General features: G+C 36.1%; 1 protein-coding gene and 2 pseudogenes across 2 annotated transcripts; all 3 read left to right on the top strand.

Annotated features, from left to right (window-relative positions):
• The first annotated feature begins 15,243 nt into the window (after nt 1–15,243).
• LOC147491378 (uncharacterized) lies at nt 15,244–28,851 on the top strand (annotated as a pseudogene).
• A 13,513-nt stretch (nt 28,852–42,364) lies between these two features.
• On the top strand, nt 42,365–45,750 carry LOC147491377 (potassium transporter 26-like; annotated as a pseudogene). The gene is made up of 8 exons (XR_015199413.1): nt 42,365–42,385; nt 42,519–42,741; nt 43,099–43,344; nt 43,528–43,578; nt 43,683–43,945; nt 44,049–44,101; nt 44,188–44,560; nt 44,716–45,750. The product of XR_015199413.1 is annotated as a potassium transporter 26-like (transcript).
• A 1,963-nt stretch (nt 45,751–47,713) lies between these two features.
• Nucleotides 47,714–51,483, top strand: LOC147491376 (NAC domain-containing protein 17-like). Its single transcript, XM_086567243.1, is given in 6 exon segments — nt 47,714–48,218; nt 49,116–49,336; nt 49,339–49,395; nt 49,502–49,737; nt 49,952–50,547; nt 50,635–51,483. Coding segments are annotated over 6 exon segments (1,752 nt in total). The 5' UTR covers nt 47,714–47,977; the 3' UTR covers nt 51,036–51,483.
• The last annotated feature ends 20,606 nt before the right edge of the window (nt 51,484–72,089 follow it).

The following is a 72,089-nucleotide window of genomic DNA, read 5'->3' as shown; positions in this document are numbered from 1 at the left end:
TTTTTAGATTAAGTTGTCTCTATTAATACAAATTATTTAGACAATTCTATCCCCATTTTGCATCTTAAATTATAAACTAATTATTTTTATAACATTGTAATAATCGCTATATTTTAGGGGCCAAAAATATTACGAGTATTTTGAAAAAAGTTGGTGAGGCAAACTAATTGTGGCTAAGCCCAAGTGCTCAAAATTAGTATGAGGTAAATGTAAATTAGAGATGAAAACCGTGTTAAGCACTTACCCAGTTACCCCTCATATTGGTGTCATGGTGTGTGTGTGGGGTGGGATTGAATATGAAACGTATATATATAATTTGGTGAGGCGTTCAAGAACGCCGGCCCTTTAGGTTGAATTGGCGCACTCCATACGTAATTTATATATAAGTCAATAACATTACGATTTTCACAGGGTTAAAGTGTGTCTCTTGTTAGTTTCCCTTGGAAATGGATTGACTTGTTTTTGCTCTCAAACCAATTAAATAAGCTATCATTTTTTGTCAGGTTTCATTTTTCCTCCCCAGCTCCCCTACCCAATCCAAAACTTATAAACCAAAGGCCAAATCCAACCCGAAGTCAGGTTGAAGCCTTGAACCTCTAATTCCCCAAAACGAAAAGTCGGGTAGAAACTTTAAAAAGGACAGAGAAAATAAAATTCTGAATCAGTATTTCCTTGTAAGATAATGGCATTAAATCATTAAGACCCATAATTGCATTAAGATTTTCTTATTAATACGAAGAATGAAACCTGTTCTTCAGATTGTCAAGGTTTAGCATTATTTTCTTTAAAATTCAATCCCTCGTAATCTTATTTTCTAGAAAGATGATGACATTTCACCAATATGGTGCTTTTGGAATAAGGACCATATAAAATTAAGACAAACTATCTGTATTTAATAATTAATTTAAACAGGAAAAAAAAACATGAAGAATGGAAGGCTGAAATTGGCTCTAGATTTACAAATAATTGCGCACATATTTTGACCATCAACTTCGCATAATTTAGATCAGATAGGTCAAAACTAGTCAACGTCAATCAATTTCATTTTTTTATCAATTTTTGCCCCAATTAATTGCCGTCCATCGTCCAACCATGTTTCCGGCATTGTCCTCCTCACGTAGTTTGTCTCTTACTCTCTTCTTATACATTTGACACGTGTCAGAATTTCACAAAATTAATCCGTTGGTCCTGATTCTTAAGTGCCAAAGTTATATGTTTCGGCGACGGCGAGCAAGAAGACATAAGAAGCTGGCACTTGGTGTCACTTGTAGGCTTGCAACAATTTTTGAACTTTAGGCGAAAGTGAAACCACATGCAATAAAAGGCCAAAATCACATGCCATTAGATCATCAGATAAGAGTTGATACTTGCTGGCATGACACGTGCCGTTTGTTATTTAATTTTGGCGGGACCTGAAGAATCATATTTGTCATGGTTAGGAGATACTGGACATCTCCATACAGTTTAGGAGTCCTTTTAAGCACCCCCAAAGTTTTGGAAACTCTAATACTGCCAGTTTAGGAGTGATGAAATTTGGTTTTTGAGATCGGACGAGTATTTCGGCTTTCAGCAAAACGAAACAGCATGCAAATAACCTATATGGGTTTGAAATCTGTTGATTTCGATTTCTTTTTGAAAATTTCCAGACTTTGTTGGAATTAGACCCAGTTTTTAGAGTTTTCAAAATTCTAAACTATGATTAAAGCAAGTCCAATGGGAACATGCTAAATGGGTGCCACATTAGAAATTTAACACTTATAGGAGTTATAGCATGCAAGCCAAATTTGGCATTCCAAACGTTCCAATGGGCGTTTTTTAGCCATATTAGTTCAGAGCAAAGTACAAAACATTGTGCCATAGCAATATATCGGATGGCCAATTTTTGATATTTTTGGTTTGTATAATGTCTAAAGGGTTGGTAAAATGTGATTTGGAACCAATGAATTATGATAATTTTACATGAATATCGATATATTTCAAAAATTACCAATTGGATATAGTATATTAAAGGCTTATAAGTCGTCATAATAGGCTAGCAGAATAGATAGTGACGGGCCTAGAAATGTATTGGGCTCTTAATTTTGAGTCCACTTCTTATTTAATATATACGTAATCCTCCACAATCGAAATAGTCGAACAGGGAAACTCCAATTTCAAAACCAACATAAAGTCTCAATGTTCCATCTCTATCTTGTTTTACTCTACTGTTTTTTTAGATCTAATCTTTACTTTTAAATTCAATTGTTCAATGAGATCTCTTCTTCTTCTTTCTTATTTCCATTTTTATTATCTCTCGAGCTTTTAAACAACAATTTTAGCAATAGTGTATTCAATTCAGCAATAAAATATATTTTTCTTTTGTAAGAATGAATAGAATTCAATAATGTATTTGATAAATGTCGCTATATTTCGACAAAAATATAAAATTTTGCGATATATGGGGATAAATATGTGGTAGGGTGAGTTCTCCATACCTGGAATATATCACTTAAATGTTGATACTGGTTTCTTCAAAAAACGATATATATCACGATATATCGTGGCATTCTGTACTATGGTTTGGAGAGACAGACGGCTAAACAATGCCACAAATTTAGATGAATTTTTCACACTAGCCAAATTTATGACCCTTCTAGTAGTCCTATTAGAATAATCATTTTGGTGTTTGTGTTGTTATAGGCATGGCTTTTAGCAGCCCATATAGCACGCCCAGTGACAGAGCCAGGAATTTAAGTGAGGATGAGCCACCCAGACAACCAAACATACAAAAAAATAAATAAATAACTAATTTATTTTAACTAATAATTCAAACGCAACTACAAAACAAGTATATTTTGAACATCAAATATCTTATAAAACGATACAATAGGAACATTGGATCAAGAGTCTCTAAAATGTAATGTTCAGAGAAGAGGGCAAGAGCCGGTAGAAAGTAATAAACAACTAAACAACAAGGAATATTAAAGTGAAAGGGTAAATGCCAATGTTAAGGTATACAACAACCCTTTGCAAAAACTTGAAGCGGGGACTCGCAAGCAGAGCATTGTTGCGAGAGTAAAATATCTCAATAGGAGCATTTTAACATTTAAAAACCCACTACTAAACAAATAATGAAAACACTAGTCGAACAAGATCATAGTGCAAATTCCTTCTTGAACACCTACAAAAGCATTAACCAGGATCATAGTGCAAACGTCTCATTAACCAGGATCACATATGGAGTTTACCAGCTTCACTAGCGAGTAACGAGTCTATTTCCACAACCTCTACCCACAAGTCATCATATCCACTGTTTCGATCAAATATGATCAAAACACTAAGTGTTGATGAAAGAGACGAAGAACATAGAAAAGTAGTTAGAAAAGTGATGGTGATCGGGAGAATGATGAGACTGTACCTTTCGGTTGCATACGTACCCAAATTATCGATGGGATCAAATCTCAAGAACGTAGTTCTGTATGAAAAATAGTTTGATATTTATATAGGTAAAGTAGAGAGTCCTTGTAGCTCAAGTACTATTGTATCTTAAGTAATTGTGATAGAATATAACTCTCAACTGATAATTATCTCTTTGATAAGAAACGAATCTGGACATAAATTAATGTACATTAGTGACAAGCCATGTGGCTAAGGTTCAGCCTTAGACACATGAGTTAATGGGCCTATACATTGATCCATGGTATTGCAAATTGGGCTTTAGCCCTGTCGATTAAACGAATAAAATAGATACCCCTACTAATGGGCGTTTGCCACGTAGGTGGGGGTCGAAACACCGCCTCCCTCTTTGGCATGCGAACAAAGTTCACATGGCAAAAAAGAACTGAAAAATCAAGGAAAAAAACAGAATGTATAACAAAGTGTCGTGTGAAAAGTAAACGATATGAAAATGGAATGTCGAGAAAAATGCTTGAAATATTGTGTGTTAAATAATTTTAAACTAATTTATATGAGGCTACAATGTAATTAATTGATAGAGGGTGAAGCGAGAATGAAAATAGATAACACAAAAAATCGATACAGAAAACCAATTTTTAACTAGAATTTGCCGACCTTAGCATTAATAGAAGTATGCAAAAAAAAAGAATATATTCAAGATAGTGGTTGGGTTGTAGTGGTAGACCCGCTAGTTGCTGAATTTAGTGAGGAAGTGATAAGACAGTGAAGCAATAGATTTAGGACCTTTTATCCTTCCCTTCTTTTAGGTAGTCTTGAGACGATAACACAAGGTGAGAAAATCAATAGCCGAAGAAGAGGAAGATTTCTTTGATGATCGAAATAAATTTTCAGTAGAATTCAATGATGCATGATAATAAATGGGAGTTATCAGGATTCTTGTGGAGAAACCAACCGAGGTTGAAAGTAATAAAAAAGATTGAGTGCGAGAACGAGAAATTCGTTGAAGAGATGATGGTGGAGACGAGATGGAACTACTTGTTGATGTTGTTTTTGTTTTTTTTTTGTTTTTTTTTTGGGCGTTGAATTGTTTGTATTATTGTGTTTAGTTAATATGATTGTTGACTTGTTGACATTGGTAGGAAGAACTGTTATGACGAAAAGTTTTTTTTTTTTGACGAAAAGTCTACGAAGAAAAGTGTCGAGTGAAGAAAATTTTCGCTCAGAAATTTAACGTAATGCGAATTTTCACCGCTCGGAGAAACGGTGGTATTATGAGAAAAATATATTCACAAAGAGTCGATGAATAAAATTTTCGCGAAAACAAATGTCAATTAATGTCGTAGAAGAATTAAATAAGCTGACAGAAGTTTCGTTGAGAAAGATCGGCTCAATGTTTTAGAAAAAATAACGAAGCTGTCAGAAAGTTTCAATTCGCTCGGAAAGATTTGCTCAGAAAAAGCGGCTCAATGCCTTAGAAAAAATAATGAAACTGTTAGAAATGTTCAATTCGCTCGGAAAGATTCGTTCAGAAAAATCGGTTAAATGTCTTACAAAAAATAATGAAACTGTTGAAAATTGTCGCTCGGAAAGTTTCGCTTAGAAAGATCGGCACAATGTCTTAGAAAAAATAATGAAGTTTGTCAAAAATTTCACTTGAAAAATTTTCTCGTAGAAAGATCGTGAGAATGCCTTAAAAATAACGGTTTTGCCGAAAATTTTTTCTCTGAAAGTTTTCAGAGAAAGATCGGCACAATGCCTTAGAAAAATAATGAAGTCTGGCGTAAAATTGTCACCGGAAAATTTCGTGAGAAAGATCGGCACAATGCTTTAGAAAAAATAATGAAGTTGACGAAAAATTTTCGGCCGGAAAATTTCTCAGAGAAAGATCGGCACAAGAATGCCTTAGAAAAATAATGATTCACCGAAAATTTTCACTAGGAAAATTTCTCGTGAGAAAGATAGACACGATTGCCTTAGAAAAAGGGGCTTGTTGGAGAAAAAAAAAAAGAACCGGATTATAAAGGAAATAATGATAGAGAATGTCGGGTGACTATTCAAAAAGCAATGGCTAGAAAAAGTGTCATTCACCGTGGATGAGCTTGAAAAATACTTTAAGCGGTGTCAATGATTGTCGACAAAGATTAAACATGTATGTTAGTATTTTTATCGGTTATCTTAAAACTTTGGTTAAGTCCGAAAAGATCGATGAAAAGATTTGTATTTTGTCGCAGGTTGAAACGGAGGAATTACGAAAGCAAAAAGATATTGACGAAAAATTTCGAGTGGAAAGATCTTAACGCCTTAGAAAAAATAAAGAGGCTGAAGAAAGGTTTTGCTCAGGGTGATCGCACCGCAATGGCATAAAAGAAATAAAGAAGTCAGAGAAAATTTTCGCTCAGAAAAATCGACAAAAAGTGTCTCTCAGAAATATCGGCTTAATGCCTTAGAAAAAATAATGAAGCGGACGAAAAGTTTCGTTGAGAAAGAGCGGCGCAATGCCTTAGAAAAAATAATGAATGCGGAAGATAGTTAACCGAAAGTGCTAAACAAAGCGAATGCGAATTTCGAAGAAGAAAACGAATATTTAATCGAGCGACCGTAAAACAATTGACAGAGACAATTGATTAGGTAATTGTGTGAATGTAATACCATAGAGCTAAAACTTCTTTTGATGATAAATAAAAATAAAGTATGAGTTTGCTACTGAATATTGTTGTTGTGACAGATAACATACCTGCGGAAAACTGACAATGTTGCTGATTTATGTAGTTGAAATGAAATAGAACGAGACGCCCCCATGTAGAGAAAAATTTCCCAATGCTAACTTAACTTGGCAAAATTAGACTAAGCGAGTGTAAAAATGTTCAAACTTCGACTGACAAAAAGAAACGTGAGGACTTAGTCAGATATTGTCGTAGTGATAGTGTAACGCCCGTATTTTTAAAATACGTTTTTATTTATTTATTTATTAATTAAATAATTTATTTTAAAAAAAATTGGTTGGATTGGACTCGGGACATGTGTGCCTGGTTTTTGGGCCCAAATCTGTGTTGGGCTTGGGTTTCGGACCCAAGTATATAAACACATTTTAGTATCCGTAGAAGGATCTCACGCGTGCTACAATTATCACAAGTATGAAATAAGGATAGGGAAAAACCATTGCCTTCCTGAGCCAAACAATAAGGGAAATGTGGATCTATGGAGCTTTGAAAGTACCAATTAATTAAAGCCTACTACAAAGATTATTAAGCCGATAGTTGAAGCAAAGTTGAATGAGCCTTATAATCGATATACCTATGAATTGTCGAGGAAAAATTCTTGGGTAATGTTAAAGTCTTTGTCTAGATCGGATGTTTATGATCAAACATAGAAGTCGTTTAGACCGCCATTTAGTTGGGGAGATTCACTAGTGGGAATCGTTGATGGTACCGCGGTGGCAATTGGAAAGGCTGTTGACATCTTCAATTCTTTGTTAAAGAGAGATTTGTCATTTTGTAATAGAAAGTTACGGTATGAATCACTTGGTTTGTTAATCCAATCCTTGAATAGTTAAACTCTACATATAAGCACATAGTATGTTTTGGGATCTCTACATATAATTTTACAGGTTGATGTTGTATTATTGTTGTTTGGGTGAGGTTGTTAACACTTGAAGGTGCGTTAACGGGATAGGTTGGTTGATCTTGTGATAACCGAGGGTTTGGTTGTTAATTTGTAATTTTGGTTGTTTGAACTTTTGTGGGTTGGGGTTTGATGAATGGTGGCGATTGGGGTGATGGTGGGTGGAGATTTGGTGTGGGGGCGGAGCTTTGAAGGTCGGTCATGGTACATTAATGGCGGTTGAGATCGGTTAGGAGTGTTTTCGAAAGTTAACCAACTCGATTGTTGTAGGTATTAAAGAGGTGGGGTTGTTCTTTAGAGTCCAACCGCTTTGGCTGAAAATGGGTGGCGATTGGAATTGTGTGGTGGGGGTTTTGGTGGTCTGGAGGAAGAAGAAATTTGGAGAAGACGACCGGTGTAGCCGAATCGGGCTTGGGCCTTAGCCGTTTAGGTTGGGCCCGAGTGTGGGTTAAGTTATTCCAAAAAAAAAAAAAAAAACTAATTAGTTTCTTTGGGCGGTTTTGATATTAGTTTTGGGCCGAACCCATTTATGTTTTGGACCCGGTTTAATTAAGTTTTGTTTGGGCCTTCTCCCATTTGTTTTAAATTTCGGTTTCAGTTTAATTTTGGGGCGAATCAATCCAATTATGTTTTGGGCAGTCAAGATAAATTTTGGGCCGTTTCTTTAATATTGCTTGGGGCGATCCATAGGACTTAAAATAGATCTAATGGGTCTTTAAATGTTTCGACTTCGGGTTTTAAGGTTTGGGCTTGGCCAGTTGGGTCCGAACCATTACTTTGGTCATGAGCCCATGAGCCATGCACATTGGCCTTAGCCATGAACCAGGGCTATGACTCTGAACCTGTCGAACATGGAAACGATAGTTTGACTTCGACCATGACGTGTCGACTTTGACCATTGACCATTGACCGTTGACCATTGACCATTGACTTTGACCATGATGGGTTGAATTTGACTTTGACCGTTGACTGTGGAATGTTGACTTTTTACAGTTTTTTTCATATTTAAGAATATGGACAAATATAATAATAAAATATTGTCGAAGATTATATAACATTGTTTGTCTTTATCTAATTAAGATTTGACGTGAGTAGTGTGTAAAACATATATATATATTGGGCTTTGATTGTGGACTGTGGACTGTTTAATTGTGCTGCATTTTATGTTGTAAATTGTATAAATTTGGTGGTCATTATCTAATTAAGATTTGACGTGGATATTGTAATATAATATAATATGTTGGGATATATATATAATGCAATATGTTTGAGAGAAATAAATGTATAAACACTCCATTAGTATATATGAGGTAGTAGTATTGGTGAATATTTGCCCACAGGAGTGTGGCGTAGTGCAATAATATATTGGCACGTGAAAGAATGAAAGTGGTTATGAGATATAATTGAGATATTTTCTAAATATTGTGGCTTAGTGCAATAATGTATTTGACATGCACGTGATATAGTGAAATGTTTATGAGTCATAAATGAATGACACCTGAATAAATTACGTAACGAAAATCCTAGAACCTGACTACCACAACTCATGTGATTGGCCCTTCTGGCGTTTCAGTTAATCTGAATGGCCTTCGGGCGTATGTGATATGATTGGCCATTCTGGCGTTTCAGTGAAAGCTGAATGGCCTTCGGGCGTAAGTAATGTGATTGGCCCTCCTGGCGATTCAGTGAATCTGAATGACCCTTCTGGCATAGCCGAATAGTGGCTTGATTATTCTGTTCGCAAAATAGAACGATGACGCGCGATATTTTATGCCGAATAGTGGCATTACTTACATAATGACTTCCGTGTGAGGATTTACTTGGTGTGCGGCATCCCGCTCAGGGTAGTTACGCACGGAGTGGTACATTATGTAAGGGGAGGCATGTGGATGTACATGTTCGGCGTTGGTTAGCGATTGTGGTAGCCAGGGAAACTAGGTAAGACATAGATACGACGTGATTTTAGGGACACACAAAGAAAGTCTAAACTAATATAATTATGGTAATATGTTGGTAAATGATATATCTCTAGATAGATGATTGTATATGTTTGGCTGGTTAGTAGTTTAGTTAGAACCTAAGGCGCCTCGTGGAGGAACTAAATGCCTTTTATTATGCTTAAGGATGTTGTATTAGTCGTTGAAAGTTAAGGCGCCTCGGTGGAGGAACTAACTGTCGTATAGATTTTGTATATAGATGTATAATTATATGTTGTATTTTAGGACTACTCACACCAGCAATGTTTATAATGCTGACTCGATTTGCATGTTTGCTTATCGGGTGTGTTCATTAAATGAACATAGTTGATAAGTCTTGACAGGTTTAGTGTTGAAGAAGGTTGGTTGCTGCTTTTGGGTTGCGTTAGCATTGCATCTCTGGATGTGTTTTGTTTTTCCTTGAGGTGATATAGATTTGCAGTCTAGACGTTGTATTTGTATTTTCATTTGTAATTTTAAATAAAGAGTTATTGAAAAGAGATTTGTAACCTAATCTTATTTGATGAATTTTTGTAATGAAGAGGACATTTGTTTAAATGAAATTTTTATTGGTTTTTAATTATCCGCATATTTAAACTGTTTATGGGTTTTTGGAAGTTGAGAGTGCGTCACACCTCGGAGATCGAAGAGTCGGGAACAAATAATGTTTTTCCGAATTTTGTCGAAATTCGGGGTGTGACAGATAGTAACGGACTAAGCGAGTGTAAAAGCGTTCAAATTTAGACTGACGAAGCTAAACGTGGTAACTTTGTCAGATTTTGTTGTAGCGATAGTAACGAACTAAGCGTTCAAACTTAGGTCGATGAAGCTAAACACGATATACCGCCGATTTTGTCGAAAGCGATAATAACAAACTAAGTGGCGTAAAAACGTTCAAACTTAGACCGACGGCTAAACGTGGTAACCGTCCGGGTTTTTAAGAAAGCGATAGTAACGAACTAAGCGGCGTAAAATGTTCAAACTTAGACCGACGGCTAAACGTAGTAACTTCGCCGTTTTTCAGAAATAGCGATAGTAACGAACTAAGCGAGCGTAAAAGCGTTCAAACTTAGATTGACGAAGCTAAACGTGGTAACTTCGTCAGATTTTGTTGTAGCGATAGTAACGAACTAAGCGAGCGTAAAAGCGTTCAAACTTAGACTGACGAAGCTAAACGTGGTAACTTCGTCAGGTTTTATCGTAGCGATAGTAACAAACTAAGCGAGCGTAAAAGCGTTCAAACTTAGACTGACGAAGCTAAATGTGGTAACTTCGTCAGATTTTTTCATAGCGATAATAAGGTTGCGATGGAAACATAATTATACCATTGGAACTAACAGAGTGTTGTCCGTTTTTTCGTTTAGTTTCTCAATTGAATAAAGGATGGTATGATGATGAGAAATTGTGACTAATCGTAAAGGCAAAACAAAATGTCAAATGTCGTCGACGACATATTATTTGCCATTGTAAGAAGTCAACGATGCTGGAATACCAAAACGGCAAATAATGTCACACCATAAGAAATTTTTAACGTCTAAAGCATGGATCGGGGCTTCCGCCACTTAGTAAAATAATTTGTTTGACGAGCAAAAAACGAACACCGCCGTGGGTCGCCGAAAATAAACCAACAATGTCAAGGCCCCATTTCGCAAATAACCAAGGTTTATGGATTGGATGACGCTTCGTCGCGGGAAGTTTGACCAATATCATCTATCATGTTTTTGACAAGACACACACTTCTCTGACAAACGCTTAACATCCTTTGACATGTATGACCACCAATACCATTGGGTCATTGCTATGTGAGCAAGATTTCGCCCCCGGGAGTGTTGTTCACATAGTCCTGAATGAATTTATTTGAGGCCTAGTAAATCGTTCGTTCTGCCCAAACAACAAAGGATGGGATTGAGACTTGTGCCGCTGCGATAGAGTTTTTAGTCATCAGGAATTCTGAAGCATCGTCAGCTGCATGATCGTCGTCAGTAGATACCGAGACATTATCAGTGGCAAGCTCGTGGAAATCATCTGACAGCATAAGTGGTTAATCCAGTGTTGTCGTGACAGCGACGACTTGATTTTTCACGGATAAGTATGCGATAGAATTAGGATGCCTTACATCATAACGCTGATACGACACAATACTGATAGATGCAAAATTTCATGCAATTCATTGAATTAAATCAAGATAAACGACCAGTCTATCATCGCGAGCCGCATATTATCATTCAAAGTGGCTAGCGACTAACTTAAAATAATTAATCGTAACTTATTCGCCTAACCGAAGAGTTTATCTGATACCGCAGAAATACGAAGGTACTTTTCGGCCATATTGTTTGAAGCGTCAAAGCCTAAACGTAAAGACCTTCTCAATTATGTCTTTATTTAACTTTAAGATGACAAAACCAATACTGGAGTCAGACTTATTATGCGAATTATCGGTGTAAATCTAGCAATCAATTGATATATCCGATAAGTATTTCAAATTATCTCCCCCGGGAGGTAATGACAATTAGGGATCGACGTGTTCCTCATCAAGTAATGCGTTCGACATAGGAATACCATCAATAAGAAAATCAGCCACTAGCGAAACCAAAATTTGTCTCTTTTTAACTGTATGAGTGGCCGAGACAATGTTATAAGCGCTAAGATAACTTGTCCATTCTACGACTCGATCCGTAGATATTGTGAAAAAACTTACGCAGCGGATATTCAATCAGTAGAAACTTCGACTATTCCTTCCTTGAAAGAAGTCAAGCGCCTAACAAAGATGAAACAAGGCCAATGTAATTTTTTCAATGCAAGAATGCCTCCATTCAGCTGATATAAGAGTCTTACTAACAAATAATATGAGACGACAACATCATGTTTGCGATGATCGTCAGCAATTACATCGGGACCTTCAGGTCTTCTAGTATTCGTCATAACTTTTGTAAAACGTGATCGAGAGTGTTAAATAAGAACCGCAGACTGCGCCAATTATGTTTCGACCAAATATGATCAAAACACTAAGTGTTGATGAAAGAGACGAATAACGTAGAAAAGTAGTTAGAAAAGTGATGGTGATCGGGAGAATGATGAGACTGTACCTTTCGGTTGCCTACGTACCCAAATTATCGATGTGATCAAGTCTCAAGAACGTAATTCTGTATGAAAAATAGTTTGATATTTATATAGGTAGAGTAGAGAGTCCTTGTAGCTCAAGTACTATTGTATCTTAAGTAATTGTGATAGAATATAACTCTCAACTGATAATTATCTCTTTGATAAGAAATGAATCTGGACATAAATTAATGTACATTAGTGACAAACCATGTGGCTAAAGTTCAGCCTTAGACACATGAGTTAATGGGCTTGTACATTGATCCATGGTATTGCAAATTGGGCTTTAGCCCTGTCGATTAAACAAATAAAATAGAGACCCCTACTAATGGACGTTTGCCACGTATGTGGGGGTATAAAAATCCACATAAGGACCTATTTACAGTCATTATTTTACAACACCCTAGCATGGGTTGGAACATCTTCAATCTTCATAAGGAACACCAATATGGGATCTTGCATCTACCATAAAAACTCATCCCCAAGTCCCTAACACAACCTCTGTCGACTAGAAACACTACTAAAAAAATGACATATTATGACGCTTATTTTTTATCTATCTTGACGGCTTTGTTACAAACCGTCAAGATAGGTGTTTTAGTAACATTTTTATGACGGTTATTGTAACATTATGTCGTGTATGACACAAGCGTCAAGAAAATATAATAAATTTATGACGGCTGTTGCAACATTATGTCGTGTATGACACAAGCGTCAAGAAAATATAATAAATTTATGAAGGCTGTTGCAACATTATGTCGTGTATGAGACAAGCGTCAAGAAAATATAATAATTTTATGACGGCTGTTGCAACATTATGTCGTGTATGAGACAAGCGTCGAGAAAATATAATAATTTTATGACGGTTGTTGCAACCTTATGTCGTGTATGACACAGGCGTCAAGAAAATATTATGATTTTATGACGGCTGTTGTAACATTATGTCGTGTGTGACACATGTGTCAAGAAAATATTATGATTTTATGGTCAAATTAGCAGTATATTAAACCGTTCCAATTTTTTTTGGTGCAAGTTTTCGGACCATATTCAACCGTCAAGAACGAAAGAAAAACTATCGTGAGTACAAAAAGTGAACCGTCAACATTAATCAGACCTAGCACTGGGATAAAGGGCAAAAGAGTAGATCGTTTTTATCGATCTTATTCAAAATATCAAATAAATCTTGAGGTGAAATTTCAAAAACACCTCTCTTATCGGCTTATCGGCTTAATTGTTTCAATCATCTCCTTTTCAGTCCATCTTCATCTTCTTACACCCGACCATATTCCTCACTCAAACTCCCATTGATTACTCTGAAGACCTAGCAAAGTTTGTCAAGGAACGATTCCTTAATTAATTTTCTATGAGCGACTAAACCATAACCATTTTTCTTCAATTCGTGAATCAAGCTTTTTAATTCGAGAATGGGGCGGACGAGTGCGCGTTTAGTGGAGAAATGTCAATTCTGAAATTGATCGAAAAGTTTGAAAAGTGGATGCTTTTGTACGATTCGTTTCCATTAACGAAGTTGAGAAAAACTACAAAATTTGTTCTAATCTCGGCGAGAAATAACAAGGTATTTTGTATTCACTTTCGCTTAAATGGGGGTTCGAATCGAGTTTGTTGGGCAGCCTATATAAGACAAAGGTTCTCGGATTTTTTTAATACTCTTATTATCTACCTTGAGGTTGTTATATTGATTTCTCGTTTTTCTTAAATTCTTGCTTTTGACTTCAAAGTTCTATATATTTTTGATGTCTTCTTCATTAAACAATTTAGATTTTCTAATTTCCCCATTTATATTAGCATTACCGGCCTTAAATTTGATGATATTGTTATTATGTTTGGCTGCAAAGCTTGAGAAGAAAAGGGTATAAATAGAACCAGTGAACATCCGTGTTTGCATAATTTGGAAAAGTGGAAGTTTGTAAAACCCATAACTTCGATATAATATGGAAGATAGATGGGAAAGGTGGGATCTTGTGCCTTAGTCTTTCGTGGTGATTTTTATAGGGGTTTTAGTTTGATCTTGGCCCGAGTCTTTTTCACAATTTAATTCACATTGTCGTGGGTAATATATGTGGCGACAAGCCGGTGACCAACAATAAGCATTACATAAAGGCTATTGTCTCATATATTCCTATTAAAATGCTATTGGAGTTTCTCTAATCCAGTTGGTGTTGTAGAATATCAGTAGCCACTATGGCTTTCTCTAACCCATTTGCATCATAGCTTAAGAATGTTCTCCATCTGCACTAGGCATCCATGCTAATATCTAATGGTTTGTTAGGTTGTTTAGTAACGGTTATTTGACTTGGTATTGGTTCTCTTTGTGCATGTTAGTTGACATGTTGAATGTTAATAGCTTGTTTCCGTTTTCTGAATTGGGTTTGTTGTAGATTTTAATGGGTTAGAATCCAATCCCTATACATTATCTAATGTTGGCTCATTTATTGCTCACTCTGGTAAAGTTCAATTAGGCCGGCATTGCATAGCCATCAAAATATTTTTTCGATTACTTTGTTTTTAGGTTGGTTTGTGATAGTTTTAAAGTATATATGCCAATTTTTGCTTTGCCAATGTTGTGTAACTGGCCCTGCTTTTATTTATGCTGAAATTAAGTCCAACAATTGTTATATGAACTCAATAAAATGTTGAGTTTTTTATCCGCCTTTTTGAAGATGCGGTTGTTTATCCTATGGTTCAAGATGCACTAGGAGAACCAAAACTTGGAAATAGTCCCCGAATTTTAAGAAGGTACTATTAAATGAACCAATACTTTCCGTTTTCCTTTGTATTTGGGAATACTTTATTACGATTTTTAACATCTCTTTAATTATTCTATGAGCTTGTAGCTTATTGGATGTGTAGGTAGTGGTATTTTCCAATATTGCATAAATATAAGTAGTGGTTCCCTTCCCCTGATTCATAATTCAGCTCATTGGTTTTTTCCTCATTATCTATACCAGTTTTGTTCCTCATTTGCTTAGGTGTTGGGTCCAACAAGGGTTTTTTGCCAAGCCATACGTCTTACCTTGCTTCTTCCCTTAATTTGTTTGAAAATATCTCTTCAACCTCACTTACATCCACGGATTTGGTTGCTCATCGAATTAAAATGGATGCTCTAGATTTAGGGGTACGTGCTTAATTGTATCCATTTGATGTTCTTGTACTCAAGAAGGCTTCTAATTGCTCAAGGTATGTTCTGTGTCTAATTTCGCTAACCTTGTTGCAAATTAAACTTAATCTAATTCATTATAATAGATTATACTGTGGGACTATAAATTAAAATAGTTTCTCTCTTCCAGGTTTTGTAAGCTAGTCAAAGGAATTCCAAGGTGGGAATTCCGAGGTGATAATGGCAGTTGGCAGGCTCAAATTGGATCTAACAAGAAAGTGAAAGAAATTATAAAAGAGGTGCACTACGGCTCTAATACTGGTATCTAATTATATTGAACTTAACTTTGATGATCGATGAATTGTAACTTTGTTTTGAAATGCTTGATGCATGATAGTTTGAACTATAACCTAGCAATTACTTGTTAAAATATGGTTTTGCCAGTGACAACTCTTAAGAACTTTGGGTTCTATATATGCTACCATAAATAATCTAAGTTGTACATTCAAAGGAACATTATCTATGGAAGTAATTTCAAATAGACGTGCTTTGTTTATGCATCACCTGTAATCTCTTACACTACGTATGCTGCATGAATATTTTTATTTGCCTTGCTGCGTGGACTTCCCATTATTCCACTATGTTTGTTACTGAAGAGTTTATGTCGTGGTATCATCTAGTTGGTTTTCCTGTCTAGATTCTTTTGAAACATGGATCTCATTATTAACTTAGACCCTAATCTCTTTGTCCTTTTCATGAACAAAATTTGAGGTTTGTTAACCCGAGGTCCGATTGCTCGCCTTCATTAGGGAATGTTAATGTAGAAACCGACGCTATTAATATTTTTATTATCGCTATCATATAATGAAATTACTTTGATTTGATTATGGGTTTATGATTTGGTTGATACCAACACGATCCTCTCTCTCAAGGTTTGGCCCACTCTTCCCTCCACGGTTCCACCTCTTAGCGCCACTCTCCTTTGACTTCCAATCTTTTTTCTCCATTTTGCCCTCCTCTTGACCAATGTGATTGCTTTACTCCTTTACTGTATTTCCAATTTAGGTAGTCTCCTAGCTACTTACGAGTAGCTAGCACATTATAACAATAATGCCCATCCAGATCAATTCTTTATTATATATTTTATGACTAAGTAGATATCATTTTTAAAAATATAAGGTGAACTTGAATAGTTGAGTTTGTATCCTCATAATATTGATGATTATTTTCTTTCCCCATGTTTCAATACATCTCGATCGAGACTCATCTTGTTATGCTAAGAGACTGATTAGAGTGATGGATACATCTGAAGGTTCGATAATGATCATATAGATATTGAAGGTTCAAATAATGTTCCAAAGACTTTGTAGTGATCTATATTTACTTGTTTGTTGGAATAGGTTGCCAAGACGGTGGATCTCAGAAAGGCCAAAGGGGAAGGTAAACCAGAGAGCCCGGTCCATCAAAGGTGGAAATACAGTTATTGCTTTTGTGGAAGATCCCGATGGTTATAAGTTTGAGCTTTTGGAAAGAGGGCCAACACCCGAGCCTTTGTGCCGCTTTGATGCTTCGCGGTGGGGATCTCGATCGTCGGCAATACAGATTCTATGAGAAGGTAAGGTCAATGCACGTAAGCATAAAGTCATTCCTTTCGATGTAATTTGCATATGTATTTGCAAATCTTTGTGCCCCGCGATTATGTATACCAATGTCTGAAATTTTGTTTTTCGTTGTTTGAAATAATGGGCTTTTGGCATGGAACTTCTCCCAAACGTGATAACCCCGAAAGTACAAGGTAATTAGACTCTTTGCCTATAAACAGACTCCACCTAGTTTCGTTTCTATTTGTAAACATTCATGCAATAGCATACATTAGTCGGCACACATAATAGTACATTCATGAGGACTTTTCGAGCAAAGCAACACATAATTCCAACTGAAAACATTAGTATGAACCCGCTCGAAAGAGCCTTACTAGCTACACTAGTAACATCGGTCGACACAAAGATAAGGGATAGTTTGCCACTGAACCCCGCTCTTCCCTTGTCTAATGAAAACATTGATGCGGACTGATCGCCGGGGAGACTATTGAGAGGATCCGTGATTCTTTCCAAATGAAAGAGGTTGTGAGACTTGGGCGGAATCTAAACACATGATGTATTTTTCTCGCTTCTTAACCACGGGCCTCGATTTCTCAAGTTTACTTAATATTAAATACAGTTCCACGACACCGATGAAAATAATTAGACCCAGACTTGGATCATCCACACCACAAAGTTGAACTAGAGGAAAAATGACTCAATTGGAATTGTCATTTACTTTTCATTGGCGATAGAAAGACCCGATCGTAAGCGGGATCCTTGAACATGGCATATCAACCTAATGAATGGATCTTTGCTTTTTGGTCGTGGTGGTATTACATCGATCATCCGGCTTTCTTTCATCTTGGAAGTTCTTCCTCCTTGTGTATGTCATATCCATGCACTTGGTAGAGGGCGATAGCTCTTTGGTTTCCTATGCATTTAACCGACAGGTTCGGGTCTATGAACAAGCTATCCACGTAATTGCTTTTGAAAGTGGGTTTTGTGTTTGGGTGGTGATAGGTGCAGAGTAGTGGCCCGTGGGAATTTTATTTTGTCGCTTGATAAGTTAAATTGCTTCTTTCCGGTAAGAACAATACAGCCTGAATCATTGGGTAGCAGAGAGTCCTTCATTAGCTAACTACTTGATTCTCGAAGTTTGGTAAAAACGATTACGTTCCATTTGTTTAGGTGTTTGTTTAATGGTGTTGGTTTTCACTTTTTCTGTCATTATTTTTATAGTGTTAACTTTGTTTAGTATATTATATTCGTGACTTTTTTCAGATCGACGCTTTGGCTCATTTCTTTCAAGATACAATCGCTATGATGGGGTATGGTCCTAAAGATAAAAATGTGGTTTTGGAATTGACATACAACTATGGTGTCACAGTGGTACGACAAAGGAAATGCTTATGCGCTAGGTGCATACTTCTTTCCTCTCCTACAAAAAGAAGTGTAAAGAAAATTGAAATATTGAGCAAAGTGTGAACTTAAATCTGCAGCCTCAATAAAGTCTGTTAGTTGCCTCCTCGATTTCGTTCTACCTAATAAGTTTTCCACGAGTTCTATATCTCCCCGGGTGGGTGTTGTCTAAACTTATTTAATTGGTCAGTGGGTATCTCTAAGGTGATTTTCTTTGCTTCTTTTACCAGATTGCAATAGGCACGGACGATGTTTATAAGACCGCAGCCGCTATTAAGCTTTATGGTGGAAGATCATGCGGGAACCTGGTCCCTTGCCCGCATCAACACAAAGATTACTCGCTTGCTTGGATCCCGATGGTTGGAAATCGGTATGTCTACTAGACCTTTTGCTTCATGCCTAGCGGTTTAAAGTTTGTTATGTTCAAGAGATTTCTTTGTCATTATAATAAATCTGCTAAACCTTTGACTGGGGATTAAGAAAGAGGCATCCGTTACATTTCGATAAATGCCGTTAGTTATGCATGCAGGACCAAAACTTTTTAGAGAGAATCTTTTCACTTACTAGTAGCCAGACCGCTGAAAGTTGGAGGCTTGTGTGCAAGATTCATTAAATTATACCATCCTCGATATAAACTTGAGTAGAGAAACATTCAAACATAAAAGCAAACAAACTTTCTTAATTTGCTTCTTGTAGCTTGAATTTCAGAGATTGGACTGTTGGAGGCTTGTGTAAACTAGAGCATCCTCCATATGATTGAAAGTTTGAAACCAAGTGTAGAAACTTATACAAACTCTACTAATCCTGAACCTCCTTTGCTTTTATCCCCACCCTTGTTTTTGTCTTTTATCCCCATCCATAGATAATCTTATCCCTTCATTTTTTCATGTTAATATTTCATGATACTATTCTTATTATTGTTTTTCTTTTTCGACTTTGATTTTTTTTGCAGGTTAATAAGTTTGATGGATGAATGAAAGTCGAACCATGCAAACCGATCTTGTTAATACATATTATGTGGATATTTTTTTATTAAATGTATGTAAATTTTGGAGATGATTGAATGTAATGGATTATGTTTTGTGAATGGATCATGAATTGGCTAGTTTGTTACATTGATAATGTTAAGTTGCTCGTAGTGGAGTTGGATTGTATAAATGGTAAATTATTTATGCAATTTTCAGGGTATAAAATTAATATTATAAAATATTTTTTTTTTCCAGAAAATGTATCTTTTTATGACGGCTTAGCCAAAACCAACACAAACTAAACATGTTTCTTGACAGTTTTTACAAAAAATTATGACGGTTGTACCAAACTTAATGACGGTTTCCATGTAGCAGTCAAGATTTTTTTCTCCTATTATGACGGTTTTAGCTCTATTTTTTAACATAAAATATATTAAGTACATAACGGTTTTGGCAAAACCGTCATAGGTTTAATGATGGTTTTTGTAAACTTTTATGACGGGCTCTATAATGACAGTTGTGTTTTTAACAAACAAACGTCATGAAACTTGTTTCATGACAGTTTTTAGCCGTCATTACAAGTCTTTTTTTTAGTAGTGAAAAAGTAAATTCCGCCATTTAATTAAACACACCTCAGGTCTCAGTTGGCAGTCGCAATAATGACAGTCGTAATTAACACTAGAACACATTGACTCCCCTCAAAGCTTCTAAATACAACCAGAAATGGACCTAATTAACCAAAATAGACAATCGACAAATTGCCCTTACAGTTGCAAACCTAAGTATTTAGTGAATTCACAACAAGAAATTAAGTAAGAGTTGCCATTAAATAATATGGTTTAGGAATCAATACAAAATGATTAAAAAAAGCAAAAAATTAAATAATGTGAGTCTTACCTAGTTACTTCACAAAAAGTCAAGATGAGTAGAAGACTTTTAATAGAATAATTGAGAAGGGAGGAGAAGTGTGGAGTGCGTGAGGGGTTTCTTTTGTTTGGGTTTTTGGCATTTTTTTTCCTTTCCTTTTCTTTTTTTTTTTTTTTTTTTTTTTTTGATACACTAATACAGTAATACTATAAATTTTTTTTTTCCGAAAAGTTGAGGGTGAGCCAGGGAGTACCCTGGGCCCCCTGGCTCCGCCACTGAGCACACCCATTGGACCCCTCTTACTACATTAGTGAGAATATCCAAATTGTAATGACTCGCATGATCAGAACTCAAATATGCATTTATATCTCTTTACAATGCTGCAATTTAGTCAAATTATATGATCGATAAAGTGGAAAACTCATATTCTTTTATTGTTTTTTTTTTTTCAGGTTACAAGTCTATTTTGGACGAAATCTTTTAAAAGATAAATTCTAACGCTAAAAGGAGTTCAAATAGGACATCTTATGAAGATTAAAACTTATTGGAAAAGAAGCCAAAAAATCAAAGTTAACGGTCAAAGTCAAAGTCAAAACTCAAAGACGAAGGATTATTTCTCAAAGACCCAGAGGACTTGTCCTCAACTCAAAAATCTAAAAGATAAATTAATTTGATCTTATCTAGTGTTTGTATTTGAAATATAAAAAGTAATTGAGACAAAACCCATAAAGCAAAAGTAGTGTGTTGTTACTAGCTAGGAGAATGGAAGAGGGCAAATATGTAATCATGTAAAATTTTCTATAAAAAAAACAAAACAAAATAGAGAGAGAATGATATAGAATAATCTATAGTAGAATTAGGAGTAAGAAGTTAGGGTTAGAGTAGGAGTAGGTTTAAATTTTTTATTTCTTTTTTTTTCTTATTATCCATTGTTATCACTTTCAAAGTTTTAAGCTTTTCTCAGTACAAAGTCATTTTTGCTTCTTCTAAATTTATTTCCATCATTTGTTTTTTACATCAACTTATTTCTATCAAGTTTCATTTATTTGCTTCTTTACATCAACTTATTTTCATCAAGTTTTCATCATTTGATAATAGGAATAGGAAAAGATAAACTCAAAAGAGAGACTCACTCTTTCCTCCATCAAAAATATTCCCAAATTCATTAGGAATCATCTATTAGCAAACTTCAAACAACCACTCATACAAACAATGATAATTGCACAACCCAGAGATTTTACTAAAATTGTACTGTCGCACCTTCTAGCTTTTGCACCTTAGAGGCCTAGAGGAGTCAATCCCGGTTCTGTCCCCGAAGAGAAACTTTGTACCTTAAGAGTCATCCTATCTTCAAGAAATAAAATATTGAAATTTGACTCCTACTTGCCCAACCACATTGACCCAATTACATAGGAAAATTTGTAGAATTTTGTGAAATCTGAGTATTTCACAAGAACATACTAACATATTAAGATCTCGACATTGGTATATATTGTCTATATTATATTTATTTATTATTATTATTTTCTTTGGTAATGAGGACCCATAAATAATTCACGAGCACCTTATTTATTCCTTACTTAAAAATTGGGTTAAAAAATTATTACAGACATCCAATACATATAATGACTCCCTTGACCTTGCCCATTTTGCCAGTTTGTGAACTAACATGTTGCATGTTCGAAGAGTGAATCTGAATAACATGTAATTAAAACTACTAGTACTGGATGGAGTGACTCTCAAGGACAAAAATGCCCAAAAAGTAATTCTCAATGACACTTTTTTTATTTTTGTAACTCTCAAGGACCGGGTAGATGAAAGTTCAAGTATACTCTTGACGCGAAATAAAAAACGGATCGGGTAGATAAAATGTCAAGTATACCCCTGACGCGAAATAATTAACGACCCGACCCAGACGAAACAACCTGGTGTATTTAGTATGAACATTGAATGTTCATAGTCTTTGTGTATGAACATTAATTGAGTATGAACATTCGATGTTCATAGTCCTTTGGGTATGAACATTCAATGTTCATAGTCTTTTGAGTATGAATATTCAATGTTCACAGTCTTTGGGTATGAATATTGATTGGGTATGAACATTCAATGTTCATAGTCTTTTAGGTATGAGCATTCGATGTTCATAGTCCTTGGATATGAACATTCAATGTTCATAGTCCTTGGGTATGAGCATTGATTGGGTATGAACATTCAATGTTCATAATCTTTTGGGTATGAACATTCAATATTCATAGTTTTTGGTATGAACATTGATTGGGTATGCTCAATGTTCATACCCCACCCCATAGTCCTTTTGGTATGAACATTTAATGTTCATAGTCTTTGGGTATGAACATTGATTGGGTATGCTCAATGTTCATACCCCATAGTCCTTTTGGTATGAACATTGAATGTTCACTAGAATGTTCATAGTCCTTTGGGTATGAACATTACAATATATTGATGTATGAACATTTCATACATCAATATATTGTATAAGGTACATTCACCTATTTGGATATAAACAATCATTGTTCATAACTTCATATACCAGCAGAAGGTATGAACACTCATTGTTCATAGTAAAATGACAGAAAGGGTAAAATTGGAAAATATTTATTTTAAATCTGGGATATTTGTCCTTGAGGGTTATTTTCACGAAATAGTATAACTGACATTTAAAAAAAGTAAAATAGCCGGGCCAACTTATTTTGTCCTTGAGGGTTACAAAATTTGAAATCGTGGGTTCGTGAATTACTAATTGTTAGAATTTGTTATTGTGAGTTGCTCACCAAAAACCGTATCTTCTAGACTTTATTTTCTCCAAAATTGGGTGTTAGGCCCAATTTCTTAGTCTGTAATAACATGTAAGTAAAACTACTAGAATTCATAGAAAATTACACAGAGCTTAGTCCCATGTTCATGAAGATGCTGAAAATCCTGAAATCATGTTTGCATATGCTAAGACAACTGATTTAGCATCCGCTTCTAACATGGGTCATGGGGAAAGGTTTCGAAAAATGAAAAATGATGTATCACGCCCAAGTTTGGTCTTTCAGCCCACCGAAATTTTGGTCAAATCAGGATGATTGCTTGAAGCATGAAGGCCTGCTTTACGAATTACGATTGAAATTTGAATGGGAAAAATGTGTCTATCATTTTTTCGATAGGAGGCAAAATGTGAGTATCATCGACGAACTTGACTCAGCCAGCTTGCTACTTGCACTTTTGAGTCTGAAGTTTTATTCGGTATTACTTGGGCTAAACCCTAAAACAGTTGGGCGTTGCGCCGTCCTCGGGTTAGAACTTAGAACTCACACTTACGAAAGTGCCCAAAGAGTTATGAACCACAAAATGCCCAAGTTAATTCGTACTCATTGGCATACGCGTACCTTCAGTCTTTCCACCACGGCACCAAGACTATTCGATCAGCTCAAACTCTCGATGAAAGAGTGATGCAGGAATGCCATGCCTTTTAGTACAATTCAGCTCATCGCTATGATCATTTCTGAATCCCGATCGAACTATCCAACTGGGTAGACTGAGAATGAGATTGTAAGCTCAGCTGAAAACTAGTAACAAACTGGTGAAATGTGACTATAGCCTATTACACGGTTCATTTTTCTTTCTTTAGGCGGATAAAAATGTTTTCCGAAACCGAAGACACGAACTGTTACACTTAAAAAATAGATGCCACAAGGCACAAGCTATGCATCAATTAAAATCCCACTTACCGGAACGCAAAACATATTTGCTCTTGATCTTTTGATCTTGATCTGTTTTTTTAACATCGATCAATTTAATTTATGGAATTCCACATGGCAATGCAAAGTAGACTTTCCACTGCATAATTCTAAAATCTAAGGAAGTTAAAAATGAGTTTGCCCCGTCTAGTTCCTAGTCTTTACTGTCGATTCTCATCAAATTACCAGTAATTTAAACTGGTGCTGCTACGTGACCACGTCTTTAGCAGGTCATGGACAAATACTTCAGATGCAAATAATTAAGTAGACTTTGCAATGCAACTTCTTGATGTTTAATTATAAACTTCTTGTGCAAATATGAGTTTTCAATGCTGCCTAGTGCCCTAGTTTACTTTGCACTGACTTTTGTCAAAGTCAATTCTTTTTACTGAACGGTAAAACAAATTTTAGCTTACCAGGCTAGCGCCATAATTGGAATATACATGAAATTACTCAAACAACAAAAAAATCTATTTAGATTCCCTTAATAACTTTCTATAGACTCCATATCTCAAGTGGCATCCAAATTATTATATTTCTCTTTCCAAAAAACAAAAAACAAAAATAAAAACAAATAAACAACTAATAACTTATCTAATTAAATAACTAAAACCCAAAATAGTAACAAATAAATAACAAAAAACTTAATTATATTTCTACAAAAAAAATGCCCAAAAAAAAAGTTGGGGGCTCCAAGATATTCACTTTCCGCATTCTCAATCTTCTATCTTTTTTCATTTTCACAAAATTTCACTTTTTATCACTTTATTTTAGTTTATATTAATTTAGAATAGTTTTCTATCTATTGACTTGAACAAATGGTTCACATGTATGGTGTATATAAATGTCAAAAAATATGATAATTTGTTTCGCACTTGGGCGTCCGACTCAATTTTTTTTGGGTGTTAAAGTTTACTATTTCTTTATTTGTTTGTAGAAATATAGGTAAGTTTTTTATTTATTTATGTGGTGCTATTTTTTGTATTAGTTATCTTATTTTTTTGCACACAAGTAGGGATATTATTAGTAATAATAAAAAAATATAACATCGAGAGTACATGCCATGCTAAACTTAAGACTACAAAAAGCACAGACAACCTATTCAAATCTATAGGAGGTCCTATGAGGACATTCTATACTGGTGATGAATAAGAGTCCGTTTGTGCTCCAAATTGTTTCTCCCATAATCATAGTAGCTCCCTTCTTTGGGGCCACATCCGCACCAAAATTGGCCTCTCACAATGTATGTGTATTAGCTATCTAATTAGGTAAGTTATTTATAACTAATTTGTTTCTATATTTGCAGTTTGAATTTTGGAAAGAGAGAATATGATTTGATGACACTTAGGAAATGGAGTCCCGAGGAGTTACAGAGGGAGTCTAAGGCTTGTTGGTGCAATGGCTCCGTATTCCCTTAAAATTGGTGGGAGTTGTTGTGGTTTTCTCCCATTATCTCTATATAACTCTCTATATATAGAGAGTATTATTAAGGAATGAAGAGTGCATTCCACGCGAGTTGAAATGATGTGGTTTGTAAAAACCCAAACGAACGGCGCCACTAGAAGTGGCGTGGAATGTAAAATACAATTTCATACGGCGCCATTTGAAGTGGAGTGGTTTGCGAAGTGTCCCCACCAAACTACATGCTAATTATGAGAACAACAAATTACTACACTACCCCCACTACTTCTATTTTATTACGGATGTATCATCTTTTGCTAGTTATATTTAAGAGGGTGCAGGGGCAATTTTGTCTTTTGCAAAATATGGGTTTCTATTCTACGCCATTTGACGAGGCGCCGAATGGTTTAATTTTTTTTTTTTTGTTTTCATTCCGTGCTGGTCGAAGTGGCGTTGAAAAAAACTTGGGTTTCAAACCATGCCAGTTCAAGTGGCGTAGGATTGCTCACACCATTGATTCAACAAAACCTACTCTCTATCCGTATAACACTGTTTTTTGGAGGGATAGAGATAGAGAGTGGCAGACCATTGGACTCAGCCTAAGTAGAACTACTCCAGAAAATTTAGTATGTTGGTCTTTTTGTATGTGGGTGTGCGGGTCAAATGAGATATTGCCATGTGTTACAAGATTCAAATCAAGGCTAAGTAGAGTCCAGGAGATTTAGTTATCTGATTCCTATAATTTAGGAAAGGTTAATGAAAAAATGGCAATTATAATTGCCAATCAAAACTTACTCAATTAAGGTAATTTAATTCTTCTAATACCTCCATTCCTCTTCCATCTTTTCTTTTTGATAGAAATTAAAAAACTATAAGTAATTTAAAAGGCTTAAAATAAAAATAAATCTCCAAACAACCAATTTGATGATTTTATTCAAGAGTAATTCTCACTTTTGATGAACTAATGAAGTTTGAAAATTGTATGAATTTTAGCATTCAAAGCTAATAGAATCACCCACAGAGACAATAAAGGAATATATTTAGTTTGGGAAATAACCTAAACAAGGCAAGAAAAGTGCCAATTCTTCTCAATCCAGGCAAAACACTCAATTTTGACCAATTCAACAAAAAATGGACACTTTTATCCTTTGTACTTGGGAGACAAACTCTCTCTCTCTTCTTACACAACCTGTAACACTCTCTCTCCCACGTGATGTGACCTTATAGTCAACACATACCACAAGATCATCTTAAAGATTTGCACAAAAAATCCGAATCGTTAGATTAAGGTCGAATTAAAAGAAAAAAATGGTAGCATTTTGTTCAGTGTAGAGAAGTAACTATCACTGATTAAAGGTAGCAATAAATTAAATACCTATCAGTAACTTTTATGTCATTGCCACATAGACAGCTTATATCTCGGTTTTCGCACTCCCAAACTCCAAAACTTTGTACAAACCTCAAAAACACAAAAAACTTGTTATACTTTCTTCTCCTTTCTCATTGTCTTCCCCCTTTTCGATTTGTTTAAGATAATAATAGAAGAAAACAATAACACACACATCCACAAAGGTAAAGGTTAGGGTCTCTGAAGGTTATTCTTGTTTTCTTCTTATTTTATATATGTTGTTTTGTATGGGTTGCTGCTGCCGTGGTTGTACTATGTTTTGGAGGTGGTCTAAAAGTTTCATCTATCAAGCATTTACTAGGGTTCCCCATTTACTATCTACTATTTATTGTAGATTTTGTGCCATAAATGTGGGAGCTTTTACTGTTTTAAAAAACTTTTTTTTATATTTTCAGGTGGTACTTTGGAAGTTCTAATTTATTATGGTGGTGAAATGAAATTCGACAAGCATGGTGTGTATAGGTATGTTGGTGGTGAGGTTAAACTGAGGGTGTTCTGTAAGACAACATCGTATGAAGGCTGTTTCGACCCCCACCTACGTGGCGAACGTCCATTGGTATGAATCTCCACTTTATTCGTTTAATCGACAGGGCTAAAGCCCAATTCGCAATATCATGGATCAATGTACATGCCCATTAACTCATGTGTCTAAGGCTGAACCTTAGCCACATGGCTTGCCACTAATATACATTGATTTATGTCCAGATTCATTTTTTATCAAAGAGATAATTATCAGTTGAAAGTTATAGTCTATCACAATTACTCAAGCTACAAGATTACTTAAGCTACAAGGACTCTCTACTCTACCAGCTATATAAATACCAAACTATTTTTCATTCAGAACTACGTTTTTGAGACTTGATCCCACTGATAATTTGGGTACGTAGGCAACTGCAAGGTACAGTCTCATCATTCCCCCGATCACCATTATTTTTCTAATTATTTTTCTACGTTCTTCGTCTTTTTCATCAATACTTGGTGTTTTGATCATATTTGGTCGAAACAAAGGCTTTGTTAGTATTGTTGAAGATGCTTGTTCAAATAGTAGAGTGGAGTTTTCATTGCAATACTTGATGAGTAATAACCCATGTAGAATCGACTATGAAACAGATTATCTAAATATGATCAAGAGACATGAAAAGTATCCAACCAAAGCTATGAAGATATGGGTTATTAAGGAAGAAAGTCTTGCAAGATTTGTTGTTCAAAGAAGTCAAGGAAAAAGTATTGCTATGAAGGAAAAGGGCATGTTGAATTGAAGAATCCAAATGTGCATATTGTATTGAATGATGAGCTTGTTCAGTTGAAGCATAAGTCTACCACATCATCTCCTAGACTAAGCAAATTGAAGAATCCAAAGGTGTGTATTGAGTTATTTAAAGAAAAAGTTGAAAACCATCCACAACCATCTCCTGTAAAGCAGAGTTAGTTGAACTAAAAGGCATTAGCGCGTAAGAGGCCTTTCACACTAGTAGATGAACCTATAGGTATATAACACATTTTGTTTCTATTTTATTTGTTGATAGTCATTGGTTTAATTAGTTACTCAAATTGTGGCATTTTGTATTCCCAAGATAATCCACTTGAACAACAAAGTGAGAGAGATCATATAGTCGCCAAAGATGTGGTTCCTGAAGAGCCCCATAGTTTTGCTACTTATCAAAAGGTTATGGCAGGTAATTGAGTGTCTTTGTTATAACTTGTAGCATGTTATTGATAGATATTTGCATAAATGCTGACTATTAGGTGACCACATGCAGATTTTTTTCCGGAGGCTACTTCAAATAAGTATAATGTGACTACTTCTTCCATTGGAGTACTTCATTCAGATGGTAAAAATGAACAGATTGTACCTCCATCTTTCGCGGCTAAAGGTAAACTGGGAATTTCATTGTTGTGTTGTCAGTTGTTTCTTCTTATAGTTAGACTTGCTAACGGTACCTGTATGCATTGCTTCTCAGTGCTAGAGATTGTCACTAATAATGAGGAGGTAGATGAAAATGACTTTGATTCACAACAACCATATGGAGGTACACACAAGCGTGCACGAGGAATATAGAATTAGCACAAATGCCACTGATGATGACAATGATGAGGACGTCGTGACTTTATTAGGGGTTGGTGTAAGAAGTGATCCAATTGAAATAGATTCGGAAGTTCAAATGGCTGCTAATGCAGATCAATGGTTCACACCTACTCGAAGTGAAGTTCAAGTGGATGTTGACGCAGATAAATGGTTCACACCTAATTGAAGTGAAGTGGATGTTGATATAGATATGTGGTCTACTCCTAACCATAGTCAACAATATTTTTGGGGCGACACTCCAATAACAATCATCGATGATGAAGATGAAAGAAGCGATCTTAACTTTCAATTGGATGGGATGGTAGATGTCAATGTTGCTGATCATGCAGAAAATATAAATAATCGTGGTTTTGATCCATTGCATTCCCCCCAAATTCATGAAGAACCCATGCAAGAAACGAGGAAAGGATGGACGATCAAGTTATGCACCAAAGTGTTGTGCAGAAGTTCATACCCCCAAAGTTGGTCAAGATACGCGCTACTGCGGATGAGCTCATCAAAGACATGAAATCTTATGCAGTGGCATAACATGTTTAATTTGCACCGCACAAACTTCAACGCGAAAAGTGGTCATGAAGTGTAAAAGCTCTTGGTTTATGCGTTTCATCTTTATGCAAAACCCACGACTGCCTATGATAAATGGGTTATTAGCACCTTAAGAGCAGCTCACACTTGTGCACAAGATCGGGGATGTTGCAACAAATCCACAAGCAAACGCATCATGGGTAGCACAAATAGTTAACGCAAAACTTAAGGATAACGAAGAACTGCAGCCAAAACATTTACAATAGGAGGTCAAAGGAATCCACCATCTTGAAATATCATATAAGATTGCTTGGAAAGCAAAGTTTAATTGCATTGAACAAGGTAGAAAACAAAGAATGAGGTAATATATGTCCTGCCAGCAATATGTTTACTAACACGTAGCAAGTGGTAGTTTAAACTTTGCGCGTAGATTATAGGTAGCTTCAACACTCGTACTATCAGCAACACGTTTAATAACACGTAGCAAGTGGTTGGTTTTTAATCAGTTTGTTATATTTTTCATGCATATTAGAGGTAGTTTCAGTCAATCATATCAAATGTTGCCTACTTATTGCAAAGAGCTTAAAAAGATTGATCCATGTTGTTTCACCGAGATACAGACAACGCCACATGAGCACAAATTTGAACGTTTCTTTTGGAGTTATGGCATCACAGTTTGTGCTTACAAAAGATGTCTCCATCCTTTGGTTATGATTGATGGTACGTTCTCGAAAGGTAGGTACAAGTATGTAATACTTACAGCCCTTGCTGTTGATGTAGATAGTCATTGCTTTCCGATTGCAGCTGCAATTGTCCCAAAGGAGAACAACGACCATTGGGATTGGTTCTTGGAGAGATTGAGGGACCATGTTGTAGGATCTATAGAGAGTTTTGTTCTTCTATCAGACCGACATAGTAGCATTCTTCAAGCAGTTCCTAAAATTCTTCCAAATGCGCACCATTGCTTTTGTGCGTAACATATGTCTAACAATGTTAGCAAACAAGACACCAAATGGAGGGTTAAGAATGCCACAGAAACCTTTGGTAAAGCTGAGTTTGTTAGAATTATGAGTCACATCTGGTGCAGTGACGATAAAGCTTATGCAAAGTTAGTTAGAATTCCTAAAGAATCATGGTGTAATGCCTTTGCTCCAATGAAAATGTACGGAGTTGTTTATAGCAATCACATAGAGAGTTGGAACAAAATGATAATTCCTGAACGAGCTATGCATGTTACATCTTTTGTGGATGGTATTCGGAAAAATATAATAACGCACTTCTACGACTACCGTGTTATGGCTGCAAAGTTGAAAACCAAACTCACCAAATCAGCGGTAGGAAGACCATATCGGCCTGACCGATTCAAGAGCAGGTCAGACGCTGCAAGCAAGGCAAGTGAATTCAGTTTTTCAGTCGTCACTAATTAAAGATGGAAGAAACACGGTAGACCTTGAAAATAGAACTTGCACTTGTGGGTACTTTCAACAAGTGGGACTTCCATGTTCCCATGTCGTTAAATGCATCGACACTTCCAATTTTTTCGTGTATGACTACTATCTCCCTTGCTATAGCAAGGAGACGATGATAGATACATATAAGGAAAATTGGACACTAATGAAAGGTAAAGAACAATGGCATTGGTTTAGAGATATCATGGTATGTCCACCAATTGATGAGGTATAAACTGGCCGCCCTAAAAAGAAGCAAAAGAGATCTAAAGGAGAGGGTATCCCTGTCCAAACAAGGAGATGTACCAGATGTGGTGGTGTTGGTCACAATGCAGCGACATGTACTTCTTGCACTGATGATGCTGAATGGATTGACTTCGCTGCTGTTGTTCCACCGGAGTTTGATAATGATTTCATATGATCACGGATTTTAGTGTGATTGAAGGGACGTACAACTCTTATGTAGTTTTCATATTTTGGATGGGCTTTGGTATTTTGTAATTTTGTTTAAACGCTTTTGTAAAGGTACCATTGATGTAAACTTTTTAACATTTTACATGGTATTGTATATGGTTTTTGGAATTTTCCATGTTCCTTTCTAGCATTTTCTCTTAGGTAATGTATCAGCATCTGGTTTAGCTAGCATTTGAAAGAAAAAACGGTTAAAAAGAAATGGAAAATACTTAATAGTACAATTAATTTCTAACTAACAATTTATTTACAAGTGCCATTATGTTTTTTCCCCGCCAACATGTTTATATACATATGTACATTACTACATTTTGAAGACATCAAGGACACTTTCTAATTAAGGAACACTTTCTAATTAAGGAACAGTCAACAACACCTATTGTGGTTTTGTTCTATAACCTGTCAGAATTTTGATGTCTATTTTTAACAAACACAAATTTTGAAATTTCAAGTTAGTTTAATTTTGAAATTTTGCGATGGAAAAGGTGAATGCCTTAAATTTTCTCTCCTTTATTTTGTTTTCAATTGGATTCTAGTGTATTTAGAGTTTGATTACATATAAGATAAAATTATATAAATCAGTGTTCATTAAAGTCTTTAATTTTTATTGCTTTGAAAAGAATTCCTATTATATAGCAAATTTGTGTGCTATTTTGAACAGTTAGATCACAATATAGTCAAGATTAAGTATCATTAAAGAAGCAAGTGGTGGGAGTATTTTCCACCATTGAAGAAGAAAGGAAGAAAGAAGAGGATGGAGAAAGGAAGAAAGAAGATGATCGCAGATTTTGGTCATAAAATTGTAAATGTCCCATATTTCAGGATGTTTCAGTTGCTTTAGTTATCACAGTTAAGATATGATTAAGCAGTTATAGAAAAACACAATATCAAACTGCATGTAATGAAATATCAGCAACTAATTAAGAGAAACAAACGTATAGATTTGCAAAACCACAGTTAGATCATAACAACAATTATAGTCTAGTCATAATCTGAAAACCACAGTTACTCTATGATATAGGTTATTAATTATTACAATATACCAAAAATTGGCCCAAACACTGACCAACATCAGAATACAAACAAACAATCAAAAGCATGAACTAGCATGCTTAGAATCATGGACCATGTTCCCAAAAATTCAGAAATACTTACCTGTTGGCTTACTTCCCCTCTGGTTCTTTCTCCTTATTCTTTTTGAACCAATTCGCAAGACTCTCTACCAGTTCCTTCTGCCTTGTCTTTGCAGTGTTGGGATTGATGCTACAGTTGATGATATCCATTCCAATCCTCTTGCGCATTCGCTCTGGAGTCATTTTGATATCCTTTACTTGGTCAGGTACGCCTCTAAGAAGACAATCAAGGAAGGCAAGGCAAAAAAGGCCACAACTGTTCCCATCAGGTTGTTGGGAGACATGGACAAACTCACGACTCCATGGTGAATCTATATCAACATAGATACTTCGATCAGCTCACTTAATGACATATGGGAGCATTGTTTCCAAGGTTATTTGCTCATCAGAAGCTTTTTTACCTCCAAGTGAATCATAAGTGTACACCTTTCTTTCCTCAAAATTGTAGACCTGTAACACCCAATGAGTACAGTTAATTTGTACCGGAATTATAACTCCCTAACTTGCACTTGGTTGGTGGTGGTTGATATTGATTGATGACTCTGGATGGGATGAAGTATTCAGTTGTTACTTCATTTGGAAGGTAGTAACCTTTGTAAACTCTCTCATCAGGAGTTGTATTTTTAAACCTTTGGTCTTTCATCTTCTCTGTAAATACATTGTGCTCTCTGATGAGATATTTATGCAACAACAGTGTATACATTATACTCAACTTTAATAAAAAACAATAATGACAGAGAAAAGTAATCCAAACACAACTTATAGCAAAGTGTACATCCCTGATTATGGTATAAACTTCACAATCAAGCAGACCATTCTTCTTGCAATGTTGGTAGTACCACCTATGCAACAACTTCACATATAAGCTGAGCACCTACAAATAAATAAACAGGATAATTGTTCGGTAAAAATGGTTGATGCATGAAAGACTATCAGTACTTTATTGTTTTGTACTTACCTCACCATCTACCCATTGCCTTCCATGCAACGAGTGGAAATGATACACATCAATAGTGTCATTGTAGCCAAAGATTCTTATATCCTTTGAGGAATTCAGATTCTGGTTTTTGGTAAACATATTCCAGTAGTAATTGATTATTTTGACCTCACCTTTGGTAGTGGGTTTCATGAGAAAGGTAGTACACAAAGCGGTCTCGATCAGGGAGTCACAATCCTTGCAAATATATTTCTCTAATGACCACGCAACACTGGTCTCTCTGTTTCTCCTTTTTCTAGTAGCAGTCTCCTCACTTTTTCTATCCATTTCAGCATCCATTTCAGTCTGAATAAGAACCACATCTGGCAACACAATGGGTTCACCAACATTGTCCTCGTCCTCTACCTAATCATCAACCTGACCCTCACCCAAGTGTACCTCCTCATCATAATCCATTATACTTGCACTACCATGTTCACCCAACAAAATAACATCATTAACCCTAACTCGATCATCAACCTTATCTATGGCAACAATATCATCAACCCTACCTTGATTATCATCCCCAGCCATGGCAACCAAATCATTCACCCTAGCTTCAGTTTCAACTTTACTCATCACAACATTATTCACCCTAGCTTCATTCTCCACATCACCCAAGTCTACCTCATCAGCAATAGTAGCTTCAGTGTTATCCTCCTCATTTCTAGATTCCCTCACATTCTCAGGGGTTCCGTTCATACTTGGTGATAGGGATGGCAAGTCAGTGATGTCATTAAGTTCAGCAGTAGCAGCAAGTAAACCAACCAAGTTTACCTTCCTCATTTCAATGTTCAGAACATCTTCTGCATCTATATCAACATGACTGTCAACAAGCATACCTCTAGGATCTACAACATTCAAAGGAGTATAATCTTGGATTAATTCAACTAATGTCATAGTAGGAGCTTCTTCTTGCTCGTCCACAAATACAAATTGACTCCCCCCCTTTATTTCATCTGTTGCATTCTCTTCCTTTTTCTCTTTTTCTTCATTATATAAAACTTTCTCTTTAGAAAGTTCTTCCCTCTTCTCTTCATTTATCTCCCCACCCACATGCTGAGCCTTCATTTCAATTTCAATATCACCATCAATCTCAGGTAATACTTCACTAATCTTAGTCAAAACACTAGCTGCAAATGACTCCATTTCAGCCTCTTCCTCTTCATCAGTTAAAATTAATTTCCTTCTTTTAATTTTGTTAGCTTCCTTAACCTTACTCTCCATTGCCTTTCTCTTCTCACTCACCTAATTTAACCTTTTCATATTTTGCCTTTTACTCTTGGCTACTGCCTCTTTTTTACTAACTCTAGATGGTTGTACTCGGACATGTTGTGGCTCTCCAGTCCTATTCCTCTTCACCATTTTGAACGTCTCTTGACAACTTTTTCCTTCAGGAAGATCAAATGACACTTTCTTTGCAGATGAATTGCTCTTTTTAGTTGACACTTTCTTTGTAGATGAACTCCTCTTTTTAGTTGACAGTTTCATTACAGATGAATTCCTTTTTCGACTGGGTGAAGACACAATTTTCTCAGTATTTGAAACCTTCTTTCTAATAGACTTTGTTCTTGGTGCCCTAACAACCCCATCAGATGCTTTCACCTCCCCATTGCTTGTCTCCAGCATAACTTTATTCTTTCCATGAACAATTTCTTGCAGTATTGTTTCCATCCCATTTCTGATTGAAGTAGTAAGCTCAGTCTTCAACTCTTTTCCAATAACCCTAACCTCTTTTTGTCATCTGTATGAACATTTAATTTCAATATCACATAAAGCTTCATAGAGTTGTTGACATATCCTAGGTCACAAAGTGCAAGTACAAAAAAGACATTCACAATTAAACATATAAGGGATATAAACCCAATTGAACAATTCTTAAATAACAATTTTCTTCAATCCAACAAAAATCTTTAATTTAAGCAATTGTTAACCATTGATGCAATATAAAACAATGATGTACATTGAAGAACAATAACATAGTTGCTGACATATCAATAATGACAATGTGCTATATGAGAATCTTACCAGGCCCTTTAGTACTTTAGCCTGTCTCTCTAGCATGAACCCCTTATCAGAAGTAGCTCTTTGTTTTGCATGTAGTTGCAATGCTTCCTTCATTACTACCTCATTCAATTCTTCGTCAAGCATATCTAGATGCTCAAACACCACAACCTTCCCCTTCAATGGCTACAACTTTTTCTTGAAAGTCTGAAGATGCATGTTCCTAGGAGGAACTTCTGCCCAATCAAGTATTCTTGGAAATCGAGCATTTGGTGCTCGACGAGCACCAAATGTAGGAATGTGAAGATATGCTCATACAACAAAACAGATTACAAAACCATAGGTAGGAAAAGAAAGCTTCCCTTCTTTCACATTATTGGAAATATCTTCCAAAGAGTCATCCAACATCTCAAACAAGGGAGTTCCCTAGGGGAACTTATCAAATGCATCTAAATTGACTGCAAGATCAATAAATCTTCCATCTATTGTCCTAGAAGAACCAGGAATTACAATTTGAAGTAAAACATACAAACGATTAAGTCGAAATATGTCCGCTTTATCTTCACTAGATTTGGATAGTTCTCTGGCTTCCAAGATTTGGTTTACACGAACAAAAATTCCATTGAAATACCTTGCTCGAAAGTCTGATGGTATCTTCACGTCTCTAGTGTAGAAAGAGTTAGCAACTGGCTTGACACTTAAACCCATTATCAAAGCCATGTCATTCTTCTTAAACTCCAGATCTTTGTTGCCGATTCGATAATATAGTCTACTAACCTTGTGCTCCATTAAAGCACAAACTAGAGTAGTCGTCGTGTGCAAATTCTTTTGAATGTCTAGAAATTTAGAAAAACACGATTTCTGAAAATCTTCTCTCTCCTCCTGACTAAAACTCTTGAACAGTTTATGCATTTTGTCTAGAGATGAACGACATGTGAGATTAAGCTTTCTCATTTTGGGAATTTTTGAATTGTAATTGTTGTAATTTCGCTTTAGAAGGTTATAGGGTTTTTTTTTTTTTTTTGTTAGTTAAGATTGCATCCTGTAATTTTATTTTTAATCGGGTTAAGATTACATGTGTCAATTAGGACACTTCGTTCATGTAATACTGATAATGGGCTTCCCCGCCATACTAAGTGCCCTTATGTTTTTCCGCCAACATGCTTATATGCGTGTCAATTGTTTCACGACACTCGATGTTTTGCTTTTTCTAAGTGATTTCAACAAGTTGCTGATTGTTACTACAATGCAATATGCCAGTTGCAATAGATGTATATGTATAAGAACAATACCATATTGACAGGAAATTTAGGCAGGAAACCTTTTCTCTATATTCGTGCTCATTCACCCAGCAGACTTGTATACATTTCTCTTTACTGTCTCTCAAACAAATGGGTGGGGGAGAAGGTTCTAGTGCTACTAAAGAAACTATGGATTCAAAGATTAACCGAAAAATAGAAAGTGTTTTTGGGTCTTGGTCAACCGCCATTGGAAAATCAATTGTCCATGGGCAAAACTTAAGTGTCCAAGATGCTTCAATACAAATATGAGGTATGGTGTCGATGAAAAGGAGTGGAGTCCGGGGCAAAGGGTATCACGTCATGCAAGGTTAGTATCGCCAATGGTGAATGGTGCAAAGGTTTTAGATGGATTGATTTGCGGGTGAAACAAGTGAGGATAAGGATAAACAACCCACTGGAGAAGGACCAGTTCAGGAAAGCCATTTGAAAGTCATCATTGATGGTCCGATCAAAATGCAAATAGAAGGCAATGTCGACAATGTCAGTGAACTTGTAAGGAAACTATCTATTAGAGATTAAGGGGTCGTTTGTTTTTTAGCCTCTGAATCTTTGAATGCTAAATGGCCCACCCTCTGAATGTTGAATGCTAATTGTTGAACTCTAGATTCTGGAAAGCATGTTTGTTTTCTATCATAATGACCTGGCTCTGAATGCTGAATATAAATCATTTGGACAATTTTACCCCTGTTATCAATTTTAAATACAAACTTATAGTTTATAAAAACAAAATATCTGGATTTTTTTTGGCAGAGTTTCCTTTGTTTATTCAACATTTTAAACACCTATTTGTATATGATTTATTATTATTTTTTTTTAACATATTCACTTTTAATTTAAAAGTAAACCATAAATATAAAATATATTGTTTTTAGTAATTGTATACCAAATATTAATAGTGCAATTTCAATGCATTTTGTACGCTATAATATTGCAAAATGCAAACAAATCTAATCTCCCTTTTGATTTTGATTATATTGAATAGAAACTACATCGATTCTTTTGGAATAAAAAAAAGAATCACAATAAAAATATATTAATTGATTAACATTTTTTATAAAAAAAGGTAATAAGGTACCCTATATTTCCCTATGTAATATAATTAAATTTGGGAAAATTAGAGTAAAATATAAATGGGGGAGATTAGATTTTATGGTATTAATAGGTGGCCAATTATTGTACTTGGTATAGCTTGTAACCATGTTCTTGTTTCACACCATAGTATTTTCTTTTGAAAAAGAATAACTATCACATCGTCTTCAACCTCAGCCTATAGAGATCTCACGGTTTTTGAACAACCAACTCTCTCCTTTCTCTCTCCCCTTTCTTTATTTTCTCTTCTCTTTAATCTCTTTCTTTATTTTTCTTGCTCCCACCAAAACCACGTAGTTATTTGTGCAAGAAGAAGAAGCATAACTTGAATTTCCACAAGAGGAGATGGAAGGGCAATAGTTGGAATTGGGTTTGAAGAATTCGTTTTTCAGCATTCAGCGAGAGTTTGAGCGCGGAACACTGAAAAGCATTAGAGCCTTTGAATGCTTAATTGAAAAAACGAAAACAAACAAGGAAATGTCTCTGAATGCTAAAAAAGTTTTTAGCGGCTCTGAATGCTGAAAACAAGAAAAACAAACAACCCCTAAGTCATTATTCTTATAAGTCTTGCTTGCTTTCTTTTGTTATGGATGTTATGGTTGTTTTGACATTTTGAACTTGTTCAAATGGTTGTAAATAAGTTTCATATTAGAGAAAGAGAAGAATGAGTGTTGGAGAAAAGAGATTGATGTTTAATCTTGACTCTATTGCGATCTAACGGTTCAAAAATAGCACACAAATCTAAAGAAAATCGTGTGGTAGTGACAAGATCGAAGACAATGTCAAAGAGAAGAGAGAGAAGTACTTTTTCTGTAGGAGAGAGAGTGTTTGTTTCTGATGGAGAGAGAAATGGGAAAGGGCAAAGTGTCAAATTTCTTTTGAATTGGTCAAAATTGAGTGTTCTAGGTGGAGGAGAAGAATAGGCACTTTTCTTGCCTTGTTTAGGATATTTTCCATTTAGGGTGCGTTTGGAAAACGAGAAATGGAATTCTCGTGAGAGTTATAATTCTAATGGAATCTGATTCTCATGATTATGTGAGAATTATGGTTGTTTGGTAAACTATGAGAATTCTTGGTAATTCTCACTGTCAATTTCCCATGTGTTGTTTGGATGCTAAGAATTCTCACATCAATTTCTTTTTATCATTTTGTTAATTTGTTTTGCTCAAGTATTTCACAAAACCAAAATAATATATAGTCATTCTAAAACACAATAAATGTGAAGATCAAATTTCATACATTACAACGCTTGGGACTTGGGTTTGGCTTGGTATGTGGGTGGGTGCAACACAATTTTTAATGGTGTGAAATTGTAGTGTATTGGACTATTGGCCCTTTCACTTTGTAAAAACTCAAAATATATAGCTAGTCAGTTGAGACTTGAGAGTGCACTGTGAAGTGAAAATATTTGGATTTGATTACTAGTGCATTGAAGATCAGTCGTCATAAAAAAAAATATTTTTTTTTGTTATTGAATTTGTTAAATTAATAATGGATTATTGTACATTGAACTTGTGAAATACAAAATTGGGACTGAACTGTATGATGTAAACTTTCCATTTAGTATAGAAACCATTACAAAATTTTGACGTGTATATTTGAGGATCCACTATATAGACCACTCGACAGCACAATCATTCTTCAATATTTGACCTGTCACCATGCCTATATATAAGTTGAGGCCTTGAGCAGTTAGAAGAACTATGCTGCTTTGACAATAGGAATTGCTCTCAAAGAGACTAGAGAGCATCCAGTACTATTTTTCTTTCAGGCATGCTTGGAATTGCTCCCTTAACTTGAACACAAAGAGATGTTGCAGCAGCTGCAATAACATCACATTAATTATTTCAAAGGATGCTTGTAAGAAATGTAGAAATGTAGAAATGTAGACCTGTATTTCAAAGTCACATTCACTCTAGAACTCATCATTCAAAAATTATTTCAAAGTATTGTTTCTCAAAATACTCTAAATATCAGGCATCATGGTGACACTAATGAGCTCAAACAGAAGCTTCTACCAATTCTTGAGGGTAATTGATTTATGCAATTGAAGGGTAGAACTCTAAAACTAAACCTGAAATCCTGCTCCCCAGGTGAATGTGGGATTTGATCCCAAGACCTTGAGGTTCAATTAAATCACTTAAAAGGATATATATTTGAAGAGAGAAAGTTAAGCTATGTTCTACATAAAAAAGAAAGTTATAGCTCTCACGATTCATTCAACTGACGACTATATGCAGGGCAATGACGTCGATTTTTTACATCAATGGGCATGATCACTGTCTCGAACACATTAGTAGCAATGACAGGTAAAGTTCATCTCAATTGAACTTAAAAAGTTAGAGAAAATTTGATCAATGTTACTAAAGGAATTAGGTTCTACTGCAGTCCACTGCAATTTCTAACAAGTGGAGGAGGTTCTAAGACCTGGAATTTGATGCTCAAGGAGGGAATGGAGATGGAGTGCACCTGTTCTATGATAGGCTTCGTTTACTATAATTCTTGTATCTCGAGCTCGTGAAAAGCAGATAGACAAATTCTTGATATCTTACGTTTAGTTGAAAAGCATTTTCACATGTATAAAGAGCCACTTTAAAATTTATAGTTTCTACGTACATGCTTCTATTTTTGTTGAACTTATATTCTGTTAGAACATGCTAAAGCTAAAGGGATATCTTAGTTCCAAGACCACCTTGGTGGATTTCAAGGAGGGAATGGAGATGGATATACAAGGGAACCGTGCACCTGTTCTATGATAGAGTAATTGGGATATCTTACGCCGTGGAACAGATGATAATTTTGTGATGTTACGATGCTGTGAAACACATGTAGAATGTTTGGTTTAAAATTTATGACCCTACGTACAGGCTTCTATTTTTGTTGAACTTATATTTGTTGGGCTTTAAATCAGATCTTAGGGAGATTCCACCTTGGGAAGTTGCGTAGATGTACATCCAGGTGGTGTGGGATATCGGATGGAACTTAAATACTTCTAAATGCAATGCGACTTAAATAATTAAATGTTTACATAAATCACATGCATATGACGAAGAATGCTAGATGCTTCGAATCAGAAAAGATTATCAACAATGGAGTTTAAAGGTCTGTATCCAATCAAGCTAGCAAAATTGTTAAGGTCTGTATAAGTAAGCTTTTTAGGTTCCACAACCTTATATCATTTTACACTTTAGAGTGGCCAAAAATCAGTTCTGACAGGATATCTTATTGTTTTCCAGGATACTAACAACCTTGTTAATCCATAACTTTATGAACAATAACAACATGCAGAACATGACGAGGGAATGTTCTAAAGTGAAACAGTAAATCACACCTATGGTCATTTGTATACAAATATTGACGATTACAATAATCACAGATATGCTAAATGCTGTAACGTTTGCATATGACTCAAACGCCCCATTAATCCCAACTGAAGGTGCATTAAACCAGGCATATAAAGACAATGCCACTAAGCTTAGACAGTTGGTCTACATCACTTGGCATATTAGTAGTTAGATCAACTGGAATTTTTGTAGCTCTGGCTCTTCTACTGCTTCGAACTTGGAAGGTCTTTTGAATACTATTTATTTGTTTCAGCAGTTTATATATTGTCAGCAGGTTGCTTTCACCAGCTGGGAGTTGTTATCAATTTCTTTTGTTTATTAACTTAATTTTCTACACATTATCACTACAAATCTACAAGGTATGTAAGAGAATAAGACCAAGTATTCACACTGCACAAAGTGCAGAATCATCTATAAGCCAATTGGACCAATGCCGTTTGAAAGCGATTCCTCACCAGCAAGTTAACTGACCGTTTCTTCTTTAGTTGATATATTGACTTCTCTTTTGGTTAGAGCAAGAGTCATACTCTTTAACACATGAAAGAGAAGAAACCAGCACTTTTAAACAAGTGAACTACACAACCACAAGTGATAAGCTTTGGCAAGAAACATCGAGAAGATTACTAGACAAGATTTTGATGAAGTGGAACACAAATGTGCTATTTTAGGTAAGTATTCACATAACAATAACAAGGGTGCTAGAATTTCCCAACCCAAATTCAGAATCCACATGCAAGAAACAACACATAATGGCTTCCAGACAACCAACACAAACACAAAAGAACAGTTTCCACCAAGTTCAATCACAACAATTATGAATCAAACAAAATATGAAAACTACCATTACAGTGATCGTTCTTATAATGATTGCAATTATAATCAGCACCACACTTATTCTAAGCACGCCAACATGAAAACAGAGGAAAAAAAATACCAAAGGATAAGTAGCAGTACCTGCGAGAGTATCACCGCTACTACAAAACGATTTTCGAACCTTCGCACCTAGCATTTTCAAGACGAAGACTTTGCGTATCAACGAAGAGAAAACAATGAAAAATAAAGAAGATCCTATTCTCACCGGAATTCTAACTCACACCGTGGCAAATTCTTATTGGACCCACATGCCCACATACAAAAGACGAACATTCTAAATTTTCTGACCGCGTTCCCAGATAGCTGCTGGAAAATTTTATGGAACGAAGTTACCAATTTTATAGTACCGCGTTCCCAGATACCAACCTGCAAAAGCATATCACAAACCCAAACAAGAATTCAAGGAAGAGTAGTTTTATAGCTGCAAACTCTTTTTAACTTCTTGGGTTTGGTTTTTGTATTTGCCTCATTGTGTTCTTTCCATAGAAAACAAAAATGGCAGATAATAATGAACCATGAAGAAGCAAAATCTTGAAGCAAAAACCGCTTTGCTGAGGTTTATAAGATTCAAGTCGTAAACCCGAGGTTAGCAAACTATTGTATACCATACTTGTTGTTGCATTTTTTTTTTGCAATGGAATGGTATGCCGATGTACTTTTGATTTGTAGGTGTACCCGTTTGCTGCATCATTGGCGTTGGCATACCAATCTCTTGGAGTGGTGTATGGAGATTTAGGAACATCCCCTTTATATGTTTTCTCTTCTGTTACTTTGTCTGATCCAAAAGAGGACGATATATTGGGAATGCTGAGTCTCATTTTTTGGACCTTGACCACCATTGGTCTGATCAAATATGTTACCATTGTTTTGCGTCCTGATAATCATGGCGAAGGTATATATTTATGTTCTTGTTGAAAAATATTGTCATGCCATGAACCCTATAAAACAAGTTTCTGTCTTGAGAATTGATTAAAATAAGCCCTCAAGAAATAATACATTTTTACTAAGGCGTGCACAAACTTTCAACTGGAAAAGAAACACTTGAAACATTTCTTCTTCTATGTATATGGTCATCAATATGTCCCCAAGTTTTTGTATTATTCATATGTTTGACAAGAATGCACATTTTGTATATAAGTTAAAACATAAAACTTGAATTCCGTGATTCATTTTAGGGACGTAAGAGTCTACAGATTTCAGATGTAATGTAAATTTATTGATTTGTTTTATTTTTGTTTTTGGTATTTAGGTGGAACATTTGCTCTGTACTCCCTATTATGCCGACACATAAACTTTGGACGAAAAATTGGGATACAGAATACAAGGTTGGAGTCGGATGTAAATTTGACATATTATAGCACAAGAATGGCTTTGCAATCAAAGACAAAAAAGTTCTTTGAGAAGAGTCCCAAAATTCAATCGTTTTTCATCTCTATTGTTTTAGTGGGAACTTCTATGGTCATTGGGGACGGTGCTCTAACTCCTGCCATTTCAGGTAAATTATTTTGTAATGCATCTACACTGTCTTAGCTTTAATGGAAGAAAATAAATATAAATGTGTTTGATTTGTGATATATGCATAAGTACATATATACCTACATTTGGACTGACTGATCATTATTTGAATATATTATATATGTAAGTATTACTTACTGACTTGATTAACTACCAATTGTAGTTGTTTCTGCTGTTCAAGGATTCCAATCAAGATCTGATAAGATTACTCAAAGTAAGCTTTTGACGTGATTATATCTGTTTTGGTCGCTGTTCCTGTAATGACTGTTGTGTGGTTAATTGTGGAATTAACATAATGTAATAAAATTGGATGTGCAGATCACTTGGTCATTATATCAGTTGTAATTTTATTGCTCTATTCTTATTCCAACGTTTTGGAACGAGCAAGGTTAGCTTCTCATTCTCTCCCATCATGCTACTTTGGTTCACATCAACTGCCTCAATTGGTGTATACAATGCTATCAAATACTATCCAACCGCCTTCTTCAAGTTCATATCACAAGACTTCATATACATCTTTTTCAAGAATAATGGCACGACAGGGTGGGAACTCCTTGGCACAGTTGTTTTGTGCATAACAGGTAAATATTTTGGTGTTTTTCACATTCTATTAGTAAGTTTAGGAGTTTCTCAAAGCATTTAGAAAAGGCTTTAATTGCTTTCAACAACTTTTATTGTGGACAGGTGCTGAAGCTATGTTTACTGATTTGGGTCACTTCAATAAGACATCCATCCAGGTTGATCTGGGGACTAAGCCGTGAATATTTCTCCATCTCTCTTGCAATCTATAAATGTACCCTGACACATTTGTGTGTTTTTGCAGATGGCTTTCTCATTTTTGGTTTATCCTGCACTAATCCTCACTTATGGAGGTCAAGGTGCTTTTCTGATAAAGAATCCAGATAAACTAAGTACCACGTTTTACAGTTCTGTGCCTACTCCTGTGTTTTGGCCGATGTTTATTATAGCTACACTAGCTGCTATTGTTGCTAGCCAAGCATTGATATCTGCTAGCTTTTCTATCATAAAACAATCAATGGCACTTGGTTGCTTCCCTCGAGTCAACATGATACATACCTCGAACAAGCATGAGGGACAAATCTACTCTCCATAAGTGAATTACATTCTTATGATTCTATGTGTTCTTATTGTCGTCGGTTTCAAAGGGGGTGCAGAGATTGGAAATGCTTATGGTAAGTTTCCTTGTCTAATATAATAAATTTGCTATAACCAGTAACGATGAAGTTCCGTTCTTTATCAATTTAGTAGCAAGGGCAGCTTGGTATAATGGAAAATAATGCAGCTTCGAAATAAGAGCTCTTCCTTTTTCTCTTACTATTGCAGGTGTTGTTTGCTGTCATATGGGTTATGCTTATCACGCCTGATGGTTGTTGTAATGCTTGTCATATGGCAAACAAATGTTGCACTCATATTGCTATTCTTTATGTATTTATTTTCAGTGAAGGTTTTATTTATGACGTCTTTGCTAAGAAAGGTTCCTCAAGGAGGATGGGTTCCCTTTGCTATTGCGACCTTCTTAATAATTATGTTATCATATACATATGGGAGGAGCAAGAAGACACTTATGAAGCCGAAAAGGAAGATGTCACGTAGCGACCTGACTCAGTTGCTATTAAGAGATGCAAACATTCGTGTACCTGGAATTTGTTTCTTCTGTACCGACCTTGTTAATGGAATACCACCAATTATCGGACACTATGTACAACATGTTGGCTCGCTTCATGAAGTAATGGTTGTTGTCACTGTGAGAACACTTCCAATCAAAAGTGTTCTTCCGGAAGAACGATACTTGGTGGGGAAATTGGGCCCAAATGGTGTCTACAGATGTTTAGTTCAATATGGATACAAGGATGTCCCAAATATGGATGGAGATGAGTTCGTTACTTCATTGGTAGAAAAGCTTACAGAGGCAATTGAGAGCCCCATTGAGATTCAGCAGTTGGAATCAGCAGCAAACAATGGTGTGGTCTATGTCATGGGTAGGACTGTTCTCAAGTCAAGTGAGAAGAATGGGTGCTTGGCTCATATTGTGATTGATTATTTCTACAGGTTTCTACAAAAGAACTTTAGGTCTGCTGTTTCAACGTTGAATATTCCTCCAAGCAAGATGTTACAAGTTGGCATGCTCTATGAAATTTAAGGTTGCATGGTGAGATGAAATAAGAAGGAAATCCACTTCCATCATGGAAAGCTACTTGTAACAGACAAGTTCAATTCATCTCTACAGTCAGTTCATTTGCTAGCTTAGACAATTTTTTCTTTCTTTTTTGGGGAATTGCAGGTAGTCTCGGGGTAATTTCTTATTGTAGGAGTTTGTTGCTTTCTTGTATTTTTCTTTAATTTTAAAATTAATTTATTTTTGTAAGTTCTCTTCCCAGACCTCATAGGCCCTTCAGTTATAAGAGTGTAATTAACATATATGCACCCACATAATTACAAAATTTCATATCCTCTCTTGACATGATTTAAAGCCAACAGAAAGTGATTAGCTTGTGTTGAAGATAACAAAAACAACAATAATAGCGAGATCACCTTAGCACGTCGTTATATATATAGATAACTTCGTTCATTTCTTAAGGTACATCAGCAATATCTCTAGTTCATTTTCAATATGTTTGGTACAGGACGGTTAACCTCTGCCTTTTTGGCATTTGATCTTTAGTTCATGTTCAATATGATTAGGTACAGGACAATTTCTTCTTCAAAGCACATCTGACAGCTATCTGTAGTTTGAATACAAGATGTCTATATTTTGACTGTTAATGTTTCAAAATCTTCTTGTTCGACGCTACAATGGTTTTGTATGATTCATTCCTTTTAGATTATTCCATAAGAACATTAATCAACAGGTGAAACTTGGACTACAGCAGAAGTCAAAATGGCTTTACTCTTAGTTCACGACTTCACGGACGAGTTCTTGCACCAAGATTATCAACAATATTAAATCTGAATTTATGCAACAATGTGGTCCATTTCAAGCCTCTATTAGTTTTGGCACTGATGCTACTACCAGGAAGGTGCAGCGATCTAGTTGGTTGGTGTCTTGGTGACAAGCCAAATGGGATTTGGGTTGGTCCTTTTTTCCTCCATAATAAAGCAGGTGATCCAAGATTCATTGTTCAACAATCCTAATATTAAAATTCCTAATGACTTGAAATTGACTTTTGAATTGAAGTCTTTGCCATTTGTGACACGTGCAAAATTAGTCCTAGTCACTCAATTATATCTTCATGTGCAACCTATGAGGTGATATTCAACATCTTGTTACCCTTAGATTTTGTTTTCGAAGGACAAAACATTAAATGTTTTTAAACTTTAAGGCATTAACCTAGTGTTAAGAGGGAGTGAAGATATGAAATTGAACTGCTCATGGGGTGCAGATAATAGACTTCAGAATTGAAGCAAGTTAAAATGTTTATTTCAGAGCATTATGTTTCTGAACAATAAATTTATCAAGCAAACTAAATATGAAATTCTTTGTCTTATGGACTACGTGAAGGTAATACTTATCGTATCTGGATGAAAAATAGCAATATTTGCCCATTTTGTTTAGTTATTTTGACAAACTTTTCACTCCTCTTTGATTTTTGATATAATCACTTAAAAATATAAGTCAATCAACATCTGCTAAGAAAATTTTATACGACTCCAATAATAAAATTTTGCTAAATCAACTCTAAAATATTATGCTAATAATTATCGGCCATTGAATTTCTCGCAAAAATTTATATGGTATGTGAATTTTAGAAATGATGGGCGGGTGTAAAATCTTATACTAATTGTAGGTCTATACTTCACTTTCTCTATAATAATTTCCCAAATTTTTGACCATTTTATTTATCATCATATTCTTTTTCTTCAAGTTTCTTGTCTTCCTATCCCTGTCTTCTACACAATTACGTCGTACACGTAACTATGAAATATACTCTCCATCTCGCCTTAATTTTGACATTGTATATCACCATAGGTTAAAATACATTGAAATGGAACAGTGCGTGCTAAACATGTATTGTTTTTTGCGCATGGCCGCACACACATACGTCGGTAGAACAAGCAAAGTGATTTAAGTATTTAACCATGGTTAAGTTAATTCCGCGGACTTTTCTTCATCTAACGCTCACCATTACCTCCTATTTCTTCGCACGCCAATTTATCTAATCCAACACTCCCTCACACCACTTAACAAAACAACACACCAATCTAGTAAACCAACACGTGGCTTCCTAAACCCAAAACCTTCCAAAAGGCCACTACAACTATCCTTCCTTAACTAACTCCCGGTTGTATAGGATCAAGATAAGGGTCTCTTTAAGACGAAGACTTTTAAAGAGTGATGAAGCAAGAGAGAGAAAGACAGAGAGAGTTGATCTCTTTCTCTGTTTCTAGGGTTTGAAAATCTAGGCCCAAACACTTCAAAATTCAAAAAGTTTCATTCTTTAGCTAAGTTTTTCATCCAAATCCTTGTTTTTAATCGAAGGGTGTTTTTTTTTTTGTGTAAATTTTTGTGAAGTTTTAAGAAAAGGGGTTGTGTGTAATTGAAAGATCTGTTAAAAAGCCCCCTTGTGTTTTTTTTTTTTTTTTTTTATTGTACCATGAAGATAACTTATTCATCATGTGGAGGAGGTGGAGTTAATAATAATGGTAATAGTGGAGATGGAATAGAAGAAGATTTATTTAGAGATCCAAAATCATGGCCACCTGGATTTAGGTTCCATCCAACAGATGAAGAGCTTATTTTGTATTATCTTAAAAGAAAAATTTGTCGACGTCGCTTAAAACTTAACGTCATTAAAGAGACTGATGTTTATAAATGGGATCCTGAAGAATTACCAGGTAACTTTATTTCCAATATTGGTTTTTTTTTTTTTATATATTATGTTTTGTTGTATTAGGATTTTTATGAATTACCCATGTTTAGTTTGAGTGTTTCTAGCTATGGTAACAGTTGTATATTATTGGTGTTATATTGACTATGTGTTAGATGGTTATATGGACTTGTAGGTAATGAAATGTCGTTGAGTAGTTGTAAAGTATACGTATTTTTGTTATACTTGCTGTACTGAGATTAAGTTTAGGAAACTATAGTAATTAGTTAGGTTGGGTCAGAACTTGTCAAACTATAATTCCTAGTAGCTGTGGTATTAACCTATGAGAGAGAGAGAGAGAGAGAGAGGGTCAAGTGACATTCTGGACCCCAACCCCCCTAGGCTCAAGAATCGTTCGCTCCGCTCACTCGATTAGAGCTTGGACACAACTTTGTGATTTTGTGCATTAATTGCAACGTATTCAACATTCACTGCCATGTGGTGTATTTTTATTTTGAAATTGATACAGGATAATCTATTGAGTAAAGAGTAGCTAGGCAGTGTGCATCTAGAATTGAACAGTTACTTATATTAGTTTAGATGTTGACACAAGGATTTTGCTCTCTTAATTTGTATTTTGTTGTTCATTTCTCAAAAGGAAGTAGTTCAAACTCTGTTAACTGTGAGTAAATTTGAAGATTTTGGCTGGTATGGTGTAGGTCAATATCCCTATTAAGCGATAGCTATAACCATTTAGGTATGAAATTAACTTGCTTGTTAAACTTACGTGGCAATCCAAATGATGCTATTTGGATTTGAGGATTGACCCTTTTATATTTGATGGTGATTTCAAGATTTTTGACCTCATGTAGTTGCCTTAATAATTGGGATGAAATTATAATAGTTTTTCTTGGATTGAATGCAGGCCAATCCTTATTGAAGAGTGGAGATAGGCAGTGGTATTTCTTCAGCCCAAGGGACAGAAAGTATCCAAATGGGGCAAGATCAAACCGGGCAACAAGGCAGGGTTACTGGAAAGCTACTGGAAAAGATCGCAACATTACTTGGAACTCTCGTTCTGTGGGTATTAAAAAGACATTGGTCTTCTATAGAGGTCGTGCCCCTACTGGTGAACGCACTGATTGGGTGTGATGCAATTATATACGATGGATGAAACTGAACTCCAAAAATGCAAGAATGTGCAGGTAACCAACCCAATTTCAACATTTTCGTTTCTTTTTTACCATTTTCTTTGCCCTGGATCTTGAAAATATTAATCAATTGTTTATGTTCTTGATCTGATTATTACAGGATTATTATGCTCTATATAAAGTTTTTAAGAAGAGCGGTCCTGGCCCAAAAAATGGTGAACAATATGGAGCACCATTTGTAGAAGAGGAGTGGGATGATGATGAAGAAGAGACTAAGACACCAGACAAAGAGAATCAAGTGCGACAGGTTGGAAATGCTTGTGGTGATAATTCATTAATAAGTCAATACAAGCCTCTTGCTGTTGATCTTGGACGATCTTTTCCGGCAAATTGCCAGTGAGGCTGATTTAGATCCATTGCCCAACATAGGGTTTGCGTGTGTACCACCCCAGGTAACTTGTGGCCTTCTTTGTGTTTTATCTTGCATATACATATTCCATTCCTGAAATTTTGTTTCTGATTCTTAGTAGCAGCTTGATGAATTTGGTCCATTGTGACCTTTTTTGTGTTCGTTGTGCTTTTAACTGTATTATGCTTTTGTCAAACAAAGATTCAGTAATGAAATATATATATTGTTGCAGACTGGTGCTCATGAAGAAACTCAGAGTACTATGATGGGACCATCACATGGCGAACCTGTATATTCTGAACCTTTATCATGTACTCATGATAAGCAGCATGAGGCACATAGCAGCTTTAATGCTACACAATCAGCTGGCTCTTATCTACCTTCATGTGAGGCACCTGAGGTTACATCCATTTCAAATGTTTCTGAATGGATTCTTAATGATTGTGAAGAGGTGAATTACTTGGAAATAGATGATCTCGAGGGTCCTCTGGGTTTTCCTAATATGGTTGGTGCTAACAAGTCTATATTTGAAGAGATGGATCATTTGGATGCGCCCGATCTTTTCTATGATGCAGCCGTGTTTCTGGAGAACACGGGGACCATTGAGCAGGGTTCAGTCTCAAATCTCTATATGGATACTCAAAGTGGTGGTTTGTCAAGTCAAATGCCTCACCAGACATCAACTCCATTTTATAATGGAGATAAAGTTACTGGTCAGCTATGGATGCATGAACAGAGGCGTCATGTGTCTGCACCATCTGAGCCAAATCATGTGGCAATGGCTCCACCAACTTCAGGTACACAATTTACCGAGCTTTCCTATCAAAGCACCCACTCAGTTGCCACTATCTTCTAATTTTAGTTCATCTTTTTATCTGCCCCAGAATCTGTTGGTGTAATGCATGCCGTTGGTTCTACCGACCATCTTCGTGAGGAAAGACAGAATTGGGGTGACAACGAAGATGGTGATGTAGATTCTTGGTTCACCTCTGCTATATCAGCCTTTTTGGGCTCAGTACCCACTCGTCCAGCTTTGGCATCAGAAAATGCGTTAGTGAATCGTGCATTTGAAAGGATGGCAAGTTTTGGTAGAGTGAGGATTACTGATGTAGATGCAAGTGCTACGGCTGGTAGGGAACCTGTTGTGGAGAGAAGGGTTAGAAGGAATGGGGGCTTCCTTTTCTTTTCAGTCCTTGGGGTGTTGTGTGCTGTTTTATGGATGTTGCTGATAGGAACGACTGTAAAAGTTCTGAAGAATTTCTTAGGAAGATTCATATCCTCATAATAAGTGGCCAGCTAGTGTTGATATATTGATTCTTAAGTTGGCTCCACTCTTCTACATGGCAGTTAAGATAACTGTGTCTGATAGGCGAAGCTGTATCTTATCTGCTGGAGAATTTTGTGTACCCATGTTTCTACCAGCTGATTAGCAATTCCTTGAAGGCTGGGTTACCCTGTTCAACATACTGCTCTAAGTTAAAGGGTGTAATGGGACTTATCAAATATATATTGGAAGACAGCCCAAGAAACGAGAAGTGATGCAGTTCCATTTGAATGGCCATCCTTCTCTACAGTTATCAAGTTAGCGGAATAGAGTTAAACAAACTCGAAATAGTAGCCCTAATTTGCTGTGGGAAGCTGCCTATCCTGTTAAATTTAACTATATTATCTTTAGCCAAATAAATATCAGGTGGTTATTGACTTATTTCTATGAAAAGATTCTTTTTGGAGGAGATTTGTTTGACCAGGGAAATTAGGAACCATCTGACATCAACAGGGACAATTTTCTGCATACCTGGGTTAATTTTCAGAATCCCCTTAAGTTTTTATTTGAATGAATGACTTTGCTTATAACAGGTAAGGGACTTTTGCATCATAGCCATTCTAGGTAATCATTTTTCTGGCTTCCAAGAGAAGTATGCCCAACCTAACCCGGCACCGAACCTTTCATAGGTCAATGAAATCATATTCGATGAGCTGCAGAAGTCCATAGAGTCTACTTCTCAAGAGTTGGGAACAAACACATTCTCAACTGAAGTAGGTCTATGCACACATTCTCAACCGAAGTAGGTCTATGCGAAGTGATGCATTAGAGCACTCGAGAAATTTAGTAGCAACTCTTTCTCCTATTCTAATATATAAGGTGGCAGTGAAGAAGTTGCAGATTTGGAGAAAACATGGGGCAGTTGCAATTGAAAGGAGCACTGTAAGTAAACAGACGTTGTGTGCAACTGCGTTCACAGACGTGTGCATGTCTCCATGGTCATTCATACGTTCAAATTTGTAACTTTCATCTTTTAACCTTTCTCTCTGTTTACTGAAAGTTCAACCAACCAAGCAACCATTCCAAAATTTGTTATCAGATACCATTAAAAAGCAAGATACTAAAGTTGATGAAGAATCGAAAAGCCGCAGATTACACATTTCATGAAGTGCTTAACTAATTACTTGGGCTGCTTTCCCACTGGATAGAGTACAGAGATTTTCAGTTTGACTGTTTGAGGCTCTCTTTATCAGTCAATTAAAGGTGGAACATATCCTTCTTTGAACACAAATCCCTCCAACCGTTCCCGAGTTTAGGCGAAATAAGCTCTTCTGTTGGTGTATCTGTAATTCACAGGCCATGTTCTATCATTTAAATCCAAAATGCAGGCATCTAGTTTTTGAAGATAGATAAGTCTGGACAAACCTGATGGTTTTGGATGCACAAGAAATGAAGTTGACAAATACGCACATGTAGGCATGTAATTATACAATTTGGTTAGCTGACTTGCAGAAAAAGCCGAAAACCATAATGCTGCCATAGTTCAGACTTCACACCAATACTAAGTTAAACTGGATCACCGCGTCATAGTAAGACCAGTGCACCTGGTATGTAGAAAATGCAATCCTTGAGAACAATTCTAGCTAGATTAGTGACTGCAAGCTCACTTTAACAGATGTTATATAGAGAGCTTCAATTCGAGATAGCAGAACAATGGAAAAAGGATGTGCAGACTTAAACCCCAGGATACTTCAATAGCTCCTTTTCTTCCAATGTCACAAGTTCATATTGATTATTATCGAAAAAAAAAAAACAGGTTCCATATTGATCGAACACATATCCTAGTTCAAAAATATTTTTCTAACTTAGAGCTGTGAGACACTATCCTAGCATCAAACACCAAATTTTCATCTTGGGGAGAATCACATGTTGATGAAAACACGAAAAAAACAAACAGAGACCCAAAATTTGGTGTTTGCTTTGGTGCATGTATCAAATCTCTCTCGCAGTTTGGTTTTGGAAAAACGTGCTTGGTTTTGGGAACACCGTGTAGGTTTTGGTGTTAGAGTGTGGGCCGATCACACGGTTTTGCAAAACCACGGTGAGAATTTGGAAAAGAAAAAAAGAAAGTTGATGTGCACATTTCTGAAATATTTAGTTGCGTGGTTGGACTTCTAAGATGGGTCGTGGTTTTGCGAAAGTTGCGTGGTATGGTTCAAATATTTAAGTGTTTTCTTGGTTTCTCTCCTAAAAAGATGCTCAATAGACCAAACCCTTTCTGAATGAGTCTCATCAGTCTGCAATGTATCACTTCAGTAGTGAGAGGAAATTTACTAAAAGTACATGTGAACAGAAGAACAACATTAGTATGTGAAGTATTCAAGGGAAGAAACCCACTTTGTTCAGCTCTTTCTAATCCATCAGCTGATTCATCAAGTTTGATTGTACTGCATTGAACAACCTTATCTTTTCCAGAAACAACTAATAGGTAAAACTCAATTTGTTCAAGTTTGATTGTACTTTGTCCATCCCTGTAAATGTAGTATACGACTCGATTAATAGGTAAAACTTGATAATTATAAAATAATTGAGAAAAAATATATATATTTACAAGGTACTCACAGCTTTTTTGCCAGAAACAACTGATTGAGTCTCTGCATGATTTGAGTTTCTGTACGTACTTGGGCGGACATTATAAGTGACATTGTTTTAGATGAGAGAACTTATGTAAATATCGCACGTTTGGAAGTTTTAGCTATGATTTTCTTACCATTATAAACATTTTCACAAAATTACACATGTTACGAAATTTCTAGGCAGCGATTGTAGTAAAAAACTTGAAGAAAATTTCAGTGTTAGTTGAAGAATTTGCTCTGTTAGTTATATGTTTTTGTGGAAATATAAAATCCTAAACGCATTTTAAAGACAAGCCAGAAGGTGACATCCCTATAAGGTTTTAAAAGCTGCCCGGTATTCATAAGGCATCATTTAGATGTAGCTACCAATCCTGTTTTCTCCAAGATACTTAATCTCTCGATTAGAGACTTCCACTTGACCACTTGTTTGGGATGATATGGAGTTGCAACCATGTGGGTTCTATGATATGTTCAAAAACTCGATTGGGTAAAATGTGATCCGCCATCATTAATGATGACATTTGGAATACCAAATCTTGAAAAAATGTTCTCTTTTATAAAACATATGGCAGTTTGTTATCATTGTTACTTATTACGGTATGGCCTTGATTGAGGGGCGGATCCGGTGGGGCGGGGGTGAAATGCGAACACATCCAGTTTTTCCATTGAAAAAAAATACTAGTTTAAAATAGTTTATAATTCACCCAAAAAAAATATCGTAGTGTATGTTATTTGTAGCACACTTTGAGGGAAATGCGGATCCACCCCTCGATCCATTTGGATACATAGATACGCACAAGGATATAGATGAAACCATTAGAAGTTAGGAAGGGTCCCATGAAATCGATACTAAACATTGAAAAATCTCCACTCGCGAGAATGGGATTTATGGTAATCATGTTACATTTAGAAATACGACCAAGATGTTGGGATGAATGAATGCAAGTTTTGGCAATGAACAAAAGCATCAAGAAAGAGTGTTGACGGTTGAATCCACATTGTAACACTTTTAATGCAGTTTTATTTGCACTATAATGTCATCCACAAGACTATTCGTGACAAAAAGATAATACCGCTGCATTGTTCCCGGTCACGGAATCGTATGGAATAATTTGGTCCCGCAATATTTGAAAGATAGGGATCATCCCAATGATAGTACTTTACTTTAGCTAAAAAACTTCTTCCATTGATTTCTATTTCATAATGGTGGATTGTCTTCTACCAATTAGATTGTTCACAATATCATCAACGTACCAAAGGTGCGGAAAGGATAGCGATAAAAGGTGCTTTCATTAGGAAAAGAATCACGAAATGGAATCGAATCACCGCCGCTATCATTGTTTAATCTAGATAGGTGCTTTCGACCACTTCGTTTTCAACTCCTTTTTTATTTTAATCTCTTTACGTGAATTTTTATAGGAGAAGGATCCACGGATTAATCTCGCTTAGCATCCTTCTTCGGGCTAGAAGGTACCTAAGTTCTGCGGTGCGGTCGGTATAAATTAAGGTTTTTAGAACCTACCGAAATAAGGCCTAAATTTGTCTAAGGTCCACAATGGCTAAGAATTCTTTTTCAGTGATTTGTATAATTAGGTTGAGCTTCATTTAGTGTCTTACTTGCATAGTAAATAATTGTAGGTTCATTATAATGTTTTTGACCTAGTAAGGTGCCAACAATATAATTACTAACATCATATATGAGCTCAAAAAGGTTTCACCAATTGAAGGAATAGTTGGTGCGCTTATTTGGTTTCGAAATGTTTCTAAAAGCCGCAATCACGATCGAATTAAAATCAAAGGGTATATCTTTTATAAGAAGATTGGTTAGCGGTTTAACAATTTTGAGAAATTTTAAATGAATCTTCTATAAAACCAGCATGACCTAAAAGGCAATGATATCATGGATGGTCCGTGTAGTAGGTAGAGTAAGAATTTTTTATCTGTATAGCTTTATCGACCTCTATACCATTTTAGACACAATGTGACCTAACACTATTCCCAATTAAGGAATAGATTCTTTTCTTGACAACGGGCCAATAGTTTTAGAAAGGTTGGATAGGTAGTCATCGAAAGAATCTCCATAGAGGAAAAATCATCCATAAAACTTTCATGAATCTCTCCACCATATCACCGAAAATATGCAACATCGCGCCGCTAAAATGTAAGGGGTTCATTACAGAGATCAAGGGCATACGTAGTATGCTATAGAGGTTCCAAAAAAGGCAAGTGAAAGTGGTTTTTTCTTGATCGGTTTCATGGATTAAAAATTTGAAAATATCGAATATCCATCCAAGAAAACCCGAATAAGCATGTCCCGCTAGTCGCGTTCAAGCATCGATCAACAAACGGAAGGGGAAATGATCTTTCCTCGTGACATCATTTAACTTCCTATAATCAATACAAATCTTCCACATGATAGGAACTCGTCTTGGAAGTAACTCCCATTTGCATTGAAAACCATTGTAATCCGCATTTCTTTTGTATTACATGAATAGGACTAACTCATTCACCGCCGATATGGGATAAATGATTCCGGGATCCAAAGAATCTTAATATCTCTTTTCGCACTACTTCTTTCATAGCTAGATTTAAACGGCACTATGGTTCTCTAGAATTCTTAGCATTTCTTCCCGGATGAATTCGGTGTGTTCAAATCTTTAGATCAATCAAGACACCAACAGGATTGCAGAGCAATGTTCTCGAATTACTCTAAGGGACGCTCTTCTTCCTTTCTATTAACTGAGATGAGATGATGATGGGATGAGTGCAATGTGAATCAAGATAAATATATTTTAAGTTAGGAGGAGAGTCTTAAGCTTAGATGTCGGTGAATCGGGTAACAAGGTTTCTATGGGGTTTTGTTCTTTACATTGAACACTTTCACGGTGAGTTCTCTTTATCTTTAGGTAGATCATCATCTGAATTGTATAAAGGAACGAATGCCAAATTGTTGGTATCTTCCATAGAATGATCTCACAAAATCTGAGTCTCCAAAGGATAAGAATTGAAACACGCCATTTTTCGGGGAAAGTTCTTTCGCAATATTCTTTGACTATATTTTCTATCATACTCACTTTCCATCTAATTCCTCTTCCATCTATTGCTTCATCATTTTAAAACATTAACTTCCACTGAAAAGATTTTCGAAAAGACATGGTCATAGATCCAATGCGCGCAATTTATAAGGGTATTGGTTGTGCCAAAAAAGATGCCCCAGAATAATGGGTATGGAATATTGAGCGACTTCGTGCCAAGGATGACTAGATCAACAGGTAGTAAAATCTTTAACTTTGACCATAACATTTTCAACTATGCCTTTGGTATTTAATGGGCGATCCGCTAATTGTAATGTCATAGTTGTAGGTGTAAGTTCATGGAAACCGAAAGTTGTTTGAATAGGTAGTATGGAAGGAGGTTAACACTTTGCTCTAAGATCGAAAGCGAGCAGTGATGCTGGTAATTTATCTCCTATAGTGCAAGGAATGGTAGGACAACCGGGATCTTTGTATTTAATCCATTCTATTGGTTTATGTGTGGGATGGAAATTGTTCTATAAGAAAGGAATCTTTTGAATGTTAGTTCTTCTTTTGTTGGTGCACATATCCTTGAGAAATTTGGCATGTTTGGGTAAATGTTTGATGACATCTAGAAATAGAAGATTTATGGTTAGATTCTTGAATGTCTCTCTGATTTCATCAAAAATTTAATCATCCTTGGGTGTCATCAAGCGTGCTGGAAAAGGTGCCTTTGTTTTATATTATGTAATTGGGTCATGTGAGTGAGTTGATGGTTTAAGAACTAGAATATCTATAGGGACATTTGGAGATATCGTTTTCGTTGGTTCACGGTAAATTTTGTATTGGAACTGGTATCTCTATAGGTGCAGGCTATTTTGGTCAAACTATTATATTGTCAACTATTTTGCCAGAACGTAAAGTTGTGACTACTTTAATCTTTTGTGATTTAGGAGTTTCAATGTGATCATCGACAACATGTTTTTATGTAATAAATGGATTGTTTCTTTTATGGTTGCCATGATTTGTATTTGTTATTGCATCAAAGATATCATTATCTCGAATGTTTTATTTGATAGGACACTAGTAGGTGGTTGATCAGTCCCCAAATATGTATTTTTATCTTCTTATAATTCCTCAATTTAGTCAAATTATATGATCAATAATGTAGAACACTCATGTTCTTATCGGGTTTTCAGGATACAACTCTATTCTGGACCAAATACATCAAAAGACGTGTTCTAGAGCCAAATGGAGACAAAAAAAAGCCTAAAAGGGACCTTATGGAACAACAGGGAAAAAGTGCCAAAAATTTAACGGTCAAAGTCAAAGTCAACGATTAAAGTCAACTCAAGGGTCTAAAAACTCAAAAGCTCAGGAAACACTCCAAGGCTTAAAGGACCAAGGACTCAACCTTTTGCAAGACAAGGACTAAGTACAAAAGTCTCAAAAGACCACATAATCAAATTCCCAAAGACATGGGATTGGGCCTAAAGGTCTCGACCTCTATCCACTTAAAGAAAGCACAAGAAGCTTCTAGATTAGGTTTCTTGTTAGATAAGATATAAGATATAGAGGGGCATTTATGTACATCTCTACACATATATAAGTGTAGAAATGCCCACAAAATAGGTATGTTGGCTAGGGTAGTTTAGTTAGGAGTAGTGTATGTAAGTAGGAGTAGGAGATCATTGTAGGAACAGATTATGGTTTCTGGGCCGGAATGATTTACTATGAACCATGAAAACACCCACTTGCAAAGAAAAATAAGGGGTGTCACAGTTTGGTTAGAAATTTAACTTTTAGATCGGCTTCTTGATATCTCTCGGAGAATCCAATAGCTATGAAATCAACCACTTCTTGATCTTATGTTGTATTCCTATGCACGAGTGGACGCTGTGTGGGCAAATAATCTTCCAACCTCTTCTTTCTCTTTTGGCTCTCTCTCTCTCACACAACCTTAGAACCCGAATTTTTTGAATCTATTTTTTGCTTCGAGTAAAAACCTTGAGAGCTAAGTCTAAAAAATGGCGGGAGAGAAAGAGGTTTCTTTTATAGGCTATAAAAGGGACTATGAGGAAAAATTAGGGTTAGCCTCGACGGGCTTGGTCTTCCCATATTCACCCGGAACACTAGCCCAAGTCCATCAACAAATGGCTTATTCCACTAAAGGCTATTGTTGCACTACCGCCTAATCCCAAATTATGTATCAGCGTTTATGGGCTCCATATTATATGCTTGTTGATCTCCCGTGTTTAAGATATCGAATGCGGATTGATTAAGTCAGGATTCATCGGCAACTACATTAATCAACTTCTTATGTCCTTGAGTAGTACCACTCAACCTCATTGTCATGTCGGATCAAATCCATTTGCAGGGTTTACATGACAATCTTTATGAAGCTAAAACAATGAATTAAAGGTAAATAAAAGGAATTAACTAAATTCTTATCTCCTACTCCTACTGGAGTGTAGTTATTAGTTAACTAGCTCCTTTATTTTGTGGGCATCTCTACACTTATATATGTGTAGAGATGTACAAAGTTTGCCCTCATCTTATCTTATCCAACAAGAAAGCTAATCTAGAAGTTTCTTTGTCACCTCTTTGAGTGGATAGGGTCAAGCCTTTTGGGCGCAAGCCCATGTCTTTGGAAATTTGATCATTTGGTCTTTTGAGACTTTTGTGCTTAGTCCTTGTCTTGCAAAAGGTTGAGTCCTTGTTCCTTAAAGTCTTAGAGTGTTTCCTAAGCTTTTGGGTTTTTAGACCTTTGAGCTGAGTATGAACATTGACTTTGACTTTGACTGTTGATTTTTTGGCACTTTTTCGGTTGTCTTATAAGGTCCTTTTTTAGGTTCTTTTGGCTCTAGATCCGCGTCATATGAGGTATTTGGTCCATAATAGGGTTATATCTTGAAAAAGTGAAAAGAACATGAGTTTTCTACATTATTGATCATATAATTTGACTAAATTGAAGCATTACAAAGAATGAAAATGCATATTTCGGAGGTGATCAATTACCCCAAGCGGCACTTTGCATGTCCTCAAGCAAAGATGAGAAAGAAAATAGAAAATGTCAAATATGAGTTTATTATACTAATCTCGTTTTCTCAGCAGAGTGCTACTGCATTGACTGTATGGAACAAGGCCTTAAACCATTAGAAATTCCACCGGTGGACGAAGCTTTAAGCCTCGTCGAGTTTTCCATAGAAGTTACTCACAAACTTCCTCTATCTAGCACAAAGAGTCTTTGTCTCTTTATTTATTCTTAGAAGTCCATAGATCTCATTAGCGAGGGGAATAAGGGGCAAACTCCTTTGAACTTAAGATAATGTATGTGCAGTAATTAAATCATTTACATATAAATGCATAAACATGAACAATGAAATGCAAAAGCGAGAGTCATTTATGAAACCTTTGGAGAGTGTCCTTAAGGTGGGTTCTCCACAGGGATGTGTTAAACCACAAACTCTCTAATAGCTTCACTCAAGTTTTGTTCTCTCAAATGCAAAGGGTAATTATATTCCTCACATACACAAATGACGTCAAAAGAAAACTCGAGGTCGATTGATCACAATTTGCCACTTACTATCACACCATCCTATTCCTAGTTGGGCTAAAGGAAGGGTGGTTTAGAAATAAAAAAGAAGGAAAACAAACTCACGATAAGTTGAGAAATTGGGTATTCAAAGAGATTTGTAACTAGAGAATAACTTTGTTTTGTTCTTTGCTTCCGAATTTGTCATTCATTTTTTAGCCCATTGGCTTTGTGACTCCATATGATATTGATTTTTGGGAGTTCTAACTTTCCTTTTGTTTCTTTTGAAATCGTCTCCATTTGATTTTGAATTTTTGGGAGTTTTCGATTTTTGATATGAATCTTTCTTTTCTTTTCGAAGCAACTAAGTATCGTTCTGTTTTTGTACAAGGTCTTCTCTTTTCTTTTTACCATTCATCCAATTCTCAACTTGTCAACTGGGTAAACTTTTTATTGTGTGTAAAGAAACGGGTTAAAGATTTGATGGCGAAGAACAAAAGTCTTTTAGAAGTTTTTGAGCGTTTAGCTATATCGTTCTAAAAGGGACAAAATTCTCTCATCGTATATGACGTGGTGATCAAGCAAGTGGACGTGTGGTCTTTCTATCCGGACATTCTTTATGTCATCACTCAATAAACATACAGATGAGGCTTTTGGCTAGATTCTTACAGGATATGGAACTTAACTGTTCTAACCTTCGTCATGGAAACTCAATGCTATATATAATCAAATGCTTATGCATTCCATTCATGAAAAGATACAAAAACTATTGTACATATATTAATCTAAGTTCGAAGAACGAATCCTTACTCTATTGCTAAAATGAGACTTCTAGACCATGAATTCATCATCGAAAAAGGAAACAAGATTTTTAGTACTAAACAGAAAAACTATTTTCGGTCTTTTCGAAAATATTTTAAGAAAGAAAAAAATATACTAATTGATAAGATCCCGAAACTATAGTTTTAACCCCTTAACAATATTACTTTTAAACCAATTATGTGATTAATAAATAAGAGTTAGTACTGTTTACATGCTTTTATGTATTCCAGGCATTGGAGTCGAATATGTGAAGAAATGTGTCCCTTTTTGAGATAATAGAGCAAAGGTTGGTTGCTAAGAAGTTCTATTATTAAAATCCAAGATTCAATGAGAAAAGCATTTTTTTAAAACCAGGTCAATGCAGAAAAGTCAAAGTCAACGCGGGTAGAAAAAATTCTCATAAAAGTTAATAGAACTTCCATGAGGCCATATCATTGGACTCGGACCTCCAGAATTAGGCCTACCATATTTCAAAAGCGACCGGCTCAAAAAAGAGCTTTCTAATGGTCTAAGCCATGACACAATTAGAGGAGCAGAAGTAGACGAAAAAAATATGTTGTAGTCATTTCAATTGGAAACCCTTTTGTGGATTTGAAATAATGAAGTTTTGGGCTCGATTTTCCAGCCCCAAACATGGCTCCAAGCCCATGCACGAAATTGTAGACCTAGCCTCTTCTATATAAAGAGGACTAAGGCCAAACTCTTATACTCTCCTAGATTAGATTCATAATATAGTTTAGACTTAATTAATTAGTCATTACTTAGTTTTATAATTCATCAGTTAGTTATAATTCAGTTTTCAATACAGTTGAATTATTAGACTCTTTCCTTTTTCATATCAATCGAAGTTATTGTTCTTCATTATGTCTTCTTCTAAATTCTATATCAATGATAGTCTAATGACTTCTAGCTAAACCTCCATTAGAGGGGTTTGAGGAAGCTTGATGAAGACTTTCTTGTGTTAGTGTAGATATAGTTGTGATAATCTATTCCACTCTAGAAAGTAATTATTTCACCATGAGAATGGGTTTAATTGCTACACATGCTAATTATTAGTTGGTAGAGATTGCTATGAATACTTAGGGATTAGAAATGCCCAACCTTTCTGTGAAAATGTAAAGTTTAGGATTACAATAATTCTATGCTAATTTATTAAGTCAAAATCTAAGTAGAATAAAAATTGCCCTAATCTTCTTCTCTATATTCACATCTCGTATTTAATTGCCGTAGTTTAAATTGTAACAACTTAATTAGTATTTTCACCATTGTAGTATAATTTCCATCATTACTCTCATCGATTTTGGCTAGTATTAATTAACTAGGAAACTTTACATCTAAACAAGCTAGGAGTGGAACGAATTCTCTACTCCACCTATTGCATTGATAACCGAGAGTAGATAACTTTGATATTAAACAGTAATTAGTCTTAGTTTTAACTAATTAAGAGTAGGTAAAACTATTGTTTTACGTATTATCAAATGGCGCAGCTGCCATCTTAGTTCTGTTTAGAATTGTTTTCATTCATATTGTTAGTCGTCCCAAAGCCCCATTAGACCCACCCACCCTTGTTTGGTTATAACTGTGATTGTTTGGTTCAAAAACTAATTTTTTAAAAGCCAAAAAGCCAAAGCCATAACGCGCCTATATACGTGCAAATTCAGAGTGCACCTGCTAAGTGCACGGACATCGAGTCAAACAAGAGCGCACCCCGTGCCCTTCATAGGAAATTTCTGAGCACCCGGGCCCTCTTACGCCCGATTTTTCACAGGGTTAGTACAAACTTCCATTTCTTCAAGTTATTTAGTGTTTCTAACTTGTTAAATACACCGAGCTTGTGATACAAGGCGTTATTCATAAGCGAAAGCAAGGATGCATTTAGGTACTTCTTTCTTTCACTCCTTGCATCTCCTATAAGAAGAGTTTTTAATTCTAGCATATCATGGTTGTTTTGACTATTTGTCGTGTTTAGTTAATATTGGTCTTAGCCTTGCATGAGATTAAGGTCCGATAAGAAAAAACCGATTAACATGATATATAGTAAACGTCAATGCACACGCCTATCTAGAATATCACACACTACACCTGTATTAATGGTTGAACAAGCAGAGACTCCTCTCTCTAATTTTTATAAAGCCCTGAACGATAGCCCTAAATCATGCATCGTTCTTGCAGACCCAGTGGGGGATTTTCGAATCCCCCCGAATATATTTAATTTGTTACTAGTTTTTCATTGGTTAGACCATGAGAAATCTTATCAGCATATGCGTAGGATAGAACAAGTTCTTACAACATTTCATTATCCTACCGTAGGCACGGAACAAATTAAACTGAGGGTGTTTCCTTTCACCCTAGCCAATAAAGTGGCATCTTGGTTAACTGCCCAAGCGCCTAATTCTGTGGACTCATGGGCTAAACTTGTTCAATTATTTATAGAGCAGTTTTACCCACCCTTAAAGACAGATGAAATGATATCTAAGATTCATTTCTTCCGCCAGAACCCTCATGAATCCTTTTTAGAGGTCTGGAATCTTTTCACTGATCTTCTCATTAAGTGTCCACATCATAACCTTGCGAAAGACATGCTAGTTCGTGCCTTTTTCAAAGGGCTTTTACACCACCATAAGGACGTTCTTGATATTATAAATGGGGGTAGTTTCCTTAGAAAGGAGCCTCATAGGCATATAGGTTTTTAGAAGATCAATCTAAACGTAATAATAACTGGGGGGAGGGGTAGTAATGATATCCCCCGCTCCGCTAGTTCTTCTTCAACAGTTAAGGCTACCAGTATGTTTGAGGTTAAATCTGATCCAGAGCTTAAAACTTTAATCGAATCTCTCACTAAAAAGGTAGAAGCTATTTTTGTTCAACAAAAGCCTACCACTGTCATGAATGTCAACTCTATTCCATGTAATTTATGTTTAAGTCCCGAGCATCCCGACTCCTATTGTCCTCTCGCCTATGAACAATCACCATCAGAGCAAGATAATGTTTTCTCCATAAATAGCTATCCTATTCCTAACGCCCCTTGGAGACAAAATCCCAACTTCAGTTGGAAAAATAATCAACAAGTTACACCTCCACGGTTTAATAATCAAAATGTTAGGCCAGCAAACAATTACAACCAAGCTCCACGACAAGGACAAGGACAAGGACAAAGAGACAAGGTCGGGGGTAATTATAATAATTATAATAATAATAGAGGCCTCGTTCCGGTTAACAATAACTATCATAATCCACCTATAAATAATCAACGTGAGATAGTTCCTGTCACACCACTTGTGACTACTACACATCCACAACCGGATCATTTTTACGCCTTTATGCAAACTCACCAACAAATTTTACACTCCATCCAACAATCCTTATAGCAGTTAACCCAAGAGAAAATACAACTAAAAGGTGTGTTTCCAGGTCAAGCTATACCTAATCCTAAAATGTGAAACACAACCTTTAAAGTAACCGGTAATCCTAGTAATGATAATATAAATGTAGGTGAGTTAAATGTCGTAACCACTCTCCGTTCTGGCAGAGTGGTTGATAATGCCGTAACTATACCTATTGTTACACCACCCGTGGTCATAACAAATGAAAACTTACTAGATACCGAAATAGAATCTGAAGATCCTACAACTGTAGAGGTACCAATTAAACCACAACCTAAGAAACAAAAGGCCAAGGTTAAACATCCTATTGATCCATATGCTAAATATAGAGAGAAATCACCATTTCCACAAAGACTAGGGATGTTAAATAAGGATTCAAATTTTGACGAGATTAGGGAAGTTTTTATGAATCTAATGATAAACCTACCTTTTCTTGAAGCTATAAAAAAGTTACCACGACATGCTAAGTTTCTTAAAGAGTTGTGCACTAATAGGCATAAAACAAATATTTCAAAAGACGCCTTTCTAACTGAACAATTTCCAACTTTATCTGAAGATAATGGAATCATGAAGTACAAGAACCCTGGTCGTCCTACTGTACAATGCACCTTAGGGGATACTCACACGACCACTGCTTTATTAGACCTGGGGGTGAGTGTTAAATTACTCCTGTATTTTCTATACAAACAAATAGGTCTACAAGAGATGGAACCCACTAAAATGACATTGCAATTAGTCGATCGGTCTATTAAGTATCCTAAGGGTGCGGTTGAAAGCGATGCTTGTTAAGGTTCAAGATTTTCACTATCCGGATCGATTTAGTTATCCTCTACACGGGGAAAGTAAGCTAATGACTATGTTCCTATCATCTTAGGGCATCCTTTCTTGGCTTTTTGCCAACGGGCTTATAAATTATCGATGGTTCGATGTCCATGTCTTTTGGCCATCTTTTGTTGAGGTAAAATTTTAAAATGATGAAACAGATTACTGATTCGTCTATAGATAGGGAGGTTAGCATGATCGAGAGCTTAGGTCAAGACTATTTTAATAACACGTTTCCCAAAAATCAGATGCATAAATTACTTTCCTTTGGAAGTTAAGATTTCGCCGATGACTCCTACTTAGAGGAAGTCAATGCCATTTTCGAGTCTATTCCTATCATAGACCCTTCTGTTGCTCCATCTACTAAGTTTGAAGACCTGCTACCTAAACAAGTCTTCACTACTCAAGATGAGGACCCTCCAGAAGCCTTTATTGACATTCCTCCCACCCATGTGCTTAAACCTCTTCCTTCTGAGTTGAAGTATATTCAACTTGATCCGTATGGTCGTCATCCGGTGATTATATATTCTCAGTTGTCTGTTGATGGAGAGGCACGTTTGATTAGGGTGATTTTGGAACATCGTTCCACGATTGGTTGGTCCCCTAGATGACATTAAAGGGATTAACCCTATTGTATGCACACATCGTATACATTTGGAGGATAATGCGAAGACTTCTCGCGAACCTCAGCATTGCTTGAACCTTGGCATGAAAGAGGTGGTCAGGGAAGAAGTCTTACATTTACTCGATCTTGGTATCATATATCCCATTTCGATAGTGAATGGGTAAGTCCTATTCACGTAGTTCCTAAGAAATTGGGGGTTACCATTGTCGCGTAATCTTTGCGGGTGAATATGTTTCCACATGAGTTCCTATGAAATGGAGGATCTGTATTGACTACAGATGCTTAAATGCCATGACACAAAAGGATCACTTTCCTTTACCTTTTATAGACCGGATGCTTGAGCGTCTAGTTGGGTCATGCTTTTATTATTTTTTTAGATGGTTATTCGGCTATTTTTAGATTATTATCGATATTGATGACCAAGAAAAGACTACCTTCACATGTCCTTTTGGAACATATGCTTATAAACGAATACCTTTCGGCCTTTGTAATGCTCCTGGTACCTTCCAGAGATGTATGCTTCATATATTTAGTGACATGGTGGAGCACTTCATGGAAGTTTTCATGGATGACTTTTCTATCTATGGAGACTATTTTAGTGGCTGCCTATCTAACCCGGTCAAAGGTGTTGACCACGGTGTGAGGAGAAAAATCTGGTTTTAAATTGGGAAAAGTGTCATTTTATGGTTAAGAAAGGAATAGTGCTAGGTTATATTGTATCTAGTGACGGCATAGAAGTAGATAAGGCCAAATTAAATAAGATAGCGTCTCTACCTGTACCACGGATTGTCCGTGACATTAGAGCCTTTTTAGGCCATACAAGTTTCTATAGGCGTTTTATTAAGGATTTTTCAAAAATTGTTAGGCCTTTAACTATTCTGCTTTTAAAAGATGCCATTTTTTTTTTCAATTATAACTATAAACAGGCTTTTGAAACTTTAAAAGCCGCTTTAACATCTGCACCGATTATACAGCCTCCCGATTGGTCTAAACCTTTTGAAATTATGTGTGATGCTAGTGATTATGTTGTTGGTGTTGTGTTAGGACAGAAACTAGATGATAAGTCTACTGTTATTTATTATGCTAGTAAAACTTTAAATGATACTCAAAGAAATTACACTTCTACGGAAAAAGAATTTTTAGCTGTGGTTTATGCTTTAAATAAGTTCTGTCCTTATTTGGTTGGTACAAAGACCTTAGTTTACGGACCATGCAGCCCCTTTAGGTACCTTCATGCAAAGAAGGATGCTAAATAGAGATTGATTCGATGGATCCTTCTCCTGCAAGAGCTCACCTTAGAAATTAAGGATAAAAGAGGGGTCGAAAATGTAGTTGCTGAGCACTTATCTAGGCTAACCAATGACAGTGATAGTAATTCTGAGTCTATACCTGATTTTTTTCCAAATGAGCATCTTTATGCTATTTTTTTTGCACCATGGTATGCTGACATTGTGAATTACTTAGCTTCTGATATTATTCCTGATGTTTGGTCAAGAAATGAACGTAAGAAATTTTTTGGCCAGGGTTAAGCTATACTACTGGAATGAACCCTACCTTTTTAAGTATTATGTGGATCAGATTATTAGTCGTTGTATTCCCCAGTGGGAGTATAATGAGGTTCTATCTTTTTGCCATAACAAAGAGTGTGGTGGCCATTTTAGTGGTATGAAAACGGCAGCTAAAATTCTGCAATGTGGTTTTTATTGGCCTACTCTTTTTAAAGAAGCCCAGGTTCACAGCAAGACATGTGTCCGCTGCCAACAACTTGGGCGTATCACTAAATGAAATATGATGCCATTCAATCCTATCATGGTAGTAGAAATTTTTGATGTATGGGGCATTGATTTCATGGGTCCTTTTCTTATTTCCCACAGTTTTATTTATATTCTAGTTGCCGTGGACTACGTGTCTAAATGGATAGAGGCCATGGCTTGCCATAGCAATGACCATAAAATAGATGTGTTTTTTGTTAAGGAATTGACATTCCTAAAGCCATCATTAGTGATGAAGGAACACAATTTTGCAACAGAGTTGTTGCTTTTCTAGTTAGAAAGTATAGAGTTACCCATAAAGTGGCAACTCCTTATCCTTCACAAACTAGTGGCCAAGTAGAAGTGAATCCTGATAGGAAAGATTGGTCTAAGTGTCTGACTGATGCCTTATGGGCATATAGGACTGCTTTTAAAACTCCTATAGGTATGTCTCCCTTTAGACTTGTCTTTGGAAAACCTTGTCACTTGCTCGTTGAGTTGGAGCACCGTGCTATGTGGGCTATAAAAAACCTTAACTTTAATTTTGATGAGGCAGGTGTCAAGCGCAAATTGCAATTAAATGAGCTTGAAAAAATCCATAGCGATTCTTATGATCTTGCAAAAGATTATAAAGCTAACATGAAACATGTTCATGATAAACAAATTTTGCGCAAAAAGTTTGTGGTTGGTCCAAAGGTCTTACTTTACAACTCTCGTTTGCATATTTTCTCAGGAAAATTAAAAACTCGTTGGTCTGGTCCTTTTTTGGTTACTGAAGTCACCCCTTACGGGGCAATCACCCTGGTAAATTCCAAGGACAACAATACCTTTAACGTTAATGGCCAACGGTTAAAACATTTTCATGAGTTAATGTCCCCAGATGTGGAGGATGTCATTTTACTGGACCCTGTCTATGAGGACGGACCTTTGATGTTTAGTGTACTTCCTTTCATTTTCATATATTGGTAAGTACACCATTAAGGTAATCGGGCCCTCCCTTTGGAGTGTGTGGATGTAAGTACCAGATCCTAAGTCCACGTTTAACGTAATTCACGCTCTCCACTCTTGCATGTTTTCTCGATTTTTGAGTCATGTTTCTCTATGGAGTGATTTACGTCTTTATTGCTTTATTGCTGTCCCTTATATTAAACATAATTCATAATTCATAAAAAAATATATATTAAACCACAAAAATAGTAAGCTAGAAAGTCTTGGGAATCTGACTTTAAAAGACCCACGTTTAAAACAAATTTTCTAAACTCTATGGGTGTTTGGTCTTTCCTTCTTGATCTCTCAACTTCCTATTCTTGTTGTTTATGTCGTTTAGTTGTATTTTGATTCGGTTTGACACTATCTATAACTTTAGATTTCATTTGTTCACATAACTTATGTCATGCACGCACTTCGAGGCGTTTCCCATCTTTTTATATGTCAACCATGGTTCGAATAAAGTGTTTTATGGATCATTGGATTGGAAATTCTCTCCTGATTGTTTTCATAGCTCATTCGCAAAAATCAGACCGTTAACGAATCGAGAATTTTAGTTTTAAGTTTGCGCGTATAAGGACAGAATCGACATTTTCGAATTTGTTTGGGCATGGGCCCAAAATCTCGCGGTCACGTGCCTCGCACATGAGTGACCAAACCAAACCAAAAACCCTTTGTTCATATTCTTCTCCACCTCCATCAGCCTACATTAACCAAACTAAAAAAAAACCACCACTAATTCTTCCACTCCAATCAAACAACCCCACTACAATTTCGCTCTTCCCTTATTACATTTCATCATTTCCATCTCCACCTTCGAAAAACCACCGAAACACTACCAAATCGCCCAAATCAAACCACCACTCAAACCAAATTTTGATTTCTTCTTTCAATACTCTCCTCCACATTAAACCACATTTTCGAAATAAAAAACAATCAAATGGCCTAAAAACAAAAAATTCTCCCGGAACAAGTTTTCAAATTGAACCATTTTGCACCGTCTTACAATGACGAGATGAAACATAGGGATTGACAAAGGTTGTGGTATAAGGAGAATGATTTTTACCATTCGGATTTGGCTTTGAATTTTTACAATAAGTGGGAAATCGAGGGTAGGAAGATTTTTGTGAAGGTGAATGGTGCGAAGAGAGAAGTGAGTGCTTCGATGTTAACTCATATTCTGGGCATTGACCCAAACCGCCACCCTATAGCCACAGTGCAGGAATCCTAGCATGGTGGGGTCAAGGCATTGATGAAAGAGATTGTTTTAGAGGGACAGTACAATGAGAAATCGCATTACGTCCGACAGTCGTCTCTGAGAACCAACTAGCTAGCTGTAGCTCAGTGGGTTGGTAAAAATGTCATTGGGAAAGAGAAGTTCAGTGACATCAGTCTGAACTGTCTGCACATACTCTGGGTATTACAGCAAAAGAGGTACTATTTTTGCAGCATCGACTTTTTGTTAACTATGATTAGAGGAGTTGGAGTAAATACCGCACCCTTTCCTGTTTTGATTACTAAGATTATGTTGTCTTTTGGAAAGAAATCGAAATCTGAGCGGATTATGTTGAAGTTGCATGCAAATGTAATTTCTTATACAGAATGTATCCTGAAGACGTGGAGATTGCTGGAGGATAGGGTTGTTAATTCGAATGATGATGAGGAGGACACAGCATGTTTTGATGCCAATGCCTTGGAGAAGTGTAATTCTGATATAGAACACATGTCGATCTTTGCATCGCGGGCTTTACGTTCTCTGAACCATATTTGTGAAGACTCGCGGAATAGGCAGGTTGCCATTCATAATGAAAATGTTAACCTGCAGAAGACTATGGAGACAAACGTCTAGCGCGAGGATGAGCGTTAGGTATAGATGAGGGCATTTATGGGGCACAACGCAGGTTCCGAGTTGAAATTCTACAACGCATGCCACCCCTAAAGGGTTCTTCTTCAGATGAGTTTGTAAGGCATGCGCGTCGTCGCCGAAGGCCGGATGACTCTGGCCCATCTTCATCTCATGGCCCTTCTTTATCTCGTGGCTAGTGGTTTAGGAAATTTGTTGTTTTGATGTATTTTTATTGTTTTCAGTAAATTGGATGTTGAGTTGTTAAATTCAGTAGTTAAATTTGAATTCTGTAGTTAATTGTTATTTGAATTTCTAATTTAATTTAATTTGGTTTTTATCCAAGCATGCGATTTTTTTTTACGTGAATTTCACATTCCCGAATTGTTTTGGGGTGGTATTATTATTTTTAGCATTGCTTTTATCTTATCCACCGTTTTAGAAGTTAATATTGCAAAATTGTGAAATATGAGTTATGTAAGAATGCGGCTAATATTGGTGTGGCTAGAATAAGCTACTTTTGGTTTGTGCAACCTCAAGGTTTAGAAATAGGAAGTTTGCTATTTAAGTTTCAGCCAAAAAGCTATTGGTTTGATTTTACAATATGCACCTAACTTGTTTTCGTTTTGGTTTTAGAAATTTATGTTTCCATCATCTTGCTTTAACAATTTGGGCAACTTGTGCATGTTGGATTAAGAAACTAGTTCTCTATAAATCCTTGGTTCACTCTAAACTTGTTCACACACCTCTCACCTTGCACTCTCACTTTCACTTCTCACTTTTCTCTTAGTTTTATCACTGCAGAGCACTCAAGGTATACAGAGCTCACCCTGCACCCTTCACAGCCCAATTGTGAGCGCACCTTGCGCTGAAGTGCTTGGAACACGAGTTAGATAAGAGCGCGCCCTGTGCCCTTCATAGGCAAGTTGTGAACGCACCCTGCCCTGAAGTGCCTGGACCTCGAGCAAGACAAGAGCGCACCCTGCGCCCTTCATAGACAAATTCAGAGCGCACCCCGCGCCTTGACCTCCACAACCACTTCTAATTTTTTCTGTTTGGTTTATTCTTCTGAGCTTGATTTCAGGACTTCTAGAGTGTATTTGTTGTGATGACATCCCCTCATATCATACCGGAGCAGTCTTTTGAAGATTTGTTCCAAAGTGACACTTATGGTGCGAGGTTTTACGAGGTGATCATACAAGTAGGTTGGGAACCACTAATGGTAAGACCTGATGAACTTTAATCTCCTGCACTTACATCTTATTTTTATGATAATTGTAAGTTCTTTGATAGACCGGATGGAGAACAAGTGTTCAATGGTGATGGAGAACAAGTGTTCTCCATCACCATTGAGAATGAACCAATGGAAATTACCAGGTTCTTGTTAGCCTTTGCTCTCGGACTTGCTATGCCCACTGAAATACAAGACTCATGGGCCTATTTGGTAGATAATATGTACCTTTATAACTATGAGAATTTGCATGAGAATTATGGGGCAGGAATCTTTAGGATAGAGGACCAAGGGGAATATAACATCGCCTTTGGTAGCCTATCCATGAACGTGGGCACTGTTATGTTTTGGATCATGCTAAACATTAGAGGGGAATGACATTATTCTTCTGCGAATGACGAAACTTGTGATAGTTTCCTTGCTTTA

This window comes from Coptis chinensis, chromosome 6 (genome assembly GCF_015680905.1).
Source record: "Coptis chinensis isolate HL-2020 chromosome 6, ASM1568090v1, whole genome shotgun sequence".
NCBI lineage: Eukaryota > Viridiplantae > Streptophyta > Magnoliopsida > Ranunculales > Ranunculaceae > Coptis > Coptis chinensis.
The sequence above is the reverse complement of the archived record's forward strand: the minus strand, read 5'-3'. Positions and strand labels throughout refer to the sequence as shown.